The sequence below is a fragment of the Cryptomeria japonica genome, chromosome 5, assembly GCF_030272615.1.
Source record: "Cryptomeria japonica chromosome 5, Sugi_1.0, whole genome shotgun sequence".
NCBI lineage: Eukaryota > Viridiplantae > Streptophyta > Pinopsida > Cupressales > Cupressaceae > Cryptomeria > Cryptomeria japonica.
Genome location: NC_081409.1, coordinates 614,846,774 through 614,918,862, shown reverse-complemented (window position 1 = coordinate 614,918,862; position 72,089 = coordinate 614,846,774). Strand labels below are relative to the sequence as shown.

Sequence of the window (72,089 nt, the reverse complement as noted above, 5' to 3'; positions counted from 1 at the left end):
TTACTTGTATATATTCATTATGTTATACCATCTGCATCCTCTCTCTTTTGCAAAGCATCTATAATTGTCTCGTGCTCTTCCATAGAGAGAGTTCATAATTGTTTATTAGAAGGTTTGCCATGATATCTATCCAATTTTATATTAGTTTCCACTACCAAATGTGAGTAATGTATAATATTCTTCTCTAATTCATAATCTTCAAATGTGGGCAATTCGTTCTTTCTTGTTAGATATTTGCGTAGCCAGGTGCCAACAACAGCCACAGATCCTATTGGATAGTCATAACCATCATCATCTACTCGAGGAGTGGTTAGCTTATGTTTTGGCTCTACACATCGAGCCAACCAATACTCTGTCCCCTCTTCATTGTCCTCTGGTGCAACAATAACATAGACATGTCCTGTGCACAAAACAATTTTATTTTAATATTTAATGAGAAATAAAAACAAAAATATACACTGTCAGATTTCATATATGTAGTATTTAATAAATCAAAACAAATTTCAAAAACAATTTTACCTTGTTGTATAAGATTTGAAATGTGATTATAGTCATTTGATGCAAACATCTGATCCATATCTTCATCAGTTCTTTCATGCGGATCATTTGCATCTATGGGTGTCAATGATCTTTGTTTCCATTCTTCAACCCATTCTTTATTCTCACAAAATTCCCAATCTCTGGAAACACAAAACTGACAAAAGAAAGCAAGCTCCTTTGTGAATATAGTCCATGTGTTTGAATTAGAACTCTTAAACGAATGCCATTTAGCCAATCGAATGATGGTATTACAATCATACCGAATAGGAATACTATCTTCCTCTACCAACTAGAAGAAACATCAAATTGCAGAGTTCTCAGTTGATCCTTTTGACAACTTTGAATTGCACCAATCTACAACTGCATGAGCATCTCTGAATTTCACTGCATCCTCGAATTTCAATTGTTCTCTAGCAAGAGCTCTTTTTACATAGGCACCAGCTCCATCGTGTTCCCCCTTACCATGTCCCGCTTCAAAAAAACTCCATAAATGTTGGACATTGGTTTTCTTGTGAACTCTGCATAGCCAATAAAACATTCTTGCATTTTTGAATTGTCCAATTTGCAATTATTTGACCATATCATATGTTATTTCATGTCAATTTCTCTTTCCTTAATATTATCATGAAATACCTCGAAGCAATGTTGAACAAACTCTGACGAGTGTAATAGATTATCACTAACATAGAAATGATACTCCCTCAAAAAAAAATTGTTATCTTTTGTACTGTCATGGTCATGTCTATATATAATGTGCACAAATATGGCCACTTGCAATGAGTTGTAGTATTGTGATTGAGTTTCCCCTTATGGTTTTAGAGTATAATTTTCTACAAAATCCACAACTGATACTATTGTTCCAACTGGAAATGTGTTCTTGCATATGCGAAACTGTCCATCAAGCCATTGGGCATGTTGGGAATGTTTCACATATTTTGGAACAATGTGACTTTTAAACTCACTGATAAATGCATTCACACTATTCTATTATGTAATCAATTCTAAATGTTTCCCCATCTTTCCATCCTTTAGAGGGTATTCTATATTTTTAAATCTCCTAACATCAACCATTTTTTGTCCAAACTCAGATGAAACATGTTCATGCAAACATTCACCTATCAAAGAATAGTTCCCACGTAAATTGCAAAGGCCATAAATGCATGAACTAGAAGTAAATAATTGCTCATTAGGTGGTTTACAAAATAAACTTGCAATAAAATCTTTTATAGTTTCAGGTGGAACATAAACACCACAATCCTGCACAAGATCATTACCATGCAACATACAACATTTATATCGAAAAACATCATAATAGTAACGAAACTGAACATGAGTTTCATTAACACAGATTCGTCACTAAATTTTTTTAAGAGTTCAGTTTGAGTCATGTCAAGAAGATGTTTTGGATGAGGAGCACAAATTTTTGATCCCACCCTTAACTTTAAAACATCTCTAGCATTTAATGAAACTCTAGTGTTGTCATGCCAAATTTTTACAATTAATTGTTTAGTTTCATCATTTAATTTCATGTCCGACCTTTTAAGTCTACCACTAAAAATCCAACAATGGCTTAGTGAATCAATTTCAATTGTGTCTCTTCTTTTGGTCGCTCTTGACAAGGTTCTATGATGTAAGTTTAAATAGCCACTTATATCACTTAACATTCTTTTACTAACAATTGTTTTGTCAACTATACCAGTTGTTATAACTCTACGTGCCACATTCTTATCTTTAGATCAACTTATTTTTCTGATAGAATCGATAGCACTGGCAACAGTAGATACAACTTGCTTATATGATTTATCTTTTCTTTTTGGTTTTGCATAAATACCTATTTTTTTCATGACTTTACGTATTTTTAACATTTTTATTAATTGTAGCATTAATTGACATTGGAATCCTAACTTTTTATTATAGAAAAATTGTTTATATAATCTGTTCGCATGTGTTCTAATTTGTCTCCAAGAAACTAACCCATTAATATTATCTAGCACATTGCTATCAATAGTAAACAAATTACATTCAATTTCTTTCAGAGAGGGTGGTGTAATATTTTCAATTTTTATTTCTTTTCATATTGTTGTATTAAATTTATATCCAGCTTCATTTGAATCAACAATTTGATTGGCATTATAGTCTTGGGGATTTAGAAACATACCAGGATTCACATCCACATGAACATTTGCATCAACAGTCATACCTATGTTTGGTTCTACATTTCTTGCATCCGTCATGATCTCTTCAATGGTCTCATCTACAACGTGCACTAAACTAGATGCTTCAGTGTTATTCAATTGTCGTTGTTGTGATCTTTGATCTCTTTGGCATTTTGCCTCGTTCTCTCTTTGTGCTTGAATTTCGTCCATTGTCATTGTATTCCTTTGTTTCTTTTGATGTTGCTTAGAACCCATCTTTACAAACTCCTCTTCAAAAAATAATATCTTTTTACCGAGTTCTTCTAAAATTTGTGTAAAAAAGATTAAAAAGTACTGCCAAATGTTGTAAAAAATGTTTGTCAGTACGTATTCTAATGATAGTGTGGTAAATTGATGAAATCTGTCTTTTTTTTTACAGTAACAGTTATTTAGAAATGGGCCCTTGTTTTGAAAACGGGGGCCCTGTTGACGACTGTTTTGACACACCCGCCAACAGTCAGGTAGCCAATGTGAAAACTCACCACCTCTCCTAAAAAGTAACGAGTTTGGGAAAACTCACTACTCCAAGGTCTCTATAGTTGGGTCTCGATGGTGATGGGCAACCCAACAGTTGTTATGGTTGTACCTATCAAGGGGCTTGCTGATAAGACTAGATCTCATTGATTATGGACAACTGCACTTCCTTTCTTTTTTTGTATTTTTATGGTTTAAGATTCTTTGGGAAATAAAATGTGAAGCATAAAGGGAAACAAGAAAATAACAAGAAAGACCAATATAATAACAACTTAATGAACTACTCAATTAGTTCCCTGCAATCCAAGCAATTATCAAATATTATCCAAGTTAGCATTCAACAACGGACCTCCAGAAAACCTGCAAAATCATCAATTTCGCAAATTTATGGGAATAAAAATGATCACAATATGGCTTGTCACAATAATTCTCATACACCACTGACATGTGCAATATGATTCATAAAGTGATAGACAAAAAGATTAAACCACGTTGCTAACTCCAAATAATAGACGTCACTAGATTACACAAAACAATCTAATAGAATATAAACGTAGATCAGACAATCTACAAGCTGCTTCTCATATTAATCTTAATGAATGTATAACAAAAATAACTCAAACTTCTTAACAATCTGCAAAATATTCTAAAATCTCTAAGTAGGCCACAAATCATCAATTTGGGACCCTTACAAATGAATCCAACTTCTCAATTTATAGAAGTTCTTTACCCTATTATCTAGGAAATAACCCTATCCTAAATTAAGAACTGAAACTAGGAGTCGCAGTTAACTTGCAAGTTTCTACCTTGACACTCCACTTAACAACAACAAAATGGGGACTGCATGAGCACTACGAAGATCCTGCTAGGTGAGCCACGTTTTCGTAATCATGCAGAATTTCTCTTAAAATTGGAATTCGAGTAGCAATTAAAAATACAAGATTAAGGATTTATAAAAAAAGCTTTGCCATCTTTAGCAACTGTGTTCTTATCCTTTATTTCTTGATAAAAGCTCTATAATTATCAACTATACATGCGACTTCTTGAATCAAAGGGTCAACTACATGCTTAATTCTAAATTGATACTTCTTCAAAACTTCATCTGCATGCGTTCTCCCCTCCTCTAACTCCTTCACCGTGTCTACCACTTCCTGACACTGAGTAATCAGATATGTGTACCTATCCATAAGGGTGACATCAAACTGGGCCGCGGGTCCTAGGTGTTGTGTGTCATATGCATCCCATTGATTCAAAATTTGTTGATGGTCCATTATTCCTGTAACAACTAATCTGAGGCCAAAAGGTCCTAGCATATTCTTCACAAAATTCTCGTATGACAAAATTTCCCTGAGGAGAGGGTCCCGAATCTCGATCATATCCTTGATATACTGTTGGAACATTTCAATCTTCAGCTCCAAGATGTATACATAAGACTGTAAGTTTTTATAGTTGTCACCCCCTAAGAGGTCTTCCTTTATCACCGTCTCTTCCCCTAGCACCTTTTTCAAAACTCGAAACTGTTTATTGAAAATGTTTGACTTCCATTCCCATTGCGTGGAACAGGAAGCCAAAGCTCCGCCTGCTTGTACCGCCTTACGATATATCTCCACCGTATTCTGCAAGAACAATCTAATCTTAGCTGCATTCACCTAGGTCCAAGATTTGGCGGCAACAACCACTCGCCTCACCTCCACTAGTGCCTTTACTTCTCCCTCTGGCAACGATGAGGTTGAAGGTAGGTCATCAGCTCTACAGGAGTCTAGAGGTTTGGTCATTTCAATCAGGAGATGCTTGTATTTCCCTAGTTGTGCTTTGAGTTCCATGTTGGAAGTATGCTCCTTCTCTACACCTCCTCTAACGACGCTTGTGGCTAACTCCAAAGTATCTAGCTCCCCCCACTTGGTTTGTTTGCCCAAATTTATCTGTGATATTTGGTATTTGGGAGAAGCTTGTCCCTTGGCCTGAGATGGAACTGCCACATCTGCAATCACTTCATCGAAACTATTTTTTGATAGGTGATGAACAGTTTTCAGCTTCTTAGCCTTTGGTGGCTCCTTGGTGATTACTTGTTGTAGAGTGCCCTTAGGGAGCTCTGCTTTTCTCTTTTTCTTCCCAAAGGTAAATTCCAGCCATTGTGGTATATCTTCATCCTTGTCACCTTGATGTGACACTATATTTGCAGTCATAATATGAACCTCTGCTTGCTCCTCTACTTCGTCTCTTACCTCTGCTTCTGTTTGCCTGGGGTCTCGAGTTGGTATAATTTGACGAGCTAGATTGGTTTGGAGAGCCTGTTGCTTATGTAACTCTCCTAATTTTCCACTGACCTCCTCATTAAATGCCATTTCTTCCTCACCTACCTCTGTTTCCCCTTGCCTAGTTGCTATATCCTTAAGAAGGTCCTCTTGATCTTGAGGGTTAGAATCAGTCTTTCATTCAATATCTCTTCTGCCTCATCCCCTTCATACTCGCCTTCCAGCAGTCATTGTTTCTCAAGATCTTCTTCCTCCTGATCTGAATCAGACTCGATGTTCTAACTTTCATTCCTTCAGTGGTAGACCTGAAGCCTTGCACTCCGGGCTGCCCTGCGAGTATATTGACTAGTGGTGGTACAGGGGCATTGGTGCTTGGAGCCTGTGTGGCATCTATTGAAGGTGGCTGAGTGGGTATCTCCTCAGTAATGCTTATATTTTCTTCTTGCTCTTGGGTACCCTCTCATTCAGTGTGCCCTATAGTCATCCTCGATGGGAGAACTTTGGCAAGTGGTACCGCTCCCAATCCATCGGTCACTCCCAGGTCTGCTGCCTTCTTTGATAATTCAGGCTCCCTCATCTTTTCTTGGAGTTTCTTGAGTAAGCTCTTAGTACTTTCTTGAGGTTTGTCTTCTTCACCTGAATGGGTGGATGTATTTTGACTCAAGGCTGACCTTGTCTTTCGAGCGTACTCCTTATGGCCCCTTGACTGAGGTACCCCTGAAGTGGATTCCTTCTGTTTCGCCTTTGAGACGCTGGGCCTTACCCTCTAGCGTAACCATTGCTTGGTCTTGTTGACGACCACTTGGGAGACCTTTTCCATATTTGTGTCTTCACTTGCAGACCATTTTATTGGGGAGAGGGGCCTTTTATCTATCCCTGATTCCCTATAAGCTGGATCAAGTAAGTCCCCATCATCCCTAAGGTCTTTAGGGAGGTTAGTCTCAATTCCGAAATCTCTTACCTGTGGCATAGATAACCTATTATAGCTCTTCTCCCTAACCTCAAAACTGTCTTGCAAGTTGGCCCAAAAGTTCTCCAGGTTGGGCATGTGCCCCTCATATGCCTTAGGCATATCTTGTTTAAGTTTCCCGTAGGGATCATAAAACTCCCTAGCATGATCATACTCCTTCAAGTTCAAATCTTGAAGCTCTTGTTCTGCTAATTTTGCCACTTGTATTTTGGAACATGCAAAGTATCCAATAGATACTGAGAAATCGATACCTGCTTTGTGTTTTGATGACAAAAGTGACTGGAGGCCCACAAGCAGCCTCACATACTCTAGCAAAATTATCCTATCATTGCAGTATTGGGGTAGCAACATTGGGTTTCCTGTGAATCCGCTAACCCTAATGTAAGTAGAGCGTGGGTTTTGGATAAACCAGCATGCCCACTCTTGGATGATAACCATGGCCTCCGAGCTAATCCGATATCCTGCATCTCTTGTAAATTTGATTATTATCGGGAAAACGAAGGCATCATTAACTCTTTTGAAATGAGTCTTTGCATTGGCTAGAGTGAGTTGAGCATAATACTCCCATATATTCTTATGTCCTTCCTTCTCTCCCAATTGACCTTCTACTTGTAGCCCTAGAAACTTTCCCGCTCTAGCAGCTACCCATATGACATATGAAGTGAAAAATAACTTTTGGGTATGCTGGACTTCTTTCATCTGCTTACATATATTGTCAAAGAGGATCTATGGCCAATCAAAGTATTGTTTCCCTATTAAAATAATGCTCATGAATTGGAACATCCAGGGATGAAAATTCTTGCAATCCAGCTTGCCAAAGGCCCTGCTAAGCATAATGATTAAGTCTCTTTGAGGCTCTTTGAAATTCGCCCTCAGGATCTCCATTGCCTTGAGTCCTGTCTTTCTTTCTTCTTCTAACCAATTTGTATTCATGTGCCTCTTACTGGCTGATATTTTATCATTCCATACCTTTAAGGCCTCTTCTTCGGTTAACAGAAACACCTCCTCCATGGTTGGGATTCCAAAGACGAACCCAAGCATATCTGGAGACAAGTCTATGACTATTTTTCCTTGTGCATCTGTGCACTTTCTAGTTTCTGGGTTATAAAATGGGGCAATGGTCATTATGAACTCTAGTGCCTGTAATGACTGTGGGAAGACAATAGCTTCAACTAGGTCGGATCTCTTGATTCTTTGGTGGAGGGCCTCCAAACTAGGTTTGTCCAATTGAGCCTTGATATCTTCAATTTCTATATGGTTGATTTCAGTATCTGTGACCCATCTGACTTGATCCTCAAGCTTTGAAACATAGACCTATCCTTGATAATGGTATTTCATGGTGGCTGAGAGTCTATCAATTTCTTTGCCTCTTTTGTTGGAGGATGAGTCCATCTAACCACTCGAAGCTGCAAGTAGAACACAAATCCTCAGTCTTTGATAATAAGGATAAAAGTTGATTTACTTTGGGACTTCGGGATCCTGAGCTAGGCACAAGTGAAAAAGGGTCTGGAACTCTGAGGTTCTGGGGTTGAGTTACATGTAAAAGGAATCTTGGAACTCCGGGGGTTTGGGGTTTCGGGTTCAAGTTAAGTGGAAGCCACCCGAAACTCCGGGGTTCCGGGTTCAAGTGAAGCGAGAGCCACCCGGAACTCTGGGGTTCCAAGGTTGTTAAACTAGGGCACACAAAAACAAAGGCACGCAAAGAAAAACAAACAAAAACCAACAATCACAAAAAAAATGAGGAAAGAAAAATCTAATCTAAAATCCACCAACACGAGCAAGAATAATCACCAACCTGGTGAATCGAAATGCCCGAAAAGCCAAGGAAAACTCGAAGGTCCGGAGGTTCACAACTTGGAGCTAGGGAGGAGGAGCTCTGAATGCACAAATGAACTTTACAAGTCCATCATCTCTATTTATAGCTCCCCCCAAGTCCGTACGTACAAACGCTTTAAACATGACCTCGGGGCTTCGGGGTCCTGAGGTTTCGAGCATGACACAAGGAAAGGAACACTCCACCCTGGAACTCTGGGGTCCGAGGTTTCAAAGCAAGAAAAAGGAGGCTCCACCTCGGGACTCCGGGACTTCAGAGTTCCGAGGCAAAAGACACAAAACCTCGAGGCTCTAGGATTCCAGAGTTTTGAGGTCAAAACCAAAGAAAACAAAGAGACCTCGGGACTCTAGGACTCCAGGGTTCTGAGGTCAAAAACCAAAAAGAAAAAAGAGACCTCGGGACTCCGGGACTCCAGAGTTCCGAGGTGAAAAGGCAGAAAGAAAGAAAGAAGAAACAAAAAAGGGGACCCAAATTTCGATGCAAAGAGACTAATGGGGAAATAGATATGCAAGGCATAATAGGCTCGTTCTGTGGAAGTTGATTCCACAACCCGCCACTTGCCTCAGGATTAGGTTCGGGATAGGCCTGGGATGGCCACACTTGAGACATGGACCTGCAAATTCAAATCTCCATGAACAAAAGCACAAATATGAACTTCTGAAATAGTTTACGTGCCTGTAATTAGAGAATTTTTATACGAAATTAAAACCCATTTCATATTATACTGTCTAGATTCTAAATATGTAAATTTATTTAAAAATTGATTATTTTAACTATTTTTCATTTAATTTATACTAAATCGGGTCCAAAAACTTGAAATATTAACTAATTTTGTTAATTTAATAACTTTTTTATTTTAATGAATTTTGAAAACAAAAAATTATATGTCATCAATCTACACAAAATTCTTTTCTATTTAAAAATAAAAAAATAAAAAATGTTAAGTTTACGTCAAATTATGTGGGTCGTACACATCAAATTTTTAAAAAGATAATTACAGTCATTAAAAAATTAATTAAAAAAAAATATTTAAAAAAAAAATATAGAAAAATATGCTCATTAATCTTCAGTGTGTTACAAACCATTTTCCAAAATGGTTTGAGAAAATAATTTTAATTGTCAAAAAGTGTGTGTCGTACACATGCATGGTATGGTCCTGAAACATGCATTTTTAAAACATAGTTTTTAGAACTCGATTCAAAAAGTTATTTTTTATTATGTGGGCATTAAAATAAATTACATATTTGGAAAGTACACTCAGAGGGCTATCTTTTATATTATTGACTTTTTCCAAGATTCAATCTCCAAGTGTTTCAAAATTTAAGCTCAAATGAGACAAAATATGAAAATCAGGGAAAACACTTCCACTTTTTGGCCAAAAAGTGGGCTTAGCTTCTTGCACTGACCCTATACTAAGTCTTGCGCGAGCATAACAAATAGATGATCCCTATGATGGGGGAGTCACCACTTTTATCAAGGTACAAGTAGCCTTTCAAAAAGCCCCGTTTCTACTCAAGGAAATATGTATGGTGAGTATCTTGGGAGCAAAACCATCTATGCTCTTGCACTGAACTTTTCACAAATATCCTCAATCAATAGAACGGGCGGGATTCTATAATAAAAGGTGTTTAATAATGTTCGATGTCTTTGGACGTAAGTTCATTCTGCAGTGACTCACTCAACGCTTTTGTAACAAAGTTGAAAAAAATATATTGTAACCAAAAAATCAAAATTTTAGGCTTGTAGAAGCCCACCAAAAACCTTCCTTTTCACTAACTGTTTTGTTTTTTGTGCATGTTTTCTAACTTCTTGTTGCAGGATTCGAGGAGTTAGGGACTTAGAAAGTTTATTTCCTTTTTTCTAAGCTTTACTTTTAAAGTTGGATTAAAAAGAATTCACTTTCCCTTTTTGGACTAAAATCAACTTCATCTTTCCTTTTGGACTAATATAAACAAAATTTTCAATTTGGGCTTAAAAGGAATTTCACTTTGCAAAGTTAAAAAGAACCACAAAATCAAACAAACAAATTTGTTTTCTTGCAAGTTAGGGACACACTTTTATTTTGGGTTTAAAACAAACAAAACAAATTTCATTTCTTGCAAGGTGAAAACTTCATAATCAACTTTCTATTTTGCAAGTTAAAAAGAACAAACAACTTGTCCATTTTTGTTACAAACTCGCTTTTACTTTGAGCAACGTGCTTTCAATTTGGTTGACCAAGATTTTCAATTTCCTAGTTAAAAAACAAATTGCCTTGTGAAGTTAAAAAGAACACCATGGTTGTTGGAACAAAATCTCCAAATAGCATATAGATCACATTGCAATAAACCAGTTAAAAAGAACAAGTGTTTTCAGTGTTTGGCACACTTGTGCAAAAAAATCTGTAGAGTGGTCCCATTTCTAACACACACTATCCTCTCCCTTGGCTCTCGTGGTTCTAGGTGCAAGAGAAAAGTGTTAGTAATGCTATAAATTTTATATTTTAAAGAGAAGCCTGCCAAGAGACACATCACTCTTGGGAACAACCTTGCACGGTAAATCCTTCAAACCGCTATAGAAATTAGGTGAGAGCGAAAGCTGTGGCTGTTCCTACAGTGTAGCTTGCCGAAAGGACACATGGCCCCCACCACAAGTCAAAAGGCTCTTAAGTGAGTCATTGCAGAATGAACTTACGTCCAAAGACATCGAACATTACTAAACACCTTTTATTATAGAAGCCCACCTGTTCTATTGATTGAGGATATTTGTGAAAAGTTCATTGCAAGAGCATAGATGGTTTTGCTCCCAAGATACTCACCATACATATTTCCTTGAGTAGAAACAAGGCTTTTTGAAAGGCTACTTGTAGCTTGATAAATGTGGTGACTACCCCATCATAGGGATCATCTATCTGTTATGCTCGCACAAGACTTAGTATATCACATCCTTACCTGTCACGACGAGATTCATAAGGTATGTAGTGCAAAAAGCTGAGGGCTACACTCATGTAGAACTTGGAGAGGAGATGAACAAGGGAGGAGCAACTATGAGCATTTTGGAGAGCATTTGGGAGGGTTTAGTGTCTTTCCTCCGTTTTTGTGTGTTTTCTATAATATGTTTGATATCTCTCTTGATATGCATGCTTAGGATTGTAGTTTCATTTCTATTTCGTTTATGATTGATACTGCTGAGTCGCTGACAAGAACGTTTGAATGATTTGTCTTGTGTTCCTAACATCTTTTTTGCAGTGCATCAATAACAATAATAACAATAACAATAATAAGAATAACAATAATAAAAATAACAACAATAACAACAATAACAACAATAAGAATAACAACAATAAGAATAACAATAATAAAAATAACAATAATAACAATAATAACAATAACAACAATAAGAATAACAATAATAACAATAACAACAACAATAATAACAAGCACAATAATAAGAATAACAATAATAAGAATAACAATAGTAACCATAAGAATAATAACAATAAAAATAACAAGAATAAGAATAACAATAATAAGAATAACAATAACGATAACAATAACGATAACAATAACAATAACAATAACAATAACAATAACACTCCAAATCTAAACTACCCATTTACTTTTGTTATTTCATTAAATTTTTAGGTTTGATAAGGTATGTAAAATTTCTCCTAACTCAACTATTTAGAATAATTTATTATTATCTATTTATATTTGTATATTCTAGATATTTATGTAGGGTATTTTGTTTCTTTTCAAAAATTAAAGAGAATAGGAACATAAACAATGACAAATGAAGACCAATATCAAAATTTTAAATGTTTTCCTATTTTGAAAGTCTTCTACATTCTTGATATCCATGAGAATATGGATTTAATGACATTATGGGTACAATACATTTGAAATGTCTATATATCTTTAAACTCAATTTAACTAAAAACAATAAACATAAAAGTCAACTATTTGACTATTGGGTTTTCATTTGTCCTCCTTGAAGAAAATTAAATTTATAAAGACACGAGAGAGTTACTATGTTAATAAGGGTGGCTACAATACTTAAAAAGTTCAACATTCAATAAATGTAGCTACATATATAATATAGATACTTTATGATATCTCTCAACATCTTTTAAATAATAACGTTTATCTAAAAGACATGTAGATATTTTAATTTTGAGGTGCCTATCTAACCTAAAAGTTATTCTTAAAATGCTATCCATCTAAAAAACATTATCAAAGATCAATCTTAAGGTGCCTATCCAGCCAATATAACATATATAATATCAACATTTTTATCAACATCTTTTAAACATATATACATTTAAAATATCATCTATCTAAAAAACATCTAGAGCTATCAACCTCAATGTACCTATTTAACCTATGTCACATCTTTCAAGATTTGTACCTCACAAAATCTTTGATATAGATACATTTAAAATATCACTCATCTATAAAATAATAAAAAACTCAATCTAACATTACATCTAACCACCCTCTCTCACATATTCAATATGAACACATCTTATGATATCTAACATATTCAACTTTGACATTAATCATATAATATCACATATTTAAAATGTCAATCTAAAATCATTCTAACCAACTCACACCATTTATACAATATGAACACTTCAACACAAATATCTTTCATCATTTTAAAACATTTAATTGAATAAAAAACAACTTTTAAAAAATCAAAATTAATAATTCTCTTTTAAAAATAAAATGAATATGAATTCATCTTATGATGTCTAACATATTCAACTTCGACACTAATCATATAACATTACATATTAAAAATATCAATCTAAAAATAAATCTAACCAACTCATACCACATATACAATATAAATATTTAATCTCACACTAATATCTTTCATCATTTATAAATATTTAATCTCACATTAATATCTTTCATCATTTGTAAACATTTAATCTTAATGAAAAACAACTTTTAAAAATCAAAATTAATAATTCTATTTTAAAAATAAAATTAAAAATAAAAGTCAAAATTATATCTCCACACACTACCATCGTAGAGATTCTCTAAACCAGCTTACACCTAAGAAAACTAAACAACACTTTTTCAATAAAGAACCGAACGGTTGCTTACCTAAACACTCTCCTACCAAAACAACACTTGACCCATTGAATAACGACAAGGACACATCATTGCAGGTATTGATTTGTGTTTTTTTTAAATATTTCCTTCTGAAACGCCTGTAGCCTTATCACTTCCAGCGACTTGGAAATGTGTTTTATGTTTTACCTTTTCTCGCATCTTCTCCATCCTCTCATCGCTCAAATTGGACTCAATAAAAAAGTTCCGCCTGCCACCTTAGATTGAGCGCATTAATACTTCACGTCCAAGTCCTTTAACATTACATCATCATTAAAAGGGCAAAAAAAAGCTGAAATGCCACAGACCATCCGGAGCGTACGCAGTCACTGTCAACACAATAATGATCATCATTATTATGATGACCGGCCTGCGACTTGTCAATGTGACGCCTGTTTTTTACGCTTTTTCGTTTTATCGCGATTCCCATCTCTCTGCTTTCTGTTCATACGCACGCTGGTAAGTATGCGTTGTTTACTTCTTCTGTTTGACTCGCCTAATTTTTCTCAGGTTGAGCTTTCAATTTTTCCTGTGGACGAAAATAACAGTCGGATTTTAAATATTTATTGTTTTTATGGAGGGAAAACAAGTTTCGGATGTTTGAATATTTAAAATTTTTGAGTTTTCTTCATACCTATTTAGTGAAGAAAAAATAAGATCTGGAATGATCTGATTTTTTTCAGATCGAAGTTTTCAATTTTTCCCGTGGACGAAAATAACAGTCGGATTTTAAATATTTATTCTTATGGAGGGAAAACAAGTTTCGGATGTTGAGTATTTAAAATTTTTCAGTTTTGTGGATTGATCTGAGTTTTTACAGATTGAATTTTCAATTTCTTTGCATAAGAGAATAAGATTTAAATTTTTATATTTAGAGAAGGAAAACAAGATTTGGATATTGAATATTTGAATTTTTTCAGTTTTGTTCATATTTACAGAAGAAAATAAAATCTGGATTGAACTAATTTTTTACAGATTAAACAATTCGATTTTAAATATTTATTTTTATGAAAGGAAAACAAGTTTAGAATGTTGTATATTTAAAATTTTTCAGTTTTCTGAAGAAAAAATAAGATCTGAAATTTTCAAATTTTTGATTTTTTTTAGTTTTATTCATATTTAGAGAAGAAAAACAAGATTTGAATTGACCTAATTTGTTACAAATTGAACTATTAATTTCTTTGTAGAAGAAAATAAGACTCCAATTTTAAATATTCAGATTTATAGAGGGGAATATTTGAATTTTTTCAATTTTGTTCATATTTGGTGAAGAAATATAAGATCTGGATTGACCTAATTGAATTTTCAATTTTCTTTGCAGATGGAAATAAGATTCAGATAGTAAACATTTGCATTTATAGAGGGAAAACAAGATTTGGATTTGAAGATTTACTTTACCCCTATTGTTCATATTTAAGAAGAAAAATAAGACTCAGATTTTGAACATTTATATTTATGAAGAAAAAGCAAGATTTGGATATTGAATACTTGAACTTGTTCTATTTTCCTGATGTTTAAAGAAAATTAAGATCTAGATTTCACACTCTATTTATAGAAAAGAAATAATCTAGATATGACAGGCTCATATTAATGATAAATATACTCAAATAATTAATGAGTAAAGGTTATAAAGAGACTCACCTAATTCTTCAGACTTTAAGCTTCCAAATTTCTTCATTTTTTAGAAGAAATATAAGATCTGAGCTTGTTAATGTGATGTTATTTTCAAAACTTTTAATTTTAATGAAATGATTCTTTGTTGACATGATAAATATACTCAAATAATTTATGAGTAGAGGTTATAAAAAGATTCACCTAATTCTTCAAACTGTAACCGTATAGAAAAAATAAGATACAAATTTGAGCACTCATATTTATAGAAAATAAATAAGATCCATATTTTAAAATATTAATTTGGCAATGCGAGGTCTATTCTCATAACTTTTTATTTTAATTAAATGGTTCTATTGTTGACATAATAAATATACTAAAGTAAATTATGAGTATTCACATAATTCTTCAAGCTTTAAGTTCCCACCTTTCTTCATATTTACAGAAAAAATACACTCATATTTATAGAAAAGAAATAAGATCTGAATTTTGAACATCTGAACTTGTCAATGTGACACTTGTTCCCTAACTTTTTATTTTAATTGTGAATGATACTGTTATTGACATGATAAATATATTCAATTAATTTATTATTAGTAAAGATTAAAGAAGACTTGCATAATGCTTCAGATATGGAACTTCCAATTTTTTTCGCATTTAGGAAAGGATTATAAGATTTAATATTTACAGAAGAAAAACAAGACTCAATATCCAATATTTGAACTTGTCTAATTTCTTCATATTTATAGAAAAATATAAGATCTAAATTTTGAACATTTATAATAAAAAAATAAAAGAAATTGGAATAACTAAATTTATCACTGTAAAGGTTGTTCCCATAACTTTTTATTTTACTCAAAATATGTTCAATTAATTTACTGCTAAAAAATTATAAAAAGACTCATAATTTCTTTCTTCAAATGTTCAACTTGCAATTCCCTTCACATTTACAAAAGACTAACATCCGTATTCTACAGAACAAAAGCAAGGGCCCAGGTTTCGAACAACTGACCTCATGCTCCTCTCAATTGGTGTCTTGGAATAAAAGTGGGAAACACAATTTTATGCATATTAAGCAACTGTCCCAAAATATCCCTTAACGAACACCGAACACCCACCCGCCACTAGACATGTCATCCTCCGCCCGTCCTATGTGGCGCGATCTGACGGTCCGATTTGTCACAAAGTGTTAATCCGTACTAAAAGACGGCGGAGATCGTCATTGGGATAGACAGCTGGTCAACTGCACTTCTGTCCTTTTCATATATAATCGGCCCCTTGTATTACAATTTTCTCTTCTCTCTTTCTTTTTCTCTCTCTTCTGTTGCTAATTCAGGGGGCTTTTTTTTATAATTTTTTTCGTTACTTTTAATTTTTTTGCTAATATACGGTAATCGCAACAGTAAATGGCCTCATCTTTTTCCAGCGGCTACAGGAGCTACAAATCCATGGCGGAAATCCACTGGTAAATTATTTCTGCGACTCATTTTGTTTTAATCAATTTTTATCACCTATTGTGAAAATGTAGAATTGCTGTCAAAGGGCTCTGTAATTTTTTCTTGTGAATTTTCTGGGTTTCTGTCATTTTGTTTCAGTAATGTCGTCTATGGCTTGTATGTTGACAATGTATGTTCATTTATTTGCATTTCTGTGCCGGCACTCTCTGTTATAGACAGGATTTTTTTTTCGGCAATTTTTTAATTTATTATATCTTTTAACGTTCATAGCCCATTTTTTTTCGGTGCATTTGTTTTTAAATATGTTATTCTTTGGAATCAGAAGCACGATTTTAGTTTTATTATGGTTGTTTTATTTTTTTCTCTTGTTTCAAAATTTGGCGGAGTGGGGTTTGGCCGTCTTTGATCTGGTTAGTCGGAGCAAGTTCTTCGCGGGAGCTGACATTGTTCTTTGAAACCCTAATATTTGTTTTTGTTTTTCCATCCATTTCTGTTTGATGGCGGTTTCGGATTTCTTTAAAGCCGCGACCCTAGGCACATAGGGTTTCTAGCATATGATGACTATTTTATTTGTAGGAGGGGTCTTGTACGAGGAAGTCCTTGGGATGCCTTGGTCACGCGTCATAGGGAATTGCAGGTTTTAGCAGGTTGTTGAGAACAGCTTTTAGGATTTTATAAGTATGATCTGCCTTGTGCCGTTTTTACGAAATGGGGAGATACTAGAATAGGGAAAGAGGATGCCTAGGGGCTAGAGGTAACCCCAAAATTAAAATAGCAGCGAGATGTGGGAAGGGAAACCATTAACAAGGGGTGGAAATGCATTCCCGTGGAATACACATTTTATTACCTTAGGAGGCTTGGTCTTTCCTGGCTTTCAGCCCGTTTTTACCTATGAAAAATAAAATCCTCATTTTCCCTGTTATATGTTCGTAATAAATATTGTTTGAGAGCATGAGTAATGTTTTTTCACGGTAAATTTCGGGTGAGTTTATGGGTAGGACCTGGAGGTATGCCACTGAATCTATGCCAAGCTTGAGATTTATTAGCCCAACATGTTGCCAGAAGTACTGCGTTCACAAATTTTCCCAATATGCTTTGCACTAAAATATCACAGCATGCATGTGATAACTAGATTTATGGATGCCCATGATATTTCTATGGGCACATCGAGGTGAAGAATATTTAAATCTGGGTCATGATCTTACGCTCTTAAGTGTCACCACTCTTGTGTCTCACACCTTGGAAAGAGGAAAATAATTACCTTTTTTAAAGGTCAAGGCTCCCTTAATTATCTAGGAGGTACATCCTTCCCTTTACGCTGTTTTGTTTGTCATCGTATCACAGAAATTCTTGTTAATCTGAGATACAGCTATGTTGTCATACTGCCTTGGATGAAGGATGCATCGAAAGTCAACTCCTCTGCACTTCACCGAGCCACACTAATGTTGAAAGTCCAGACTGCTTAACATGTGGATCAGATGTGTAGGTTTTGAACCTGGGTCATCTTTGTAAGAAGCATCTCATCTTTTTGTCATATCCATAGCACCCATATTTGGACTTGTCTTAGGCTTGACAAGACTGACCTGATTAGTGCAAAATGAATAAGCTACTCCAAATAAGGGCTTTTGTTTTGTGTTTTGTAGTTGGTTGAGTTTAATGCTTGTAGGGACTTGGAGTTGGCAAAACGAATGACTTATATCAAATGAGGAATTTTTCTTTTTCTTCAAAAAAGCTGGTTGAATCTCATGCTCTTATGGATTTTCTTTCTCTTTTAAAAAGTTAATTTAATCTCATGCTCTCATGGTCTTGGACTTGGCAAAATGGGTCAGCAACTTTGAATGATGGCTTTTCTTTTGCTCGTGCTCTAAGGGGGTTTGCCCTTTCAGCTTATTTTCGTCTGTTACCATTATTATTGATTTTGAGAGCTACACAACTATTGCTAGATCAAAGCCCAGATGCAATAGCAAATCATCACTGCACCATTTAAGGGCAATGGTTTTTCTTTTTCGTCTACTGTTTATGGTGGTTCAGATAATAATTTTTTGCATTTTCCTAAGAGATGGGTTCTAGTAAACCACCACTCATGAATATTAACTTGAAACTATGCAGTTGAATTCTAGTAAATTATTACATATTTTGATACACTGTGGAAACACTACATATAGTAAGATTTTATCTTATGTTAAACTAATCATGGAATTCAAGCTGTTCTGTAGCTCCTCTTTGGCAGCAATGTCCTCCTTCATTTCCCACCACCTCCTATTGTGTTTTTGCAATGAAATGAACGATAACAGGATATTATTATTTTGATAAAAAAAGAGATACTTATAGAATGTTGTTGGGTTCCTACTATTTTGGAGTACACATCCTATTCTCGTTAAAAATAGAGTGTGTACTTAAAAATAATAGGAATTCAACAACAAAATAAAAGTAAGTAAAATATATTAATCCTATTGCAAAATCACATTAACTATTAAGTTATTATTTATTAACTATCTGTTTAAAATTTTAAATTAATATCTAAACCCATGTACTAAACTATGATGTAATAGTAATAGACTGTACAATTATACCTTAAAAAAGTAAATTATTGAGTTATAATTAGGGATTTTAGCAGGAGTTTGTTAATTCATTACGATGGCACATTACACTTGTATCCAATCGATTAATTTAGACACATGCACAATTCATGAAGAAACATTTCTAATGGATGAACCGGGACAGTGATGGTGACACACTGCAGTTCATAATCGCCCAAAATAGATTATGAAGCATGTGTGCCTGATGCATTTGAAAACCAAACAATTTCACTTTTAGAATATTATATTCAAAATATATTGATATCATTGCGTTAGGTTTTTATGTATTTGGCGAACTCTAAAATCTTTCACCAGTGGTCTTCTTATATTTTAATATTTTCCCATACCACAGTCAAAGATATTGGGCAGTGATTTTTATTTTTACTCATCTTTCCTCTGATACAGCTTCAATTTTAATTTGCCCTTTGTTTATCTTAGTGCTATATTTGAAGATTGTGATTTATAATTTATTTTGTGTGACTTATTCCATGGTTAATGCACCAAGCCCTTCTTAAACAGTTTGAATTTTGCTTTATTTCTTGGTTCTTCTAAGTAGTTTATATGAAGGCAATGTTTTTGTTTATCTGTTCCAGTGCATAATGCGACAGCTCTTCCATAGTATTTTCCTAGTATTTTTGTGCTAAAACATCTCAGGTTGCAGTTAATTACAAGAATCGTTCATACTCTTGCTTCTCACTTTTGTTGTTTACAATTTTTTTTGATGCAGTGCCTAAAGTTTGAGGCACAAGATTTCATGAAATAGAGAGGGGCAACTGGCATGCCGGTGGTGTAACACAATAGACACTTTATTCATGTCCATGTTTCTCCACCGGAAGGTCAAAGTAGTTCAGTCTCTTGCACTTACTTGAGGTATATGATATATTGGGTTTTGAACTGCTGAAAGAACTCACTTCTACTGAACAGAATTTTTTGTGTTTTTGTGTTTTTTACATGTTCCATTTTTTGCAGGGTAGATAAGATTTGGACAGAACAAAATATGTATCTGTTCAACTTGATTTTGTTCTATGATGTTGACCTTGTTTGAAGTAAGTTTATATTGTAATATTAGGCACACAACTTAAGAATATATGACTTCAATAATTTAAAGTTAGAAAATCATTTGATGATGATCAGCCTTGAGGCGATTTTAATATTTTATCATTTATAATTTGGATGTTGAACAGGTGAGGATAAGGAAATGTGAGTGCAAAGAAAATAACAACAGAGCTTTTTTTGTGTCCGGTGATTGCTGTCGAAGTGGAATATGGTCAGTATGGATGGAGGTGCAGAGCACATTTTACATTGGAAGGAAGATGGAAATAGTCTCAACGAATTAAAATGCAAGGCTAATAATATGAATTCCAACAGGATGGATTGGATCAATAGTATTCCTGTCTGCCCAACATTTTATCCAACAATGGAGGAGTTTGAAGATCCATTGTCTTATCTCCAGAGCATTGCCCCTAAAGCATCAAAATTCGGTAAGCTCCAACATGTATGTGGAAAATCTAGGATTTTCTGTTTTCTTTTTCCCTTACCATGTAGCACTTCGACTCAACTGTTGAGGTCTTTGTTCCAAACTTCTAAACTTTTTTGCAAATCATCTTTATGTTGTAATAACATTACATATGGAAGAGGACGCGGTTATTTGTAAGTTGCAACTATGTATGGCTCTATATAAGCTTGAATTTTCTGTTAACTCTTATTTCAGAACACAAGCCATTTCTGGCCTCCTCTTAAAGATTGTAACTCAAATTATATAAAACTAGTTCCATGTTGATCTTTGGCAGGCTGGTTATCTCCTTATTTTCTATTTTTGATTTGATTTCACAATAAATGCATCATATAGAAGGTTTTATTTTGTGCAATTGCTCTTGGCCATGCTACAGGAATATGCAAGATTGTTTCACCAGTGTCTACAGTAGTGCCTGCTGGAGTGGTTCTAATGAAGGAGAAATCTGGATTCAAGTTCACCACTAGAGTGCAGCCATTTAAAGTTGCAAGATGGGATACTGAAGAACAAATTAAGTACTATATGAGTGGAAGGTAGGAATATTAGCCATATATATGTTTTTTGAAATAGACAAGGTTTAATTCTTAAATTATGGTAGTCATGTACCGTGCAATTTTTGATATGGCAGTGTTGTTTTTCAGAAAATACTCCTTCCGTGAATTTGAGAAAATAGCAAACAAGCTATTTGCTCATAAATTTTCTACTTCGGCAAGCTTGCCTGCCAAATTTGTTGAACGAGAGTTCTGGCTTGAGATAACATCAGGGAAAACAGACTTTGTTGAGTATGCCTGTGATGTTGAAGGGAGTGCCTTCTCGAGATCAGCAAATGATCCACTAGGAACCAGCAAGTGGAACTTACAGGTCAATTTAATTAAGTTTTAATATGTGATTCAAGCAATGTGTTTATAATGTGCGAGAGCATATGCCACAAATCTATAACTTCTTCTACATGTGACTACTGATACCTTGTCTCTCTTGAGGTGCATGCAGGATATTTCGAGGCTTCCAAAATCTGTTCTGCGCCTGCTTGAATCTCCAATTCCGGTAATCCTTGTTAGTTTGTCTAATCCTAGTGAATATGAGTCGTGTTCTCAGCAGTTCAATTTTGAGGCAGTTGCCAAGGCTGTTATTTGTAGCCAACTGAAATTCCATTCTGTTTGGTGCAGGGGGTGAGTGACCCAATGCTTTACATTGGAATGCTCTTTAGCATGTTTGCATGGCATGTTGAAGATCACTATTTATACAGGTAAGTCTCTTATAAAATCTGTACTAGTTTTTATTCTTTGAGGATCATCATATTTGACATGACAGGCACTATTGTGAATTTAAATTTTAAAATTACACTATTTTCGGAAATCAAATTGTTTAACTCCTCTCTTTCTACGGCAGCATTAACTATCACCATTGTGGTGCATCCAAGACATGGTATGGTGTTCCTGGGCATGCAGCTTATGATTTTGAAAATGTAGTTGTGGAAAATGTGTATGGTGCAGAAATGTCCATTCATGAAGGAGAGGATGCAGCTTTTAGTTTGTTGATAGGAAAAACAACAATGTTTCCACCAAAAATATTACGTGAGCATGGAGTTCCTGTTTATAAGGCTGTACAAGAGCCTGGGGAGTTTGTGATTACGTTTCCTCAGGCATACCACGCAGGCTTTAGTCATGGTAAAGACATCGGATGGATTTATATTGTTGAGTGCATTGTATTAACTGTTTTTTTGATCTGTTAAAAAAATTCATTGCCTTGCCCAAGTGAAATGGGGCCATGTAAGGTGCATGTACTGTTTGGTTGGGTTTTTTTCCTTCTTGATGACATGTTAAAACATTGCTGTAGGTTTTAATTGTGGCGAGGCAGTAAATTTTGCATTAGTTGATTGGTTTCCATTTGGGGCAGCAGCCTGTAAACGTTATGAAAATCTGAATAGAGTACAAATACTTCCTCACGAACAACTACTGTGTAAAGAGGCAATGCTTCTTGCAAACAATAGATTGTGTTCTGGAGATGGAACGCAGCACTTGATGAAGATTGCATTTGTTAGCCTTATAAGACGTCAGCATCAGTTTTGTTGGTTACTGAAGAAGCAAGAAGCACATATATTTTACTCGCTGGGTTATGACAGAAATGTACTATGCAGTGTCTGCAATCACTGGTGCTATGTTGCATTTGGCATATGCCAATCCAACAGGCACACTGTGTGTTTAAATCATGGTATGGCATTCTTTTTGTTGTTAGTTTTGATCATTCATCCTCTGTGTTTCATTAGACATATAAGTTTTACTCATAATTATTGGCTTACATCAAAATAGATTTTATTTTATGAGTAACAAGTGGCATTTTGTCACTAGTTGTTGCAAATGCATTCTCTATGTGGCTATCCTATCACACACAAGATGGCTTTCAATAACAAATTTAGATTTTCATTTTCTATAAAAATTGGGATTTCAACTTTATATCAGGTTCTTATAGTAATTCTCTACATGCCTTGGTGTTTCAAATTTGCAGCAATGAAGTGCGGATGTGGCTGCATTCCAACCATCTACTTAAGAGACGATATATCTGCAATGGAAGCAGTAGCTCAGGAATTTGAACAAGAGGAGGGGGTGTTGGGAGAATCACTGAAAGAGTTGCCTGTTTTGCTCGATGAACACAATGATTATGTTCCATACTCTAGTGTCATTTCAGAGCAAAATCAAAATTATGTTTTTTCTTCTTCAGTGAGCCAAAATAATGGAACAACATCCTCTGGTTTTGAGAAGGAGTCTTCCAATGAGGTTGGTTTGGTAGTGGTACTATTCAAATTGATGGGTTACAATTTCTTTTTTTACTTTTCACTGATTTTTGTGGATTTCTTGAAATTTTTAAACATTTTTTATCATTGAAATGCAGGAAAGTTATATCGTAGGTAACATTGGGGAAAAAGGTGATGATGATTCTGATTGTGTACCATTTAGGGTAAAGAGACAGTGCAGAGCTTTACCTGAGAACAAAATTTCAGATCATGAAAGGGTAAGACTGATTCTCTATAAATTTCATTGATTTTCAATACAATAATAATTAATTTTTGTTCTTATAGCATTACATGACCCTGCAAACCGCATACATCAAACTGTAGTTGTACATGAATTTGTAATGATAAATCTGATTGTGGTATTACATTCTACTACAACATGATAATCATATAATGTAACGTGTTCCTTTCAACTGTTTCTGAATACTGAATGTCACATTATTGATTGGAGCACCATATGTTTCATGTTCCTAGCATTAAGAAATGGGAAACAACAACAAATGAGAAGTAGGCTTTTTGGCTACAGATCGTGGTATTTCTTAATTTCCCAACCCTTCTTTTTGAGCAACTGTACCAGTACTCTTCTCTGCAGCATCTGTACTGGTACAAATCTGGTCTTTAGCTGTAGGGTTTGCTCATTTTATGGGATTTTTCTTGGAATGTATGGGGTATGACTGCTGGGATAATCCAGGTAACACCCACCAGAATACATGGTCAAATTATGAAAAATGGGAAATTCACAAAATCTGCTATAAACAACACTAAAAAGACACTAGACGAACTACATATTGATAAAATAATTAATTTTGACTTTTAATAACATGTTCTATGCAAAGTTGCATGAACACAGATACAACTATATTCAACTCCCTCCCTATAATATGGATACTGTTGGATATGGGTCTATATATTGCAAATCAAAAAAAATATTTTTATGCCTAAATATTATCATTTCACTAATAACAAATATTAAACTTATAAATTTTAAATACTAATACAAATAATAGATATTACAAATAAAAAAATTATATTATCAAATAATCTATTATATTAAAGTTTAATTTATTATAACTTTTAAAGAGAATGAAAAATGGTGAAGTTTGAAAAAAAGCAAAATTCTCAATGAAAAGAGCAAAGAGGATTTCAATGGGCATGTGTTAGAGGATAAAGCATGTAGAGGAGATAAGTCTAAAGAGGATCTTGATTGGGGGAGGACTGAAGGATAATAGAATGAAAAGGAGGCAAGTGACTCTATATATCCCCATCAAAATCAGACAATAACCTTGAGCTTGGATGTATACTTGAGGAAGTAGGTAAAGAATTGATGGATCAAGTGGGCAAGGGTGGGAAGGAAGGTAAGTTTTTAGTTTAAAATGTTAATTTAGCCATCAATTCTTATATCTGTGTCATTGACATCTCCAACAAATTTCTAAATTCTAGAATAATTTTTTTGACAAGAATGTCTTTAACAACCAAGTTTAGAGGGAGTTGGTGGTCAATAGAGCAAATTAAAAATTGGATGTGTCAATTGGCTAGATTGCCCTCATTCTAGCATTAGTTTTTTGCCTTAGGCTTATTGCAAAGAACTTTATAGATAAAGAGGGTATGGATAGAATTTTGAAGGAGGGCTGCGGTTCATGTGATATTTAGGTGCTGCTTGAGAGCTTGGTCCACTAGGGTTTGATTTTGGGAAGGAATTGATAAATGAGGCCCAATATGGATTAAAATGTACAAGCTTCCCAATGAGCTTTGGTCAGAAGAAATATCCAAAGAGATTGAGAACACTATGACAAAGTATGTTTACAGGTCAATGGCATCGAGAAAAAGGAATTGACAACCTAAGCCAATAATCTGTGTTAGAATGGATTTAAATAAGCCTAATAGGTATGCAATTGAGATATGGTCATCGATCGGGTCATGGATATGGATATTGGAGTTGGACTATTAGTGTTTGCATGTTAAATGGAGGAAAACAAGGTAAAAGATGATTGGTTTGTCAAAGACAAGGATCTATCTCTATTCAAAGCCTAGCCAAGTGTTACTTGGTTGCATAAGGCCAAGAAAAAACTAGTGATCATGCTAAATTTTGATGGGGTGCCAAAAGGAAGCCTCAGGTCTGTACGTGGGTAGTGTTGAGAGATGATAATGGCCAACCTTTGGTAATAGCCACTTTAGATTTTGGAATAGATCCTAATAACATGTTTGAAGCTAAGGATCTATTGTATGGTCTTCATCTAGCAAGTGCTCATAAGTGTGAGAAGATTGAAATTAAAGATTGTAATTGAGTATTTGAAAGGGGTAAGTATAATAATTGGATGATGGACATAGTTATCATAGGAGTAAGGAGATTGAGATGGCAATTTGAACTCTTTTCTCTCAAGCATATAAAGAGAAAAAGGAATTAGTGTTAGATTGGGCTAGTAATCAAAGAGTTAATCAATTGGATAATTTTGGAGAGGTGGAGAGAATATGGGAGAAGGGGTGAAAGATCTCCAAGCATAAATGATCTTGTTAATGGGCTTGATGCATAGTGACAATGTACATAGTATGTGGGCAATTATGATGTATTTTAATATAATAGATTATTTAATATACTATATAAATTGATAAGTTATAAATAAAGTTAAAGTTAATATTAATAAGTAATCGAAGTTATCACATAGACTTCTTGTTATTGCTCTCCTAAATTCAAGTGCATCCATGAAGAAATTCTTATTGTATGACTGAAAAATTGGGTCTTTAGCTTTGTAGACTGTAACAATTATTAGGACTAGGAATAGAAAGCTTCAATGATCATGACCATGGTACACACGATTCTTAGTATCCCTACTATCTATAGGGCATAGCCTTATCATGCATGACAAATCCCAATGGTGTATGAATCACTTTTTTGACAAATAGGAAGGAAGGAAATCTGCTATTTGTTGTCACTCACATGATCAACATTTATCCTCCTATAATTAAACCATTGGATATGACAGTTTACCTAGGTTGTCGAATCTAAATGCATTTGGCATGACTTTATGGGTATTGTGAAGTCATATCATTCTCGTTTCTACATTGGGTACTAGGGGAAGGGGGTGTAGTTAGTTGGTTTAGTATCTAGTATCTTCTAATGTATAAATATATTTGTTTTAAACTTTTCTTTGAATGCAACAGATTAAGTTTGCAAATGGATGGGTCTCAAAAATTTGCTATTATTTTATTTGATGCCATATTGGCATTAGATATTATGTCTGCAACAATGCTATTGGCATTTGAACAATGCTAGTCATTCCGTCTCTATTAACCTCCCACCAATAATGCATCTTACATTCTTCACATTGTTATGCAAACATTACATAGGCACCTTAGAAAAAGTGGGTGTCTTCTTTTTTAGAGTGACAAATTAGAATGTGTGTGGACCAAACATCTCTTACTTATCATTTAGGCAACTAGCCTATTATTATTCATGAAGTAATGATAGTTTGTTCAATTCCTCCCTTAGGTGGGTGAGTTGGAAACTTAGGGACTAGGTTAATAGATTAGATGAATAGTTAAAACTGTAATTGTCTAGAGCTTGATTATTTTCACCAACCAATTATATTTGTTTGTCGATGAATGAGCCTAAAAAATTGCTTTTTTTTAATATTTGATACCATATTTGCATTAGATATTGTGTTTGCAACAATGCTATTAGCAGTTGAACAATATTATTAGTGAACCACAGTGATGTGTCCCCTAAAATTTCCTCACTTTCGGGATGCAAGGACTTGGGAGAAACATCCTGCGGTTGCATTGCCACCTTTGTTGAGACATTCTAGGGATCTAAAAAAATGTTTTTGGTACCATATTTGCATTAGATATTGTGTTTTCAACAATGCTATTGGCAATTGAACAATATTAGCAGTGAACCATAGGGATGTGTCCCCCCAAAATCCCCTCGTTTTCGAGATGCAACGATTTGGGAGAAATGCTCCCTTGTTGCATTGCCACCTCTATTGGGATGTTGGAGACGTTGTGACATTTGAGAGACTCCCAAGAGTCCCTTGACCATCTCGAGGATGCCTAGGCATCTCCCCTCGACCCCACCAAGGGAACTACTCTTAGACTTTGCGAGGAGCAATGCCCCCACCCTCGCAAGGGGCGTTGCCTCTTGACTCCACTGAGGGCTATGCCCCCGAACCCCGACAAGGAGCACTACCACTTGATCTTGTTGGGGGCTTTGCCCCCAAACCTCGACAAGGGGCACTGCCACTTGACACTTGACCTCATTGGGGGTTCTACCCCCAAATCTTTGCGGCATTGCCCCTTGACATTAAACCCGCCCTTAACCTTAAACCTCCATCCATCATTATTATTGTTAGTGCAATCATTGCCATCTTTTTTATGTTTATTAGTTAAAACTTCACTTAGTAAGCCAAACTTCCATTTGCAATTCTTATACTTATTCTTGAGTTGCTCCTAAAGTTCCAAAACTTTGACCACCATTGTTAATGTTCAAATTTCATTGCAATCATTGTCATGTTTTTAATGTTTATTAGTTTAAATGTTACATGGTATGCCAAAGTTTCATTTGCAATTCTTATACTTATTCCTTACTCATCCTTTTATAACTAATTTTTCAAGTACCATATGCATATGCACTAGCCCCTTGCTGCCCCTGCTCTATTGTCCCCAAACTCAGGCCTTTGATCCTTGTGTTCCCTAAACCCATCCCCCTGTCAGGAAACTTTGTTGAACCATGAATATTAGCCATTTTGTCTCTATCAACCTCTCACCAATAATGCATCTTCACATTGATACATAAATATTACATAGGCACCTTAGAAAAAGTGGGTGCATTCTCTTTTAGAGTGATAGATTATAATGTGTGTGGACCAAACATCTCACTTTATCATTTAGGCTACTAGCCTATTATTATTCATGAAGTAATGATAATTTGTTCTTCAATTCCTCTCTTAGGTACTAGGATAATAAATTAGTTGAATAGTTAAATGCTAAAAGTCTAGAGCTTAATTATTTTCACCAACCAATTTTATATGTTATTGGTTTTAGAGATAAGGTTCTCGCAACCAATCTCAAATTAAAGCCTTTGAAACTACATAAACATTCATGGCACATACCATATATCAAAATTTTATTGCTTTTAACCAAGCTCTAATACTCCCCCAAACCTTTAAAAAATACTTAAGACTTTCATGCTTTTAATTTTTGAGTGTTTTCAAATTTTTATTTTTTATTTTTTCCCGCTTTCACACTTGATTTGGTTGACTCCAAGCGCCAGATTATCTAGGGGTTGACAAGATTGACCAGACTCCCTAGGTATCCAAGTTTGGAGTCTCTAGGCCTCAATTCACTTTGCCAACCATGAGACTTGCCGAGTCTTAGCGAGTCTTGTGCCTATGATGTTTTATTAACAGAGTTGCAAGGATACAAAGACAAATGTCTATTTGATATGATAAGCTTTTTTACAAGACCTTGTAATATGGATTTGGCTGGATATGATAAATATATAATATAAATGTATGCAATTTTAATATAATAAAATATTAAAATAGAATAAATTCAAACTAAAAGATATATTATCTATCAAAATTTGATTTATTATTTTACACCTAAATATTAAAATGTTATTAATAATAAATGATTTTAAATTTAATAAACAAATAATTAATCATATAAAAATTAATAATTATATATATTTTTAATCATATGAAAATTAATATTTATATATACTTTTAATCATATAAAAATTAATAATCATATATATTTAATAATAAATAAAAATTTAAAAACTATGTTGCCGGTTCTAGTCCCGTCCTGGTTTGGGTTTGCAGATTAGGCAAATTTTTTTTGGTGGTTGGTTTGTTTTGGGATTGTTTATACAAAAAACATGCATAATTCACAAAAAAAATATTTGCAGCAAAAACAACATACGTATTTAATCATAAGAATTTATGGCCTAATTGAAGGCATGTACAGGAAAATTATATGAATCAATGCAGGTCTCAAGTTGTTCGTGTTAAGCCCCTTGGGTCTTGTTGACGTGTTTTTTTTGACATCGTCGAACACAAAAAAAAGTTACCAATGGTCACTTTACCCTCTCTTGATCAAAATCAATCCATATGCTAAGATTGCATAAAGTTCAAACGGCTAACTCCAAGGTTCCTCCAATGCATGGACGTGACTCAGTTGATTGATGGGTTAGCTGTTAACCCAAGGGGCCTTACGTGTGTTCAATTGAAGAAAACTCATGCAAGCTCAAGGATTTCTATACGAATGATTTGCAATGAAAGCCCTAGTTTTAGATTATTGATTTTTGAATTATGCTAAAAGTAAATGAGAGTAGGGTAGAGAGAACTATGCTAAAACTAATCTAATCCTAAGAACAAGAGACGAGATCATTCATGCAAAATCAAACCACGCTTCGCTTCGCCAACAGAGCACAACTACACGAAGGCAGTGCAATCTTCAAAGGGTGTGTAGAGGTTTTTCAAATCACCAATATGGACCATCGGATCGAATAATCTTCATTGATGATCGAAGTTAAGCGTACACACATAACAAAAGGCTTAGGCTAACTTTGCACGGTATACACCAATCAATTGCACACCAAAAGTATGAGCTCGGATTCTACAACAAGTACTCCTATCAAATCCGGTTCTCCTAACAACATGTAAGCAAATCTAATCTAATTGAAGAGAGCAAGACCATGCAGATTGCTAAAATAGAACAAGAATACACCATCAAAATCGAACAATGTATTAAGTTGGCTACTTCAACAATCCTGATGCAACAATCTCAGATAATAATCTCCTTTTCAAATGAGGGGGTCACCCCTTTATATAGGCTTCAAGCCCTGACTACATGCAAAACCCTAATTAGGGTTTCTCCCTAAAAGATTCCCCACACATGATGCAACAAGGTGGGAATCAACAATAAATGCCCATTATGCCCATATACAATTAATTACATTCTTGCCAAAAATGGTGTCCATTGTGCATTGAATGCACCATCATCCATCAAGCTCACCCAATAAATCATAAATGCAATAAATATGCCTCCATGCAAAATCATCCCATGATGCCATAAATGCACCATCATCTCCTGAACGTGACAACTGCATGCAAAAAAAAAAAAATCTGCCATAATGCCTTAAATGTGACGGCTACATGCAAAAGATGCTCCATTAATTCTTCATGCGTTGACCCAGTTGCCATTTGGCGAGAAACCCTTGGAGAGAGAACTTTATTTGGAAAGAATTTGATCCATGAAGAATTTTCTTGAAGTTTCTCGAACTTTCCTTGCTCTGGAGGAGATTTTTAATGATTTTCCACCATCTCCTATTTTTTAGGAACTTTCCTAAAATTTAGGACTCGGGTCCACAAGAGAGAATTCCCTCACGAGTCCAAATATGCAAAAAATTCCGGATTCCGATGAGATTTGGTGTCTAAAAATAGATTTTTTCAAAATTTCCACTGAGGGGGTTTCTGCATTTCCATTCTTCCTTGACCCTCGAAATTTTCCTTTGCCTTGGAAATTTCCATCCTGGACTTTCAAACTTAGGCGTGGAATGTGGGATTTAGCTTGGTGTAAGGAATTTTATTATTTCCATGCCTTAGAAAATTCTCAACTTTTGACTGGGCCTGTAATTTTGACTTTGATAAAGGAAATTCATCCTTTCCATGCTCTTCCTTGGTACCTTGACTTGGGCACCTGCATTTGGGGACTTGGGCAATGATTCTGCATTGGTAAGGAATTTTGTGATTTTGAAGCTTTCCATGACCATCAAGTTTTGGCGTCCTAGTACCTTCATGTTGTGACCATTTCACACATCGCCCCATTAGAATGGGGACCCCCTCTTTTCGCTTTTGTTTTGCCTATTCTTCTCTCTGCTTTTAGGGTTTTGAGTGAGTGAGTGGTCTGTCTGGGCTAGGGCTAAGCCTTAGGGGTTTCTTTTGGATATTTTTCAAGTTGAGTCTAGTCAAATTTTGAAAGTTATTAAGCATCCTCTCAAATATCGAAATTTTTGAAATAAGGTGAGTTTGTCAGGAAAGTCAAATAGGTCCCAGGTTAGGTCTAGTCAGGGTTTTTTGGGGTAAAATTCAAATTTTGTCTAAGTGTTAGTATTTTGAAGATGAAATTGTATATTCTTGCATAGGTAAATTTTGATCAAATTTCGGAGGCAAGATGATGCCTGAAACAGAGAAAGTGCTCCTGTCCTTCATTGGAGGCCCAGGGCGAATTTCATTCTATGTGCAATTTCTTATTTTGCAAGAGCTTGCTAACTGATTCCTGGCCTTGAAGATGACCTAACTCTGCCTTGTGAAATGATTGGAGACCTAAATTTTGAATATTTTAGCCAGAAAGGACAAAAGTGCTCCTGTCCCTCTCCAAGGGACCAGAGCACAAATGTATTTTATGCATATTTGTCACTGACTTTTCTATTTTGTTTTGTGCAGGGTCTTCCGGAATGATAATTGGACGTGACTTGGTGTTTTTGAAGATTTTGAAGACACAAAAATAGAGAATTTTGAAGGTTAAAGGAAAAAGTGCTCCTGTCCCTCTCCAAGGGACCAAGGCGAAGTGCTCCCGTCCCTCACTAAGGCACCAGGGCGAAAAGACTTATTTGAGCCATTCCTGGCCTTGTTTGGTTAAATTGAGACATCAAAGGCATGGTGAAGGACGAAATGAACATGATAAAGCATCCAGACTTGATCAAAAACGATGAAATGATGAAGTTTTTGCCTAGAAGGTCAAAAGTGCTCTCGTCCCTCACTGAAGGACCGGAGCTTGAATTTCAAATTTGCACTGCCTTTGCAAGATTAAAGTGATTTTATGGTTTGAAGAAGTTAAGGGAAGCATGTTTTGTCCATTGAATATAATTTAAGCAGTTCACGAAGGAGTAAATCAACCCAAATGACAAAAAGTGCTCCCGTCCCTCACTGAAGGACCATGCCACTTTTTCAAGTTTCTCCTCTTTGTTTGATATTTTATGGCAAAACTTGACTTGGATAGGAAGGACGAATGATGTTTTATGCCTTAGACGCAATTGAGAGGTTTAAAGAACAAAGAAGTATGCCAAGATGTAAAAAGTGCTCCCGTCCCTCTCCAAGGGACCAGAGCGATTTTCCAAGAAAGTGTAAATCTCTTGCAAAGACAAGGCAAGTTTGTGATTGAAATGAATGGAAGAGGACATGATTAGCCCATTGAAGATAATTTGGGAAGCTAGCAAAGGACAGATAAGCTTGAAGTTGAAAAAGTGCTCCTGTCGCTCACTGAAGGACCAGAGCGCTTAACATGTTATCTTGCCTTTCTCACCAATTTTGGACAAATTGAGGCCAAGGCGCAAGTTTGAAAAAGTGTTTAAAATGCCTTAAAGTGGAATTGAGATGTGAGAGTTGCAAATTTTGACGACAACTGGCAAAAGTGCTCCCGTCCCTCATCAAGGGACCAGGGCACAATTTCCAAATATGACCATTTACCTTGCATTTTGAAATGATATTTTTATTACCAAGGCTCAAGATGGAGTGAAATGTGATATTCTACGCCTGGAAGATAATTTGAAGTTGATATGATCAAGAATTCATGCAATGGACTCAAAAGTGCTCCCGTCCCTCATGTTGACGTGTATTTTGTACACCATCATACACAGAATAAAATACCTAAAGGCATCTTATCCTCTCTTGAGAAAATAGTCTCTAACTGCTGAAGATTCGCGTAAAGGATCAGTTAGGTAGACTCCAAGGTTCTTTGATGTAGGGTCTCTACGTGTGGACAAGCTCCAGTGGTATGATGTGATTTGCTGGGATCACAAGGGGACTTACATGTGATGATTGAACTTCCGATCTGCTTTGCTGGACACAGGCTCTTACTAACTTAGATTTGAAAAAATGAAAAAGGATAAGGGCGAAGAGAGGATCTAATCCTAATACTAAGAATGTAGGAGCAATGACTTGATTTTTTTTTGATGAAACTCTAACTAGATCTTGTTTTGACATCAATGGAACATCTACACAAGACTAGTGCGATCTTCTAAGGGAGCTTTATGATGTTCAAATCATCACCGCAGGCATAAATACCATCCAAGTTGATGCATATCAATGAAGAGGCAACAAATTGAAATTGAGCTTAAGCTGAACGATTCCAGTTGACTACACAAGGCAAGTCTGCAATCAACAAACTGCTAGTAGTATGGATATACGAATTCCACCATTAATCAATCGCATTTCCTCCATTCATCTAATCATCTACCATCTAAGATTGAAGACTCAACAAGAAACCATGCAAATTGCAAGAAAACGACATATTTCACCATTACTTCAATGAAAATGGAGTTTGTTTACAATCAATGGCAACAATTTCTTGCCTTGTCCTCCTATTCTACTCTAATTACTATTCTATTTCTATCTTCTAACTATTCCAACTATCTTCTAACTCTCTAGCTATTGCTAATTAGCCTTTACAAATGAAATGCCTGGGCTTATATAGTGCCCACAATACAATTTGATGGCTTAGATCAATTCAAGATCAATGGCCAAGATTTTACAATGAAAACCCTAATTAGGGTTTGTTACAACCATTACATAACATTTAATGCTTGACCAATGACAAAATTGTATTGCTTGGACACATGTCCCCTCTAGAAAAATCGACCAATGGATAGCCGGGGTAGGTACATCGGAGTTTGTGCCACCTTCCATGAGTTAAGTACATTGAATCTGGACATGCTGAGGTGGACCACACTGACTGGAGGAGTGATGACTGGGATGCCACCTCATCTGACACTTGTAGCTTGCTAGATATTCAATTTGATGTCGTTGAGAGGCTATCTTTAATTAATCCTTGTCCTAACTCCTTTTGTCCTTGATGTGCAGGATGATGATGTACCTCGCCTTGGAACGTTGGATTGAAAGAGGTTGCCCATGTCCTTACTTGATCGTCCTGGCGAAGACCGTCCTGGCGAAGACCGTCCTTGATCCGGCTTGATTTTCCTTGAAGAGATCTCCATTTGATGCCTACACAACATTTCAAAATTAGTAACATGATTTTGCAATACATAACATAAATTAGAGAGCAAATTTTTAGGAAACTTAATGATAAGTCCTTTATTAATCATTTCCTAAAAAGGACTGAGCTAAGGATTCAAAATTCAAAATTCAAGCTTAAGGCAATGACGATCAAAATTCGAAATTAAAACAAGAGATCTTGCCATACCTTATTTGAGAGCTTAACTCTAAAATGCAAAACAAAGAATTTGCCTAGGCAAAAATCAAAATTTGATGGCTTCGACGTGATCTTGAATGTCCTTGGCAAGTTTGCTCAAATGGAAATTAAGGTTCGCACCTCCTTAGATTGATGTTAATGCCTCCCTTTGATGAAGTTCGCACCTTAAAACACAACTCGCACTTCTCCTTTGTCTTCCTCAAATCGCACTTGAATGAAGATGGTAAAATGATAATGTAAAAATGAAAATCTTCACCTCCTTTTATAAGCGTTTATACCACTCACCCCCTTTAGGCCGACTTTTTGCAAAATGAGGCAATTAAAATGATTTTTAAATAAATAACAAGGGCCGACCCTCATAAAATAAACTCAAGCGCTCCATTTTATTGCAAACAATAATTAATTAATTAAATTTCCTTGTTTATTAATTAATAAATTCGATTTTTTTTACAAGGCAAAAATAATTAATTAATGTTTTGCGCAAATTTTAAATGCCATTTTAATTGAATTTTCAAAGTTATCGATTTTTAGCATTTAAATAAATTCAAAAACTTGTTTGAATGCCAAAATATTTTGAAGATAGAAAGATACGTACCTCATCGCCCTGGTCCCTGACTGAGGGACAGGAGCGATCCATCAATTTGGTCTTAATCCTTGCATTTTTGACGTTCAAAATCTTGATCCTTACGTTCAAATCGGCATTTTAGCTGGGTCCTTCAAGTTTGATTGACTTGTTTGTGCGAAGGAATGTCTTTAAGATGTGATATCGCCCTGGTCCCTTGGAGAGGGACAGGAGCGATCCTTGTCTTTTCTCCATTTTAAGCTCAAATTGGTAATATTTAACGTCTATCTCCCTTTGTATCGCCCTCCAAATGATGTTTAAAACCATGTGCGACTTTATCTCAACGTGATCTTCAAAGGATATCATGTGGTTTTGGCAAATATCGCCCTGGTCCCTTGGAGAGGGACAGGAGCGATCTCCATGTCCTGGCTCAAATTCGTAAACATTTAGCCTTTGTTCTTCGTTCATTGTTTTCCAAAGGACGTCCTTAACTTCGCCAATCCTTGCATTGTCTTGATTTTGAAGGAGCATGAGTGTTTTTAATGAAATCGCTTTGGTCCTTGTCCAAAGGACAGGAGCGATATAGACTCCTTAGCTTGATTGATAACATATGGACGTTCCAAACTTTGATATATCACTTTCAAAAGACGCCTTGAACCTTTTACAACCTTGTGAAGTCTTGGCCTTACGTGATTTTTGCATGAATTAGCCAATGCATTCAATATCGCTCTGGTCCCTTCCTGAGGGACAGGAGCAATCTCCAACATTTTGAGCTTGTTCTTGTTTTGATCAACTTGCAATTGTCTTCATCGCGTGAAATAAAGTCCCTTGATTCCCCTTGGTCGCTTGAAACTTGCTTAACTTTTGAAATCTATGCCTTTATGCAACTTTCGCTCTGGTCCCTTCCTGAGGGACAGGAGCGAACTAGGAGTCTTGATGTAAATCCTTCAATGTTGACGATCTTTGATGCTTTGCGCTTGATTGGGATGCTTCGAAATGTCCTTGCCACCTTGTTCTTTGTCTTGGAGTGTCTTGAATTTGGAAGAACGGCAATATAATCATCATATCGCCCTGGTCCCTTGGAGAGGGACAGGAGCGAATTTGTACTTGTAGTCTCCATCACACTTCGCCATCTTCCAAATTTATATTCAACGGATTCGTAATGCGTCCTTCCATTCATCCATGCCTTGATATCGTCTGCAACTTGGCAAGAAAACCAATTATAATAAAAATCGCTTTGGTCCCTTCCTGAGGGACAGGAGCGAACTAGGCATTTTGGGTCCTTTGATGGCATTTGGTAATCTTCAATTTATCTTCAATGAGTTCATTTCATCGTCTTCCTTGCCATCAAACATAAACTTGACTTGATCTTTGCCCAGATCGTACCTTATGAAGAATTTCGCTCTGGTCCTTCAGTGAGGGACAGGAGCGAATTTGACCCTCTAGGCAAAAACTTCATCATTTCATTGTTTTTGATCAAGTCTGGATGCTCCATCATGCTCATTTCGTCCTTCACCGTGCCTTTGATGTCTCGATTCGTCCAAACAAGGTCAGGAATGGCTCAACTAAGCATTTTCGCTCTGGACCCTTGGTGAGGGACACGAGCGATTCGCCTTGGTCCCTTGGAGAGGGACAGGAGCGCTTTTCGCTCTGGACCCTTGGAGAAGGACACGAGCGAAATTTGACTTTTCGTACTCTCTATCAGGATAATTTTTATGGAATATAACATTTAAGTATAAGAAAGAAGAAACATAGAAGGAAAATACTTTAAGTTATATTCCATATATACTTTCAGGATGTTTGAGAGTGGTTTCAGACCTCCAGGAGTTATATTGCAAAATCTAGTTTTTGGAGGTTTTTTCAGTTTCAGACTTAGTCAAATTTCAGGATCAGGACATTCCAGACTTAGCCAAATTTCAGGATCAGGACCTCACTCAAGCCGGACTTGCTATCCTATGTGATCCCCTGGGCGACGTTCAAAATGCAAAGGCTAGCTAACAAAACCCTAAAAAACCTAAAGAACAAACCCTAAAAAGCAAAAAACATGGGTCCCCATTTGCAATGGGGCGATGTGTGAAAACGTCACAACACCTCACTGAAGGACCAGGGCGCTTTTTTATGAAAACAACAAATTCCCTCCGAGATTATGCTAAGGCAAAGTTGTATGAGATGGGAAGGATCCTCTAAAGCATGGTGAATGAAGGTTTGACTTCAAAAAATTGAGAATCCTAGCCTAAAAATGAAAAAGTGCTCCTGTCCCTCTCCAAGGGACCAGAGCGAAATTATTGGCATTCTTTATTTTTGCCATATCCCAACGTTGACATCCTCCAAATCGCATGAAATGCCAAAATCATCAACTTCAAAAGTAAAAAAAATAGAATTAGTTAAATTGGCATTTAATAAAGGCGCATGGCATTTAATAAATTAATTTTGAGCCTCAAAAATCGATTTTTTATTATTAAGGCATTTAAAATTATTTTTTATTAAATTAAAATTGAAAATGGGGCGCTTGAGGTATCATGTTTTATTATTTTATTAGGTCTTCCTCTTGCTTTTGCAAATTTATTTATTTATTTTGCCCTATTTTGCCAAGTCGGCCTATGGAGAGGTGAAGTGGTGAGCGCCCTATATAATAGGGGTGTTTTGAGCAATGTTAATCATCATTCATTCATTATTTCAAGTGCGATTTGAGGAGCAAAGAAAGAGGTGCGAAATCTGGTCTAGTTGGAGCGAATTATCCTAAGTGTTGAAGACTAAAGGAGGCGCATTTTGCTAAAAGGAGGATTTCGATCTACATTTTGCCTAGCCAAAATTCACCTTATTTTTGCATCATTTTTAGAATTAATTCTCAAGTGGAGGTATGGCGAGATCATCCTAGTCCCAATGTTGAAATTTTGAATTTTGAACTTCAAGTTTTTGAAAATTGCGTAGTTAATTAGGAAATGATAACTCAAAGATTTAACATGAAGTTTCCTAATTAAAATCTTTTGTCTTCCTTTCTACTCTATATTTCTACGTTGCAAAATATATTACTCATTATGAAATGTTGTGTAGGTGTCAAGATGGTGACCCCAAAGGCAGGAGCATCCATGAGTCGTCCAGCTCTCATGAAGGAAGATCAAAGGAATGAAGAATTGGAGACCAAGATCGTGTCCAAGTGGAGCAACATTGGAGATACCAACTTAGGAAACTTCAGTGTGAAGAAGTTTCGAGAGGTCCCTTACATTGGAAAGCCATCACCTGTCGCAAAGAGAATAATTGAAAGTGGCATCATCAAGGTGGCCGGTTTCCCTCCAGCAGTCCAGTGCCATGAGCTGATGATCGAGTGTGCTCGCCATTATGACCCACAATCAAGATCGATCGTATCCAAGGAAGGGAACACTTTGGCATACCTTTCAGAGGAGGCTATAAGTGAAGCTCTCCATCTCCCAGAACATAAAGATATGATTTACAAGAGCCTAGAAGGAGCCAGGTCCATGTATGAAGATGATCCAGACTCTTGCTTGAGCATCATCAATAAGAGTTGGTTACTCAAAAGTCGTCCTTGCTTGAGCAAGATTCCCAACACACCACATAGGATCGACTTCCAGGAGGAGTACAGAGATTTGATAACTTTGCTCAATCGAGTTATAGGGGCTCCTCAAGCCTTCTATTTTGAGAAGTGGATGTTCTACTTCATCCAAGTGATAGTTCAAGGAAAAGGAACAATTCATTGGGCTAGAATTATTAGCCATTGCTTGGACGTGCAGTTAAGAAGACTAAAGCCTACCAAGTCATTTCACATGAGCTCATACATCATATATGCCTTGATCAGGAGTTTCGAATATGCAGGACTACCTCACAGAGGAGTGATCGGAAGAGGACCTAGGGAAGTCAGAGTTTGTGATTCTTATTTTCATTTGCATCATCCACCAGGAAGTGACTACAAGTTAGTCAATGATACCTTCATGATGAACATCACTAGGATATTGCAAGGCGGGATTCACAACCGACTATCTCAAGATGCACAAGAACTTATAAAAAGGTATGGTGCTTGGTTCATCCAGTTTCCAAAGTTTACTTATATCAGAGTTCATGGATGTCCTTCACCTCCCTACATGTTGCCGAGGTATCCGACAGACAAGATAGTGCTACTCGAGGTGACTAGGCAGTTGGCAGATTATGCGAAGACATTCAGACACAGGCATAGAAATGGAGCTCCCGTGCCCATCATATTGGGGAATTCAGTTGAGGTATGTCCTAATGCTCTAGCCTTGGATGATGCAGAGAGGGAGTTGGCCTCATATTCATTCACGTTCTTTGCCTTGAGGGAGAATTTTGACCCTTATGGGTATATAGAGGAGACATATGGCAGAAAGTACAAGCACGAATTTCAGGTAGAAGACTTTTGGATGAATCTCTCAAGTGATTTAGAAGTGAAAAGAAAGATGCATTCCAGATTACCTTTAGATTTCATCAGGAAATGCAAAGTTTACAGAGTGGCCGATCAAGCTCAGGACAGTGGCAGACATCTCCAGTCATCCTATGACAGAGAGGACAAAGCAGTGAAGATAGATTGGAACGAGCTTGAGATTACAGACTTGAGAGCTTTGATGGCTCCAGTTTTGTCCTGTACTCGCAGATGGGTGGATGTACAACATCAAAAGTTAAGAGAACAGAACGTACCAATGACTTATACTTTGGAGGAAAAACCAGAAGAAGGAGGAGCAAGTGCAAGTGAAGACAATTCTCATCCTAGAGGTGCGAAGAGGAAAGAAAGACCCGAGAAAAGGGAACCCTCCAAGAAGAAGCAAGAGGGTAATCGAGATCGCTCATCAGGTACATCATCTCGACATGAGAAAAGGACAAGTCAAGTTGAAGGACAAGAGATGACGATGCCTGAGGTGGATGAATCTATGGAGTCAATAGTACAGAATGATAGACCTGAAAAAGGGAAGGCACCTCAGCATTCATCAAGTCGATCTCCCCAAGTCAATGAGCTACATGAAAACAAGAATGAGGATGAAGTGACATCTCTCCGAGATGAAGAACCATTGCCTAAAGAAATACAAGTTAGAGAGACGAGATCCGCCATTCCAGATTGGTTGAAGGAGAGATTGACAAGGGTGATTGTGATCGAGGATGAAGATGATGTGATTGACTTAGAGAGCCTTGTAGGAAATTCTCAGGAAGTAACGGAGAAGAAGGCCACCAAGATGTCCAAGATGATCAGAGATGAGACAGGATCCAGGAAGTTGCAGATAGCTAGACCAACAGTGGACAAGTATGAAGGTGAAATCCTTGCAGAAGAGTATGATGTAGAAACATTTGAACTTGGTCCACTCATTGTTGAGTAGGCACTGGATGAGGCAACCGATTCATTTGAGGTACTTAAAATAAGCTTAAGGAAGAAATGGAAAAGAATAGAAAGCTTGAAAGAGAAGTCGGTGCTTGGAGAGGCTACTTTAGCCATTTCAATCAGCCCTTGGGACGTCAGGATCCAGCAGTGTCTCCTGTGCAAGCACTTCCCCTTGAATCAGTTGGCGAGGCAGAAAGAGTCAAGAGCTTGGTTCAGCTTATGAGCTCTTGGATGGACAAATCCCACACAGTTGCCGTTGAATTTGCAACAAGAATGATGCAGACAATCCATCGAGCTATCCAGGTCCTTGAGATCGTCCACAACCTGATGATAACAATAGCCGCTTTCGCTCACACTAGAGATGTTATCATTCCTGTTCTACAAGTAATCAGGCAAACACCAAGGAAGATCCTAGCACAAGAAAAGATAATGGATGGAGGAGCTCATAGTTTACTTCAGTGGTCAACCCTACTTCAGATGAAGGAGGTTCTTTTCGAGGACATCAACACCAAATGCAATCAAGTTGAGGGCGTCATCGGACAAGGTGTTTGAGGTGTTATGTACCATTCTTGGCAGGAGGATCGAAGTTGAGACAGATGTGGACCTTCAAGAATTGGAAGAAAGAGTCAAGGTCATCTTTTGCAAAGATGAGAATGTCATCACAGATGGGCAACGGGATCAAATGTTTGCTACTATGCTCTTGATTGAGAAGATCAAAGAACTCGAACCTGGATGGGATGCGGCTCTTCTCAAGGCCTTTGATTAGGTTATCCACTTGGAGGAACGAATGAGGAATCTTCCCGAGATTCCTATTGCTGAGGTTGAAGGAATTGTGTCCAGATTCATTGCATATGCTAAGAAGGAACATTGGAAAGGAAATAAGGTTCTAGAAGAGAGGTTGTTGTAGATGATGTGGCACCTTAATTATCATTGGTCTATGTTTCCTAGATTTTTGTGCCAATTAAATATTTGGCTATGCATTTAATATTATTTAACTAAAAAGGGAACTTTTTGTAACAAACCCTAATTAGGGTTTAGGTGTCAGAATCTCAGCCATTGATCTTCTTTTGATCTGGGCCGTTCATTGTAATTGAGGATGCTATATATACCCTTACTCATTTTCCTTTTGTCATTAGATATTAGAGGAGATATTATAGAGAAATCAGATTTTAGATATTAGAGAGAAGAAAGTTATTTTGTAGCAAGATTGAGCATTGAAGAAAGAATTTCAAGCAATTGTTGTTTATGTTGGCTTTGAGATCAATAAAATATTGAAGTTATGGTGTTTTATTGCAATTCTTGTGGCTATCTTCATGGTTGTTTACTTTCTTGAATCATTCTCAATCGAAATAGTATTTAAGTTTGAAGGACTAAGTGTTGAGCTTGATCTTTGGTGAGATTCACGTTCCAAACCACTAGCTTCTTATTGATTGTAAGGACGCCTTGTGTGGTCAACTGGAGATATATAGATTGCTTGAACCTTCGATCATTATTGAACTATTGATATGTACCTTCATGGTAGTGTCTATAATTTTTGATGATTCGAAAAATCACTAATCACCTTAGAAGATCGCATCAATTCCAATAGAGTTGTAATTGCTTGGCAATACTGAAATTGGTAGAATTTTACCAAGTCTAGCTCACATTCAGTCATTCTTAGGATTAGATTAGAATTCATCTCTTGCAAACCCTACCTTTTGATCTTTTTTGAGAACTTGCTAGTTTTAGGAAATTCTGTTCCTGCAATTTGGAAACGTAAGCCCCCTTGATGAAACAACATTCACAACGACCACTGGTGCTTATCCACACGTAGAGACCCTACATCGAAGAACCTTGGAGTCATCCTGATTGATCCTTTTTCGCGACATCTTCAGCAATCAGAGGCTTTATTCAAGAGAGGATAAGGTACCCTTGGGTATTTTATTCTGTGTTTGACAGTGTACGAATTACACGTCAACACTTCCTTAGGCACAAATCTCACTTGGTGATGGAATTTTGAACCTTCTTGGATTTTCCATGCCTGGGTCAAATTTCTTCAGTTTTCAATCTCTAGCATGGAATTCATTTTGCATGGTGGAATTTATCATTTCCATGTCTTAACCATTTTGATATCCCTTTCATTAACCAAGGCGTTGATCCCTCCATTCCCTGGAATCTTGAATTTTCTCCATCTTCCACACCTTGGGTGTTTTGGCGCCTTAATGAACCCTTGGGTGCAAATTCTCCATGGAGGAGGAATTCATGAGTTTGAGCATTCTCCAAGGTATATCAACTTTAGCGCCCTCCCTTGGCCTGGGGCGGATTTTTGCATTGGTCAAGGAATTCATTGAATGTTGAATTCTCCATGACTTGCTGACTTTGGCGCCTTCTTGAGTGCTTAGGCGGAAATTCAACACGGAGAAGGATTTCATCATTTGTCTATTGTCCATGAGCATACTACTTTGGCGCCCTCCTCTGTTCCTAGGCGGCGTTTTGACTTGGTCAAGGAATTCCTTCATTTTGCATTCTTCAATGCCTTCATGGATTTGGGGCCCCATCCTATGCTTGGGCGCTAATTTGCTTGGGTCATGGATTTTCATTGTTCTTTCATTTTCCTTCATCTCTCTTGTTTGGTGCCTTAATCTCACCTTGGGCGCTAATTTGCATGTATCAAGGAATTCATCAACTTTTGATTTCTCTAGGACCCCTCTCTTTTGGCGCTTTGATCATGGCTTGGGTGCTATTTCACTTGAGGAAGGAATTCACAACTTTTCCTTCCCTCCTTGACCTCTTTACTTCAGCGCCCTACCTAAGTGTTGGGCAGAATTTTGCATTGGTGGGGGATTCATGCATTTTTCATCTTTCCTTGATCACCTTCCTTTAGTGCCCTCCTTTCTCCTAGGGCGCAATCTCACCTAAGGCAAGGATTTCAACATTTTTCATGAATTCCATGGCAGGGTGGTTTTGGTGCCTTGGTACCTTCTAGGGCAGAATTCTTGCTTGTGGAGGAATTTCATTGAATTGTGAATCCTCCATGAGACCTCCATTTTGGTGCCCAGCTGAGGACTTGGGCGGAATTTAGCTGTGGAGGAGGAAATGCATCTTTTCACACTTCTTCCGGACTTGGATGGATTTTGAGCCTCTTCCGGATCAGAGCACCATATGAGAATTTAGGATGATTTTTCCAGACAGAGACAAATTTGTCGAGCTTTCCATTTCAAGAGTGGGCTTCCAGTACTCAACCATATTCTGGCTTTCTCTGTCTGCTTTTTGACTTTCCAGAATTAGAAATAGTTGCAAATGCTTGATCTTTGTCTTCTTGCCCGAATGGTCATATCAGAACAAACTTTCCAAAAATAGAAACCTTTAAAGTGTCAGCGTTAGTCCCCTAGACAAGATACAAGAATGACTTACTATAAATAGAAACTTACTAAAAATAGTAAGTTCGATTTTTGGCAAAATGACAACATTCAGGGACTTAGTAAAATCCCTAAAAAATAGGAACTTTCTAAAAATAGAAAGTTACTCCGTTACAAAAGGCAGAAACCCTAAAAAAGAAAAACAGGCCCTAGACTTCACCAAACTTGCTCAAACGAAAAGCAGATTAAATCAAAATGACCCTCGAACACTTGCAAAGCAGAAAGATTGACGAGACTGTTACCAAAACCCACAAAAAACCAAGACCAAACGACCAAAAGGGCCTAAAAGTTAGGGGGTCCCTATATGGGATGGGGTGATGTGTGATTAGGTCACAACAGGTCTAATCAAAGTCATGCACTAGAAAATCATATGAATGAATGTAGAGCTCAAACTATTTGTGTTAAGCTACCTGTCGATATTGTAAAGAAAAATGATGGGTTCAAGGTTGATTACTATAGGATTATTGCCATAATGATTTTTTGGTGGAAGAACTCATGTTATGGGTTTTTAATTGGTGATAGAGAAATCACCTCCATGTTATTTTTTAATGATTGCTTGCAAGTTTATAGAATTTATAGAAGAAAGAGCAGAATGGGAGGGCAATGTTTGAGAATACAACTTGCATCATGCACCAACTTGATGAACAATTTGGAAATTTAGAACATTTTTGACAAGGTGGTAAATCCCCCTACTTCTAGGCCATAACAAAGCTTGTATGATCCATTTTGTCAATTGTGGAGTAGTCGTTAGGTTACAAATTGGTGGCATCAGGTTTACTATTATAGAGAGAATTATTGGTCAAGCTTTGGGCCTCAGTTGTGTTGTGACGTTTTCACACATCGCCACATTGCAAATGGAGACCCCCTACTTTTTAGGCCCTTCTGGTCTTTTGACTTTGTTTTTTGGGTCTTCTTCGCAGCAGTCTCTCCAGTCTCTTTAGTTTGCGAGTGTTCGGGGGTCAAATTGATTAAGTCTGCTTTTCGTTTGAGCAAATTTGGTTAAGTCTAGGACCTGTTTTGTCAAGATTAGGGTTTCCGCCTTTAGTCCTAGATTTTAGGGGATTTTGTTAGGGTTTTGAAGAAACTAAACATGCAACTGGAAACAGGTTCCTTCAAGGAACCACCCAGTAAAATTTGAGCCAAAACAAGAGCAACTTTCTATTTTTAGAAAGTTCCTATTTTTTAGGGATTTTATCGAGTCCTAGAATGTTGTCATTTTGCCAAACATCAAACTTACTATTTTTAGTAAGTTTCTATTTATAGTAAGTCATTCTTGTGTCCTGTCTAGGGATCTAACGCTGACCTTTTAAAGGTTTCTATTTTTGGAAAGTTTGTTTTGACAGGACCATTCGGGCAAGGTGACAAAGATCAAGCATTTGCGACTACTTCTAATTTCGGAAAGTTAGAAAGCAGACAAGGAGAGTCAGAAAATGGTTAAGTGCTGGAAGCCCATTCCTGAAGTGGAAAGCTCGAGAAATTTGACTCTGTCTGGGAAATCACCCCAAATTCTTATATGGTGGTCTGATCCGGAAGAAGCTCAACATCCATCCAAGTCCGGAAGAAGCATGAAATATTGGATTCCTTGCCTTTAGTGAAATTCTGCCCAAACACTTAGCTGGGCGCCAAAATGGAGGGGTCATGGAGGATTAAATATTCAATGAAATTCCTCCTTCACAGTTAGATTCCGCCCAAACACTCAGCTGGGCGCCAAAATGGAATTGTCATGGAGGATTCAGCATTTGATGAAATTCCTCCTCCACAATGAAATTCCGCCCAAACACTCAGCTGGGCGCCAAAATGGAAGGGTCATGGAGGATTCAACATTTGATGAAATTCCTCCTCCACAGTGAAATTCTGCCCAAACACTCAGCTGTGCGCCAAAATGGAAGGGTCATGGAGGATTCAGCAATTTGACAAAATTCCTCCTCCACAGTGAAATTCCCCCCAAACACTCAGCAGGGCGCCAAAATGGAGGGGTCATGGAGGATTCAGCATTTGATGAAATTCCTCCTTCACAGTGAAATTCCGCCCAAACACTCAGCAGGGCGCCAAAATGGAGGGGTCATGGAGGATTCAACATTTGATGAAATTCCTCCTCCACAGTGAAATTCCGCCCAAATACTTAGCAGGGCGCCAAAATGGAGGGGTCATGGAGGATTCAACATTTGATGAAATTCCTCCCCCACAGTGAAATTCCGCCCAAGGCATGGTGAAGGCGCCAAAACAAGGAAGTGATGGAAGCTTCCAAACAAAGTACGAATTCCTTGCCTTATGAGGAATTGCGCCCTAGGGAAGATTCGAACTCTAAAACTTCATTGTCACGGAGAATCAAAGAAAACCATGATATAATGAAATCCACAGAGATGAGCTTCAAAATGACTAAGGCATGGAAGAAGTGCAAAATAATGAAATTCCACCATGCAAAGTGAATTCCACACCCAAGCCGAAAAATTGAGGAAATTGTCCAAGGCATGAAAATCCAAGGGGTCAAGGAGGAATGAAAAAGCGGAAATCCCCTCAGGTAAAATTTTGAAGTTAACATTTTTAGACACCAAATCTTATCAGAATCCGAAAAGTTTTATAGATTTGGAATCATGAGAGAATTCTCTCTCCTGGACCCGACTCCTAAATTTTAAGAAAGTTCCTAAAAAATAGGAGATGTTGAAAAATCATTGAAAATCTCCTCCAAAGCAAGGAAAGTTCGAAAAACTTCAAGAAAATTCTTAATGGATCAAATTCTTCTCTCCTGAAGTTTTCTCTCTCCAAGGGTTTCTAGCCAAGTGGCAGCCGGGTCAATGCATGAATAATTAATGGAGCATCTTTTGCATGTAGCCATCACATTTAAGGCATTATGGAAGATTCTTTTTTTTCATGCAGCCGTCATGTTCAAGAGATGATGGTGCATTTATGGCATCATGGGGCGATTTTGCATGGAGGCATATTTATTGCATTTATGATATATTGGGCGACCTTGATGGATGATGGTGCATTCAATGCACAATGGACGCCATTTTTGGCAGCAATGTAATTAATTGTAATGGGATGGAATTAATTGTATATGGGCATGATAGGTTATTAATTGTAGATTCCCACCTTGTTGCGTCATGTGTGGGGAATCTTTTAGGGTAAACCCTAATTAGGGTTTTGCATGTTCTCATAGCTTGAGGCCTATATAAAGGGGTGACCCCCCTCATTTGTAATGGGGGGAGACTTTTATGAAATTGTTGCGATAAGTTTTGAGATAATAACAATGAAACATTGTTGTCTGATAGTGTCCACTCAAGTTATTTTTTCAAGACTTGAATGGTTTCACCTTCCTCACTTAGAGTAGAATTTTATTTTCTCAGTTGTTAGATAAAGTGCTTTGATTTCAATGAAGAATGTAATGGTGTCTGATGAATTTCCATGGTTCATACTTTTTGCATCTTGCTGATTGTAAGTTGCAGTGTAAAGTTAGTCTGAGCCCCCTAAATTTGTTCTAAGTTCGATTGTGGATAGTCGTTTGGATTGTGCCTTTTTTGGGTATTCAAACGTACTTTCTCGATTTGAAAATCCTCTAGCATCCCCAGGAGATTGCACCGGTTCTTGCAGAGTTGTAGTTGATCTTGGCGAACAGAGCTTGGTTTATTTGGAATTTGTCCACCAAAGCACTATTCATTGCTATCACTGCCCTTAGGAGTAGATTTAGATCCTTGTAAACCCTTTCCCTTTTACTTTCAGTTCATTTGAGTTCGTTAGAAGCAGAAGCATCACAAATTCGCTATATCCGATGATGGAGTTCCAGCCACAACAAAGAAGTGAAAGAATGATGCAAACATAAGGCCCCTTGGATTACCAACAATCACATCAGCCAACTGAGTCACGTCCGTAGCATAAAGGAACCTTGGAGTCGATTGTTTGAACTTCTTGCAATCTTAGCATGCTTTGATCAAGAGAGAGTGAAGTGACCGTTAGGCAACTTTATTCTGTGTTTGACGCTGTCATAAAAAACACGTCAACAAGTTGTAAAGGCAAAAAGGGTGTATTGCCTAGGGAAAAGCAAGGAGAAGGAATTTATAGATTCTTTCCTAAAGGAGTATACTTGGTGCAACATCAAAATACTTTAAATACTGGCGAGTTGGTATCTAATCAAATACTTTACATTGGAAGACAGGTTTTCAGTAGGCCACGGTTACCACTTTCCTTTATTGGATCCTCATAGATATGATCTTGGTTAATTATCTTTCTATTTTTGCTATCTTCTTTGGAGAATTATATAAAAAATGATGCTTCCCTATCATTCCATCAAAGTTTAATCTATTGCCTTTACCAACATAACCTTAGTGTTACCCAAGGAACCTTTCCCAAGCTTATAGTACCTCTTCCTTTTTGCATACCCTTGTTAAGAGTCCCTACCCTAACCGTAGGGGCAAAGGTGCTTCTTCGAATGTCTCTCCCCCTTTTCCTGGAATTGAGGGTAAGATAAAACTTTCTCTAGCTGGTGTTGTTCCTAGTGCCTTTGACTCTCACACTGCAAATGCTAATATGATCCTGTTCCTAGCACCCTTGCTCCAAAAATCACAGGTAAAAAGGGCAATAAGAAGAATGTGGATTCCCCTGAGCAAAGTTTTCGTTCTCTACGAAAGAATGATGGTGGCAAGGGAGCACACTCTAAAGGCTGTAAGAAAATTGTTATAATTAAATCTGTTTTTGCTAACCTTGATATTGACACGACCTTTTGCCGCACACTCTTAAGGGCAAGGATGATAATTCGGCAAAAGTTATGCTAGGGATGCTAGTGTGGAGAGACAGTCAACTTGGTTGGCTTAAGTTTCTAATGTTGCTTAATTTGGAAGAGACCTTGTTAATAGTGATGATGCTGAGGATGGTGATAATAATGTGCAGGAGATAGCCTTGGATTTGGTTCCCTCTTAGAACTCCCAAACATCAAGGACGACCTGTTTGAGGAAGATGGGGTTCTGAATCCACCCTTGAGGTGCTAAGGATGCTCTCTCTTTCTCTCTCTCTCTCTCTCTCTCTCTCTCTTCTAATAAAATTGTTAAGGAAGATGTGGAGGAGAATGATGAACAAGAAAGAGATAATGATAATGATGACTAAAATTATTGGTAAGCTGGAGGAATTGCTCTCTAGAATGAGTAATCTAGAAGAGCTTGTTGGGAAAAATAAAATCTGTGACAAGTGCAATGATAAGTGGGACAATATGTTTGACAGTGTGGAAACTCTCCAAAATAGGCTGGTGAAAATCAATGAGGCTATGTATCGTTTGATCAAAATACATGGCGATATGATGAGAAGAGCTTTGTTGGGGTTGGTCATTCTTAATGCTAAGCTTCAAAAGCTCAAACTTATTCAAGAGGAAGTTGTAAGACTTATAAGGTAAAGCCGAAGAAAGCAGAACCTCGGATAAACACAGGTGCTTCAAAATGGGAGTATATACTCAGCACACCTGTAAAGATTGGGAAGCCTTGGTTTCTAATTATAGGGTGTGATTTTGGTGTTTGTCAATGTTTGTTGTCATTTGGTTTGCTCCATTCTTGCTAGCAAATGTTTCCTATTATGTTTTGTTATATGCTTTGTTAATAACTCTCTGCTTATGTAAGGGTTTGGGACCCTTTTCCCAACTTATCTAATAAAAAAACATACATATTTCCCAATATTTTTATATAGAAAAATATTTATAAACCTTAATAAATTAATAAAATTAATATATTATATAATAATAATATCAGTGCTCCTCATGGATGCGTTCCTTTCCATTTTATATGATAATAAAATCAGTGCTCCATGTATGATTTTAAGGGAAAAAAAATCATAAAATCCAGTGATTCACAATTTTTTGTGATGTTTGCTTCTATGAAGTGAACCATCTATGGTCACGAGAGATAGATTATTGTGAATTACTACTCATTACTTGTGTGTTGATGAAAACTGATTTGAAAATATGCAGTTGAATTGTGATAAATCATCACATAATCCATTAGATTAACGGCATCTTTTATATTCATTGCATGCATGCATCTTTTATTTATGATTACTTGCTTAACATTTGATGTCCCAACCTCCTTGATAGTATCTAAGAATTGTTGCCTTTCTTCTTTCCAAAGTAATACACAGGTCCAAGGACCATCAGAGCAGGTGTCAGTTCAATTAAGGGCCGTTGATTGTGACTATCCAACTGTTTATCATAATTGAACATTTACACCCAAGTTTATTTATGTTTTTTCCTGGTTTTGTTTAGCCTTATAAACCAATGTATCTTGCTGGCTAGGTGCTCCTAAAACTTTTTGAGCATCCATGATGGATTTGGTCATATTGTTGAACAAGGTTAGTTTCCCACAGTAAAAGCAATTCAGTTTGCATAATTTGTGCTTTGGTGTATGGTAATGTCCAAAATGGCCTCACTAATGGTTAGGATTTTTAATCAAAGCAAATGTTGCCTCTTAGCTCTGTATACTTTCATTTAGGGAAATTTGTGTGTCCTCTTTTTAATGTTTTAGGACATACCTATCCTTTTTCTTTCAGGTGTATCTGAATATCTACCCTTTTGTCCATATCTACCAATTGTGAATGTTATTTGCTTAACTGTTATTACATGTTTGTTACACTAAACATAAATTCTGATCATAGTTAACCAAGCTCATTTTGAACCAAACTGTTTTGTCTGTCTTAAGGGGTTGGTCTAGTAGGCATGTTTTAATTTTTAATTTTAATAAATTTATGAATTCTATTTCTTCCGTGGAGGCACATTTCTTACACCCCACATTAGCTTGGAGATTTGGGGGTGTGTGGATGCATGGGGAATTTTGAGGGCCAAGATTATTATATGTTTGGTACCTTTTAGCACTTATCAGATCCCAAGCTGAGAAAGGGCTGTGCCAGTATAAATGCAATAGTAAATTTGCATTATTATTATTATACTGTGCATTCATAAGGTTACAATTCTTTTCATTGCTATCCGTTAGTGTTTTCTGAAAGACCGAAATAAAATATGTTAACAGAAAAATTCTAATATCTTATTATATCGTATATTAATCATAGCAATACAACATTTTGCTGAGATGCTCTTTTTATACCTGACATTAACTTGAATTGTCAGTTTGTGGGTGCGGATGCATGGGTAACATTGAAGGCTGACATTTTCATGATATGCAACTAATAAGCTATCAAAGAAGGTAGTACATTCAAGTTTAAACATGGATTTGATGTGTTTATACTATAATATAGTTTTGTTTATTTGTTTATTATCTGAGCCTAACTGAACTTTAGAACAAATCCAAATATCCTGACTTTTATTTCCCTCTTGTTGACGTTAGTTTATTTTGAACATGGTAGCTATTATTCTGATACATGATACATGTTTTATATTAAGAGTGCTCTCACTGCAATAACTTTTTGAAATCTATTTTACAGTACCAGTTTGTCATAAATGTGGTCATCTTGGGTTGCCTCTGGATGTTAATATGTAGACACAGTAACATACAACATTTAGATGTACATTATCACATGCATTTTCTTAAGGCTTATACAATACTGTTAAGATAGACAGTCACAAGCTATTTTTTGCAGGATTTTATCTATTCAAACAAAATCTTGCAAGAACCTGAATTCTGTTGGCCAGAAAATTCCATGGAGAAAACAACTGATCCTGTCAAGAGTAGCAGTGACTTAGGCCAAAGTGCTGCAGTTAAAGCTACAGATGTGCCTAATAGTAAGCGGAAAGAAGGTTCCCTTAAATTTAGGCTAAAAATAAGAGGCCCTTCTCTTCCTGTTGGGACTACCATATGACGTGATCAAACAGATAACAAGACATTTGTATCATATCAGGAAATTTTTAAAAATCGTTTAAAAGTGGCGAAGACACGAGATGTTCAGAGGAATCGAAAGTGGAAGGGCATTTAGCAACATTTATTTCTTACTGAAGGCTCCTGTACCTGATATGGAATTCGACTAACCATAGCCCCCATTTTCTAATCACATTTTTTTTCCAACCAATAGATTAGCAGCATGTTACCTATACGTTCCGTGTACAGAATTGAATTGATTCCTGACTGCTGCTAAGAATTATTTGAGGTGTTACTCTCCTATGGAGAAGCCTTTGCAAGGGTTAACATTTTTCTTATTCCAGTCTTAAGTGGGATGGCCTGCCAGATGGACAACTTAGAAATAGAAAGGGGTCGACAATTCCATCTTCTCATTTGAAAAAAAGCTTATTATTTTAGGACAGCTGGTGGGTAGAATGTAACAGCTAATACAACAGGCCTAACTGTAAAATAATGCTCATTTTTCTTTCAATTTTTTCATGAAGCCTAAGAGGGGGCATTCCCCTATTCTATTTTTTTGATTTTCAATTTGAAGCTGATTCTTAGGCTTTATGAATTCTTTATTCTTACAGTGCAAAAGCACTTGAATGTGAATAAAATTCAAATTTGATGTAAACCAATGGCGTCCTTTGCCAGTTGTCATTTATTTCAGCAGTGAAGGGGAATGAAAATGAAGTGACCTTTCACTGCAAGTTTGCATTTCTTGTAACTTCCAAATCGGAAATAAAGCTCCTTATGAAACAGGTAAATATCTCACATTTTTGGACTGCAGATACCGAGTTTTATGCTTGTTAGAAAGGTTATCGGTTAATGATATAGTCATTACAATTTGACCCAACTTGTTATATTGTGATATTTTGTCAGCTGTATTAAGTTTACTGCTTTATTTGTAAGTGGATTTCAGATCTCAATGCTGTTGACTTAAACTGATAAAGGCATTTTACTTTACACAAACAGACAAATATCTCCCATTGTGGGACTCTGAACATACCAGATTTTATGGTGTAATTGGGTTTCAATTCTTAGTAGAAAGGTTATGGGTTGATGATAATCTTTACAATCTGACTCACATTTTGTGATTTTGTGGTCAGTTGTAGTAAAGTTTGCTGTTTTATTTATAATTGGATGTATCTCAATACTATTCATGGTGCTGTTTAAAATCTCTGATGTCACACACGTTGATAAAATAATTGTTATTGATTCATGATCGGTAAAAAAAGTTATGACGGTATTTGTTGGCAGTCCTCTTAAATTTTGCATTTCGTGCTTGAAAGTTTTGTGCCTGGCCTTTGTTTTTGGCCATAATCAATTACTGATCTGGTAACGCATAAATGGGGCATGCTGGTTAAGTCATGTTCAAAGATGTGTTCTATGCCCATTTTATTCTGTCATGATTATTTTTTGGAAATTTCAAGTTTGAGGGGTGTTTTTTCCATGCTAGCGAAACTTTCAACTCTGTATATACGTTTGCAATTATAAAGAACTTGTTTTATAGCTCCACTTTGCATCTATGCCTCCTTTGTTCTCGGTGGGCTTTTAGAGTCTGCATCCATGTATGCAACTTTTGTGAGTTGCACTCCAAACCTTGCTTCCCATTTCATCTCTTTTTCACTCCTTAATGCAACCTACACCTTCACCTTTTGGTTCTTTTTACTGTTGTTTTATAATATATTTATGAAGTGCTTGCTAACTTTTAATACCATCCAGTTTTACTTAGCCTCTTGTGTACAATTTGGAAACCTTGCAGTTTTGCCTTAGAGCATACTCCCAGTGACTTGAAATTGATAGATTGTTGGAGAATTATGTTATGCAAATATTGCACATTGTATGTGTGTGAAATGTTCATTTGTAGAGATATTGTAATGTTGTCATCTTTGGATGCATGTGCAAGAATGTTACAGGTTTAATGGGAGGTCTCGAAAGTAGTGTGTTATAGATTTATGAGAAATCTTGGGGTTCGACATACATTGGATGTAATTTTCCCCTTTAGTCGTGTTACCCATTTTTGTCTTAATAAGGATACCTCTAAGAACAGTTGAGTTTAGTTGAACCTAAAGATGAGATTTTATTTACTCAAGGATTTACTTTTGAGTATTCATGTTTCATTGATCTTTCTTTTTGATGGCAAGTCCTTGGCCTCAACGATTGTTAATGGCTCACATTTTAAGAATATGGAACTACAATTTTGGGAACTAGGGGAAGAGTACCAATAGATAACATAGTTTCAATAACCGTCACCGTAATACCATGTTGACCCACCAAAACATAAAAAAGAAGTTGTTAGTACATAAATATAAAAATACCGGTAAATATTTATTTCAACACCAATACATGTTCACAAATGAATTAGTAGTTGAAAACAAAAAAGTAAAAATAAACAACTAATGGTACATTTCCTATTTTAATACAGAACAACTTGCACAAATGATAAACATTCAAAAAAAAAAAAAAACAATGTTTACATTTGCCACTTTATGCAAGTGGCTAAAAGGTACAAATGTACTCCAATTACAATTACAATGACAAAAACAATCAATTTTAGATTTCTTAGACACTCAAGTGTACATTTTTTCAAATATCATTTCACAACTTTATGAATTAAATGGATCTGCATTTGGTACTTACATTTGCAACAACTGGTTTAAGGCTCCTCAATATCCAAGAATTTGTATAAAATCAAAATAAAAAAAACAAGTTTCATTCAAAGCATAGAATGACATGATCGACAGTGATACTCTTTGCACGTTCTTTATTCAAGGGCCCACATTCAGGTTTGGTACACATGGAAAAACTAAATTCCCTTTGCAGTCAACGTTAAATGTTATAAATCTTTCAATTGAAATTATACTGTTTTCAATAAACCAACAATTCTTTCAATATAGTCACTATAAATAATATTAACAGCCATATTGGATGTCCAATGATGGTTTACCTCCTTCGTAGCTGCATTATGTTTTGTTTATTGATGATTTCTTTGTATGTGGTTTACAGTTCCATTTCAATGCTCTTTTACAGTTTAATAATGTTGAAACATGTTCAATGATGTAATTGTTCATTATCTAATAGAACATCAACAATATCCAATTCTCAATCACATCACAGTTACATACTGAACTCCCGCATGATTGTTTCGAGTTCTCTGGCTATATGGTTATTGTCTATATTATCATGCATACAGAAATAGAGACACTACCATTTTATTTTGTTCAAAGATGTTCAATGATGGATTTGTACTCATTAGTATCTACAAAAATTGATTTGTTTTTCATCATTTATCTCAGTGACATTGAGGGTTTCATTTCAATGATCTATCTTTGTATATATATTTATATAGGCACACACAGTTGCATTTTATCATTGGTACCTTATTGTTGCAGGTTCACTGAACATAATGGCACAAGGTAGAAAGAGAAACATGTGTGTTAGGCGTCGAACAGTTAGAGTCACTCGTGGGGTGCACTTCCTTGATGAAGATAGTTTTGTCCAAAATAAAGACCCAGTGGCTCCTGTTGTAGATGACCATTCACCTAACAATGCAACTGATGTGGAAACTACTGCTGTACATGACCATTCTACTGCAGATTGTAATCCTATTCCAGAAACACCACAAGTACAAATGGCCTCAAAGGTTCCCAAACCAAAATGGAGCATATTTGATATGAAAGAAGCAATACTATGCATAGAAGACAAGCACATGTCTCTTAGAGGCACATCAATCAAGTATGATATCCCCATTGCCTCTTTGAGGGCATGATTGATGGGAACCACAACAACGACTGTGAGGGGTCCATGCACCATTTTATCAGTAGAGGAGGATGAAGTTGTCCAATGGTGCGAAGACATGGCTGAAATTGGTCACGGTCTCCAAATCAGTCAACTTCAATCAATTGTTGCCCAAATTATCGAGAATATGCCTAGTCCATTCAAAAATGGGATGCCAGGGAGGTCATGGTGGACAGGTTTTAGACGAAGGCACCCTAATTTGACGATGAGAACAACAGAATGAGTGGACTCCGATAGGGCTATTATGCTTCGACCTTCTATTGTTGCCTTTTTCTATGACAACTTGGAGGTAATGTACAACCTCAATCACTATGGTAGTAGTCAGATTTGGAATTGTGATGAGACTGTTGTGCAAGTTGGGAGGAATTGTGGAATGAGAGTGATAGCCAAATTGGGCCAGAGGTGTGTACCGCACCTAATTTCCAAGAGTAGAGAGTGGATTACTGTTTTGACATGTGTTAGTGCATGTGGTTTCAACATTCCTGGATTTTATTTGTTCAAATCTAAGAGACTTATCCGAAACTACATTGCAAACTATGAGCCAGGAGCATGCATGGCAGTCCAAGAACATGCATGGATGACAAATGAGCTGTTCTTAAATTGGTTGGAACATTTTGCAGGTTCAGTCCCTGATGGAGTTTCACCCTCACATAGGGCCCTACTAATATGCGATGGTCATGGCAACCATGCAGCATTCAAGACAATTGAAGAAGCAAAGCAGATAGGTATAGATTTGGTAACCCTTCCGGCTCATACAAGCCACAAACTGCAACCACTTGATGTCTCTGTATTCTCACCTTTCAAGAATTATTTCAAACAACAGAGAAGTATATGGATGTCAAAGCACCTACAAATTGAAATTGGAAGGGAAGAGTTGACAACTCTTGCGAGCAAGGCCTTTGCCTAAGCATTGACATCGACTAATATAATCAGTGGCCTCCGTAGGACAGGGATTTGGCCACTTAATCGATACGCATTACAAAATGATATGAGACCAAGTGAGACATTTGAGGTTGCAGTTGATATACAACCAGCTGTTGGAACATAACATGATGCCACTTCAAGGGATGAAGAACCAATGTATATGGCATCGGAAGCTTGCTTGCGGATGGCTGGTTATAATGAGGAAGACATTCAAGATTTTGTAGAACGCCATAGCAGAACACAAACAACGGTTGAGGGTATAAGTTTGACACCACAAACTACCGAAGCAGGTCTGCCCCCACAAACCAACCAACCAAATGAGGGTTTGGAAAGTACATCAATAGGCATGTCTTTACCAACACAAGTTGACATACCAGACTAGACCCAAGAAGCAACCAACTGTGATGATGTAACCCTTTCCATGCCAAGTTTGCCAGAAATTGATCCAGCAGATGTGATACATTACTTCACCAATGCAGTCAACTTGGAGCAACAAGATGGTGCTGATTGTGAAGACAAAGTTCACATAAGTGAAGATGAACCTGAGTTTGTGCCATGTACACAAGGGGATGGGCAGCAAGTGCCAATGCAAATCACCAAATTCTTAAGACTTCCAGTGCAGAGAATGAATCAATCTTCACATGGAGGTAGGAAAGGGGTGCTACGTCTTAATAGCTAGTCACAAATCTTGAAATCTGATGAGTACATTCAAAGGAAAAAAGATAAAGAGGTTGAAAGGAAAAGAGATGAGGAATTGACAGAATGAAAGAAAGAACAAATGAGATAGAGGAAGGCACAACGTGAAGCAGAAGCGATAGAAAAGGAGGCTACGAGGGTGGAAAAACAGGCCCAAAAATTGCAGGATTCCCAAGACAAGTTCAATCGAAGACAAGACAAGGCAAAAAAAGATGCAGAAGCAAAGCTTGAGAAAGCGAGAATGAAAGCTGAAAAGGCAGCCAAGCGTGCAAAGAGGACAAAAGATGTGGCCATAGTCGCAAAACCTCTACCCATCCGACACCCAATTCTCATGGAAATGATGAACCTCTTGTCCCCAACCTTTGCAACTATTAATACTATGCAAGTTGGGACTGCACCTGGATCCTCAGACACCATGCAACTTACTTCAGGTGTAAACCAGGCATTCCTTTCTCAAATAGAAAGTTGTTTACAAACCCCTCCTAGCCAAGAAAACATTGTTGTTGGGCCAAACCCTAGTAGGCCACAGTCTGTTGGGGTTGGATTTTTGACACCTCCTCCATTTAATACCCATATGGAGAATTGATCGAGTTTGTGATCAATTATATTTTGTGAGCCCTCCGAAGAGCAAATTTTTAGTTTCAATATAACTGTGATGTGATTATAGAATGACATAATGCCATATTTTGTAATGTTTTCAGAACTTCGTTGTTTTCAGATATCTTAGATGGATATTCCAATGAATTCATGGTGTTGTTGTAAATCTCATATGTTTATTTTTTGTGATGTGATATTTCTCATATATCAGTTGAACTGATCTCATATATTTCTCACTATCAAAACATGCCACATAACTGTTCAAATTGCTCACTATCAAAAAGGCCATAATCAGATGATATGACCTCTTTTGATAGTGAGAAATTTGAACACTTATAAGTATTCAAATTGCAGTCATCATATATAAATTGCAGTGTAATATGTCTACTTGGTCATTGCATCGAAATGATAAAAGGAAGTGTCTTATTTGTAAAAAGGCACCAGACAAAGAACTATTTTCTAGTGCCTTACTAGTTATCTTGTTAGTTGCCAAGTTTTCCTTGTTGGCAGTATCTAACAAAATATCTTTTAAGGCACTATAAAACAATTCTTTGTTTGATTTTTTTCTCAAATAGGGCATTTCCTTTTGATCAATATGAACTGAGTGTGTTTCTTGCATTAATATGAACTAAGTGAGGAATTTAAACAAATTGAAACATAAACAATTCAGAAATTGAAACATAAACAATTCACAAATTGAATCATAAACAAATCAGAAATTGCATTGTCTACTAGATCATTGTGAAAGTAAAGTCCCACAAAGAGACGATTGAAACATATGAACCAAGTGAGGAATTTAAACAAATTGAAACATAAAGAATTTAGAAATTGAAACATAAACAATTTGTGTCGACTTGAATTTCATCCTCAGAATGCTACCTGCAACAAGTTAGTTTCACAAAATACCAATGGTAATGCTACATGAAATCCAAACTCAACCAAAGATTCACAAAATACCAATGGTAATGCTATAGGAAATCCAAATTCAACCAATGAAACTACATGAAATACATATGAAATAAAAATACTATTATTACTTTCATGATTTATGTCTCATTGTGTCCTAATTCCACTGTTCCTGGTTGCAGATGGTGTGCTCTCAAACAAGCACTGCATATGAAGAATGGATTGATAACTGATAGTTCACAAATGCTATGATATGCAATGCTAAATGATTATGCTAAAATGATTATACTAAAATGCTATTGCTATTTGCTTCAAGATTAAAACTCACGGATGCATAAGTTTTACAATTGATTTGGCTTGGAAATTCACTTGAAGTCTAACTCTCTCTCAATTGAAGCTCTTGATTTAATAGACCTTGAGAGGATAAGATGATGTCGCTCAGATCAATGGTCATGATCAAATCTGCAGATTTGGATGGCTGTGAGCAAAGGTGAAGGTTGAGAGAAAGGGGGAAGGAGAAGACAAGTGTCACTCATCTCACCTTGACTGGGTTGCCGACTGAGGGAATCTAGGGATGGTTGAAGAAGATTTAGGCATGAGAGGACAAGTGGACTCAAGTCCTTCCTAAGATGTAGGGGGTGTTGGAGAGAATATATAAGGAGGTTATGAAATATGTGTACGTACACAATATTTCATTAAGTTTGGAGGTTGGAGATAAATGATGAATTAATATTTAAGAAATATTAATTTCCTTAGCCACATGATGGATGAGTTGGCAAAGGGAAGATGAAGTGGAGATGGAGGGTGAGTTGGAAATGAAATTAAATAATTTAGGAAATCATTTAATATTTGAAACTATAGGATAGAAGAATAACCATTAAATATTAGATATTTAATTGATTGAAGGAAATAATTAAATATTAAATATTTAATTAACTGATTAGAAGAATAATTAAATATTAGATATTTAATTAATTAGAGGAATAGGATAGATGAATTAATTAATAAAATATTTCAATTAAATAAATTAATAGAAAGACACGAAAATGAATTAAATAAATTAATCTTTTCAAATTAACTATTTCATAGAAGAATAATTATTAAATAAATGTAAAATATTTATTTAATCGCTCATAGCCATTTTTATGTGTATACATTTTGCCCCTCTTTAAAATGATGTCGAGACAACATTGTTTCAAAGATTAAATCAAGTCTCAATAGTGCGCTTGATGGAGATAAAAATCTTGATTGTGTGCCCCCTCAAGAGATTGATCGTGAAATTGTTGAAAACTTTGGTTTGAACGATTGATCTCATGATAACTGATAAAAATTCCGTCAATTAAACTCATTTGTAAAAAACAAATTAAATTGCCCCATTGAAAAGCATTAATTACTCTTTCAAATAGTAAATATAAAATTAACTAAGGTTAATTTTAATTTCATTGTCATCCTTGTCAGCTTGTAAAGAAAATTGTCTTCGTGAGGTGGTGAAATGGTGATTCCTGTGGAGAACCATCGATTTGAGCATGTTCGATGATATCAGCGACCTCCTGAGTATGGGTTGCTGGTATGTATCTTATCCTGAGCTTTGTTTTCAACTTGTCATACAACTTTTCATGTTTTTAGGCACGTTTTTTGAATTTTTGTTTTTTTTTTGCGATTTTCGATATTAGGTTAGCGCTTTTGCATTTAGATTTAGCACATATCCAATTAGGTTTAGTGCTTTTGCTTATGATAGCGCTTATGCTCATTTTGTTAGCGCATATGCTAAGGATGTTAGTGCATATGCATCAGTTAGTGCTTCTGTTTCATTTGTTAGCGCATATGCATTGTGTGTGAGCGCTTTTGCAAGTTTCGCGCATATGTGCTTAGGGTTAGCACGTTTGTTGAAAAGGTTAGTGCATATGCTTTGTTTTGCGCTTATGTTCAATAGGATAGCGCATATGTTTTAAATGAATGTTTTTGATAGATGCAAAAGCCAAAAAATCACTGTGTTGATTGAATTTGACGTGTTTGATGCGCATGTATGATGAATAGGGACTTGATTGATTGATTGATTGATTTCGTTTGATAGATTGATCTGATTTGATTGGATAAATTATCTCTAAGAAACCAATTTAGTTTCTGATGTAAGAGCTTAGCAGAGTTTTGATTTAACTCAGTGATTGATAGAAAACCATGATTGATAGGTTTTAAAATGATTTGATAGCTTAAGTTGCTTCAATTTGATTTGATTGATTTGATAGATTAGCAATCACTTTGATTTTGATAGATAGATAAGTGATTATTGATCTAATTCTCTTGGTAAATTGGAGAAACTTGATGTTCTCCAGTGTCGGGATAAATTCCCAGTGGTACGTCATTTAGTGCTAGAGTTGACATAGGCAAAGGTGAGACATATAGATGCCTGTGGTTTACGCCATCTGTTATATATGCTTGAGATTACCCATAATAGAGGATTGTTGACGACGTTAGCCGAGAGATGGCACAGTGAGCATAACACTTTCCACCTGCCCACGGGTGAGATTAGTGTGATGCTCGAGGATGTCTATAGGATTCTGCATATCCCAGTGATTGACGAGTTAATGCAGTATGATGTTCACGATCATGTTGGGATAGAGGCTTGCAGATCCGTTTTTGCTGATGAGAGCATATCTAGAGGAGAGATCAGATGGGAGTATATGGTTATATATTACGAGACTCCCTGTGATTCTTGCTAGTTTGATTAGAGGATTCTGTTGAGACATGGACCAGCTAGGACTTGAACCTAGGACCTTCCATACGCTGCTGGAGTGCTCTACCACTGAGCTACTAGCCCCTCTTGGACCAGTCCATCGTCGGTCCGGGTGTGGCTTATTTCCAACACCAACACCCCCCCTTAAGCCACACCTCTCGTGTGCTTGGGGCTCCTAGCCTGGACCTGGCTCTGATACCATGTTGAGACATGGACCAACTAGGACTCGAACCTAGGACCTTCCATACGCTGCTGGAGTGCTCTACCACTGAGCTACTGGCCCCTCTTAGACCAGTCCATCATCGGTCCGGGTGTGGCTTATTTCCAACACCAATAGATTCATTTGTCCTGATAGGCGATCACGAGGTTTTGCTGTTGGATGGGGTGAGATTTTTCAAAGTATGATGCAGCATCAGACTCAATATGCTTGGGGTGTTTGTATGCTGGCACATTTATATCATGATCTTCATTAGGTGGTGTATGATGAGAATGCTAGTTTGTCTACAGGATGCACACTTTTACAGATCTGGTGTTGGGAGCACATTGCTATTACTCGACCTATCCATCACAAAGTTCATGGAGAGAGGCAACCATATGTGTATCTATATGCAGGTATCCTTACTCAACATAAGATGGGTAAGATGGAGTATTGGTGTTGGGTGCTTGATTTATTGGATAGTATTACTTGGAGACCATATGTTGATTGTGAGCCATGGATGGATGATGCATGGGCATACCATTTATTATGCAGAGTAGATATCTCATTGGTCAGACTCCTTACATTATTGAGCGACAGTTGATTAGTCGCATTCTTAGACAGTTTGGTATCATTCAGCCTATGCCTACTATTGTCACGATATATGATAGGCGGCACAAAGATAGGCGAGATTGAAGACCTTCTTTGTCATTTGAGATTGCTCGCACAGAGTTTCTTGCTACTCCGAGAGTGGCTTATGATATGAGATTGCACATTCTTGATCCTGGTGTTACTATAGAGTATGCTCACTATATACTAGCACATCCATGTCCTCGTATTACTGATCCAACAGATCCTCCTCCTAGCTCAGGAGATGAGGATGACAATTCAGATGATCCAAGTGTTAGGAGACGGAGATGGAGACAAGAGCTTAGAGCTGCTAAGGAGGCTTGGGGAGATGGAGATGAGGGTGGGGATGGTGGTGGGGGTGGTAGGAGACCGAGACGGAGAGGAGGTCGATTGAGAGTCCATGGAGGACCGTTTGCACTAGTTGGCAGGATTGGGAGACCGCGTCCTATGGGTGGGAGAGATGTTGGACGGATTGGGAGGGATACTGGTAAGGTAGGGATGAGATCACCGAGAGGGTTCCATTGACAAGAGGAGGTAGGATGACTAGACTGGATGGGGGTTGCGGGAGAGGCATTGATTTTGGTCAAATTCAACCAGACCGTAGGGTTATTGTAGCTCATGGTGGAGATGATGAGGATCCAAAGGATCATGTTCCACTTATTAGATGATGGGTTCTGAGAGCTACTCAGACTGAGATTCCAATAGGTGGACATGGAGGTGGTGAGGAGGGGATTGAGGTTCATGTGCCACAACAAGATTTACCAGAGTAGGATGCACCAGAGCATGATATGCCAGAGCAGGAGACCATTGATAGTCTTAGAGAACACATTGATCATCTTCGAGCACAGCTACAAACTTTCATTGCTAAGAGGGATAGAGTTGTCAGGAGATAATAGGATACTCAGGGTCTCCTTGATCATATTCAATAGGTTGGATCAGGTACTCTTTCAGTTGACACTGTTAGAGCATTAGTTCGGGCCAGGAAGGAGACTTCCCGTTGGCGACGACTATATGAGGAGGTAGTAGCAGAGAGCTAGAGAGCAAGTAGTTATCATACCATCTTGTTGATGGATACTAGCAGTGGTGGAGTCATGGGACCTCCTCAGAGGAGTGGTGATCATGGGAGACATGCATCTATAGGATCTTCTCTCCCATAGCCACAAAGACGAACAAAGTCAGGTGGTAGTGGTACTAGACAACCTTGACTTGACTTTGTATTGATGAGGCATTTGTACTTTTGATCTGATATCATTGCATACTTGGACTTTTATTGTTTTATGATGATCTATATGCAACCCTGGACTCTATATGATGATGATCTTTATTATGCATGCTACTCTATTTTATGATGATCTATATGCATTGATTCTATGGATGTAGTGATTAGATGGATGATGTTATGATTTTTTCTCTTTATTATGATGATGCAATGATAAATGTTTTTTGATTTTTGATTGTGATGACCGTGGATGCAACTGAAAATTATTACTAACTTAAATGATATGAATGCAATGATCTATATGGAAATGCAAATGAATGATTATGCAATATGTTTTTCAAATGTTTTTGATTTTTTATATGTAATGCTTATAATGATTATGAATCTAAGTGCAAAGATGTAACTGAATGAAATGAAATGATAATGTAAATAATGATGATGATACACCATGATTAATGAAATGCAAACTAATGCAATTTTTGAAATGCAACGAAATGATTTGAAATGATTCTAAAAATGAATGCACCTACAATGATCAAATGCAAATTGTTTTTGTTTGTCCAAGTATACTCAATCTTTATTTGTGACCGTTGATCCGTGAATGAAATGAAATGATTATAATGCAACTGACAATGAATGCTTATAATGCAGATGAATAATGAGCTGATCTAAAATGATCTAACTAAAATGATACTGCCATTCTTCATATGTTATCTTGTAATAGTGCTTGATTTCATCATTGAGCTTTAAAATGTTGTAATAAAATACAAGCAACTTGACATAATGATCCAAGATGACCTGAGTATTTCTTACATGGATTTTGATATAGCAAGTTAATACAAGCAACTTGATATAATGAGTCAAGTTGACCTGAGTATTTCTTGCAGAACAAACAAGGATTATCTCCTTTCATGCATGACTTGGAATGTCCTCCTTGATATTTTTCCAATCATATCCTGAGACAAGTACATACTGTAGTAAGAGATAAACCACAGACAACAATCAAAGAAAAATAAGCATGCCCCATCATAGCTTCTCTAGTCATGGACAACCTTGAGTCACATACAATACATAATTAGCAATAAAATCAAGATATAAACACTGAATCTTGTATGCCATTCACATGTTCTTATGGTCATTAACTGATATAATCATTTTGATGAATGATCTTTGATAATCCTTTATTACTTGCTGGTTGATTCTTTGGTTTCTGAGTTTCATGATTCAGTTGTTGATGAAATGCCTTGATTTTTGTTGCTTTGTTGCTCGTTATCTGTTTCAAAACCCTAGGTGTTTTTGGTTTTTCCAAGTTTTCTGAATGTTATGGATTTTCAAAGATTCAAAAGATCACCTTAGCAAAAGGAATTAGGATTTTGCCCCTAGAAGAAACAAAATTTTATTATGGATATATGAATTGATCAAGATCCAAACCATGATGGAATACAAATGCAGATTGATCGATTCTGATAAAATCTAAGATAGTGACTACGACAAGTATGTCAAAGATTGATAATTATTGGTAAGCTGCATATTTTCTGTTAAATGGTTCAAAGCAATGGATGCGAAAGATGGAATGGATAAGCTAAGATAGATGGAAGTGATAGATGTGATATGATGGAGTGAAAAGGTACGCAAAGCGATCTCATAGATGGAGGAACTTACTTTGTAGATAGTGCCTGTTTACCAGGTTTTCACCATCTAAATTTATTGCATTTTTCGCTCTTTTTCTTTTTCTTTTTTATTTCTTTTAACTATTTTATGCGTTTTACGGATTTTCTGCTTTTTCTGATTTTTACCTGATTTCTTCAGGACTTTATATGCTTTTTATTGATTTTTTCCAGGACTTTATATCTCAAGCATAGAATTTCTTGAGATGAATATAATTGATAGGTTCATGAAACCAATCACCTTCAGGGGTAGATAACTTGTATGCTCCTGATCCATATGCTTCTACTATGACAAAAGGTCCTAGCCAATTTGGTTCAAATTTTCTCTTCTTTTCCCGGTCTTGCTGATTTCTTGGATTCTCCCTTAGAACTATATCTCCAATCTGAAAAATGTGCGGCTTGACTATGTGGTTATAACTTCTTGCCATTCTTTGTTGATATACTTTCAAATGATCTGTTGCATTTTGGCGACGTTCCTGGATCAGTTCAAGTTCCTGGAGTCGAGAGACTCATTCTTCTTCTTCTGGTATAAGACCTTTCAAGGATACTCGTAGAGAAGGTATCTCTACTTCTATAGGTAATATGGCTTCTGATCCATAAACCAAACAATATGGAGTTGCCCCTGTTGGAGTGCGGATGCTGGTTCGGTATGCCCAAAGAGCAAGATTTAGCTGAATGTGCCAATCTTTTCTAGCTTCATTGACTGTTTTCTTTAAAATTTTCAAGATAGTTTTGTTTGATGCCTCAGCTTGACCATTTCCCTATGGATAATATGGAGTAGAAAACCTATGTTGGATATGAAATTGTTCACATAGCTCCTTCACATCTTGATTTTTGAATGGTCTTCCATTATCAGTGATAATGGTCATAGGAACTCCATAGCGACAAATTATATAATCTAAAATGAATGATGATATTTGCTTTCCCTGTCACTGTTGTTAAAGGCACTGCTGCAATCCATTTAGTGAAATATTCGGTAGCAGTCAGAATAAACTTATGGCCATTAGAAGATGAGGGATTTGTCTTTCCTACCAAATCAAAGCCCCATTGAGAAAATGGCCATGATCCTGTCATAGGATATAATTCTTGTGCTGGTGCATGAATGAGATTCCCATGGATCTGACATTGTTTTCATTTCCTAGCATATGTGAATGAATCTCTCTCCATAGTAAGCTAATAGTAACTCATACGAAAAAGTTTCTTAGCCAATGTTAAACCACTTGAGTGTGTGCTACAAATACCTACATGAACTTCGTTAAGAACTTTCTCAGATTCTTCTTGTTCAAGACATCTCAACAAAGTACCATCTAGACCATACCTATATAGGATATCTACAATAATAGTATAGCGAGAGGACTGACAGATAAAATTCCTTCTCTGATTGTGAGATAAGTCAATAGGAATGATATTCTCTTTTAAATACTGATAAGTTTGACTGTATAAGGATTGATTGGTTCTTGATATATGGAAAATTTGGTAGATATGCTGGGATTGAATGGTAGGGGTTAAGATATCTTCCATGAGGAATTCGTAACGATGTTGATTCTCCTTATTTTGCAAGAGAGATGCTATTGTAGCCATTGCATCTGCTACTTTATTCTCATTTCTTGGAATCTGGGTGAATGATATTTCTTTAAAGTGTTCTTTAAACTCCTCTACTAGCTATTTGTATGACACGATCTTATCATCCTTAGTTTGATAATCATAATTTATTTGCTTGATGATAAGTTGTGAATCACCATAGACATGTAATTCTTTGACATTCCATTCAATGAGCATTTTGAGCCCAATAGCCAATGCTTCATATTCTGCAGTATTGTTGGTTCATGGAAACCGCAATCTATATGATTTTGGAATTGTGTGTCCCTGAGGTGTGATGAAAAAGATTCCTATGCCTAATCCATATTGTGTATAAGAACCATCAAAGTAAAATTCCCAAAAGTTTGTACTTATTGTCAAAATATCTGCATCAAGAAATTCAATGTGCAAAGGCATGTCGTGTTGTAAAGGTGCATCAACCAATTGATCAATGATGACTTGTCCCTTGATAGCTTTTCGGTCAACATACTCTATATCAAATTCACTCAGTATCATAACCCATTTGGATAGTCTTCCTGTCAAGGTTGACTTGCTCAACAAATATTTGAGTGGATCTATCTTTGCTATTAGTTTCACAGAATGAATCAATATATAATGTCGTAGCTTCTGAGTTGCAAATACAACTGCTAGACATGTCTTGTCTATTGAGGAATAATTTAATTCATAGCCAACAAGCGTTCTATTGATATGATACACCGTTCTTTCTTTTCCTTCTTCATCATGTTGAGATAGGAGAGCTCCTAATGATACATTTGTTGCCGAGATATAGAGAAATAATGGTTCCCCTTTGGTTGGTGATACCAATACTAGATGACTCATAAGATATTCTTTTATTTGCAAAAAAGATTCTTCACAATTTAGATCCCATTTGAATCGAATTTATTTGCAAAAAAGATTCGTCACATTTTAGATCCCATTTTCTTATGTAGAAGATGGGTGAATGGAAGACATCTATCTGCTAATTGAGAGACAAACCTCCTAATTGATTGCAATCTTCCTTGTAAAGATTGCAATTGATTTATGTTCCTAGGTGACTCCATCTCCATGACGCCTTTGACCTTTTAAGGATCTACTTCAATTCCATGAGCTGATATAATGTACCCAAGAAGTTTTCCAGAGGTTACTCCAAATACACATTTCTTTGGATTTAATCTCAATTGATATCTTTCTAGCTGTAGCATCCTAAAATTGCGACACTTGCAATTTCGACTGCATTTCGGTCTTCACGATGGCGACGCAACACGCAACCTGAATGGAGACCCCAAAACTCGCTCACGACACTGAAAACTGCATTTTTCAAGCACCCTGGCCTGAACCTCCTTGCACCCTGATGTCCCGGGAGGTGGGACCAGAGCGCCCAGCGCCCTGGTCCCTCAGGACCAGGGCGCCCAACGCCCTGGTCCTCCAGGACCATGGCGCCCAGCGCCCAGGTCCCTGGGTCCTATTTTGGGCCCGGTTTCCTAAGTGATATCGGGTCTTTTTGATTGCAATTTGGAAATATACTTCCCTGGTCGGCCTAAGGTCGGGAAAATCAGTCTATCAGCCCTAAATGACAAGTATATAAACTACATTTTTCTCTCTCATTTGATGATGAGGAGGATATGTGTACAAAGCGTGGAAATTATACTCAAGCATTCAAGCATTCAAGCATTCAAGCAATTGATCATTCCAAGTCTCCATTCAAGGCTAAGTGTTGCATTCAAGACAAGGATTCAACCATTGAAGAGGAGGTCACATACTACATGCTACAACATACAAAATACAACATCTAAACCTTCACACATAAGGATACAAACATCCTTAGAACAAGGTATTAGTACTTGTTTTACAATCATTTACATTTACAGCTCTTGCTCATTTCTTGGTTAATTCCAAAACCGGGGTTTGACCTAAAGGCAAACCCCTAATCCCTAACCCCCCAATCGTCTTCGCTTTTCTGTGTGTAGGTTGCAGGTACGCGGCTGAAATTGAAGATCTGGAATCCTTGTGCAGAGACGAACAGATCCCCCTTCGTTTCGCGGATTTTTTGGAGGACCGTGGCGCCGGGCGCCATCGTCCCGACAACTTTTGCCCAAATTTGCAGGACAGCGCCGTATCGACATTTTACTGCTAATTCTAGGTCCGCAGCTTCATCCTATAACCTAAACTCAGTTTATAAGCGAATCTTTATGACTTTCTATGCATCCTTAGCTTAATTTCCTTAATCAACATTCTTTACAAAAGAGGGTAGCCTTGCTTTCCTAACCCTTGAAATTCATTTAGCATCCAATCTTACATCGCGTGGGATTGAATCTTATGAGTTTCAACCCCTCTTTTGAATGTAAAGTCTTCCCCCTAAGTGAAAACCCATCGAATCCTAGCGAACCTCCCTTCTCTCTCCTTGGAGTTAGAAGAGGGGAGACCAACTAGGGTTCGACTGCGATTTTCCGCTTTACATTTTGGTGAACCCGACGTGAACATCCTTTCTGATTTTTCATGCTTAGATCTGAAAAAATTGATTACATTTCCATGTTTGATCTTTTGCAAAGTTTTAGAGGTGATTGCATTAAAACCCTAAAATTTCTTTTTAGTAATTAAACTTGCGAAATGTCTAAATGTTAATGCTTGTTTCAGATCTGTCCTTCTATTACAAATTATCAATTCATATTTGTGCTTTAATTCTGAAAATTAAGTGGTTAAAAGTCAAAACCCTAATTTTTGAAACCTTCTTGATTCAACCTTTGTCCGACAATTTGACCGATCAAAACATCTCCAAATCAGCTGTAACTTTGGATTCCGCAATAAAATCACAATATCTTTCATCCCTGAAAATTTGGAAAAAAGTTGCGAGGACCGTGTTGCACTCCGAGCGCCATCGTCCCCGACATTTTTTCCAAAATTTCGGGAGCGAGATCTTGCTGTATTTTTCTGCTAAAACCCAGAATTTTGGCTGATTTTGTCAATTATAACACTTTCAAAATTACAGTCAAAGTTGGTCTTGTGATTGCTTGGTCTAAGGCTCCTAATCATTCAAAAATTATCGAAACTGAAATTTTGTGTCAAAATTGTGTTCTTACTGTCTTAGATCTGAAAATTGTATTTGCATTCATTCGAAATTTCAGTGCTTTATTCAAATATTTGCATTTTGTGACTTTTGAAATTAAGTGCCTAATTACAACAACTTTGATTTCCGCTTTCAAAATTGAATTTTGCGTGAAATTGAATCAATTTTTAAATTTCAAAATTTGCATTGCTCTTGACATTCCCTCTAAAATCATAAAATTCAAAATTTCAGTCTCCCTCTCTTTTTCAAAATTCAAATTTTGCATTTTTCGACAATCTTGATAGGGTTCAATTTTGAATTTGCAACTTTAATTTGGCCTATCTACAGATCGTAAAATCCCTCAATTTTTTCAGATTAGCTCTGAAATCATCATACCTTTCATCCCTGCAAATTTCGAAAAAAGTTGCAAGGACTGTGTTGCACTCTGAGCGCCACGGTCCCGAACATTTTTTCTGAAATTTCGGGAGACTGTTGTGATTGCATTTAACAGCTTAAATCTGGAAGATTGGCTGGTTTTACTGAAAATTGCTACCTCTAAAATCAAAATCTTCTCTCTCTCTCTAGTGCATGAGTTTTACAACAATAAGCCCTACTTACACTATTCCTGTTAGACGAAGCCGTAGAATTAAGTCTTTCCGAGGTTTTACTACTGAGGAGATGGAACCTAATTTGAGTAGTCTTTTTAACGAGGACATGGGTAATTCCTCTAATCCTCCTAATGATGAAGAAGCTCTCCATGAAGTTTCTGTTGAACAACTTTCCAAATTGGATAACCAATTTGATGATTTTCACCAATGGATGTCTCATGAGTATCCCGATAGTCAAGCTCTTCCTTTAATTGAGGGTCTAAAACGTATGCTTCAAAGTGATAAGAATGGAATTGATGTTTTGCGTGGTATTTCACACATTGTGGATTCGAATGTGATGCCTATGAAGAGTTGTGCTGAATCTTTAGGTTATACACAACCTCCTACACAAGTCAATCATTCTATTCCTTTGACCACTTCTATTGCTAGTTTACCTACCTTTACATCAAACATCATGGCTACCTCTATACAAGACATTCCTCCTGTGATTACCAGTCATGGGGGCAATCCTCCTTCTTCAATTAACCCTATTCCTTCATTCAATCCGACTTCTTCATTCATTCCTTCAATAAGTGTTCCTATTACATCTTCACAAATGAACATGATGCAAGGGGGCAATTCATTTAACCATTCCATTCCTCCTTGTAGTGTTCCTCCTATCCAATCATCCCCTATGGTTGACTATCATAGGGTCCCACCACCTTACTCTTTACCATCTTTCAATAACATCACACCTCCATCTCAATCTAACACACCTAATATGAACTCTTCGACTGAAGCTACCATTAATAATCTTGCACAAACTGTCTCTTCTTTACAACAACAAATTGCCTCTATGAATCAATCTAAGTTTAGTGTGCCCACATTTGATGTTGCGAGCCCACTTTCTCTTGACATTGTTCGAGCTATTCCTCCTAAGCATGTTGAAATCCCGCATTTGGAACTTTATAATGGTAAAGGAGATCCTCTAACACATGTTAAGACTTTTCAAACAATATGTACTGATTTTGCTTATGACCAAAGGTTGCTTGCAAAACTGTTTACTAGAACATTAAGAGACAAAGCCCTACAATGGTATTGCTCGTTGCCTTCTTATTCTATTACTTCTTTCGAACAACTTGCAAATGCTTTCATTCAACAATTTCAAAATAATATAAGTCCTAAAGTTACTTTGATTGATTTAATGCATTGTAAACAAGGTGTTAAAGAAAAAGTGACTGATTTCATTGGTAGATATAAGCATTTGTATGCTCAAATTTCTTTTCCAGTGCCTGATAATGATATTCAAAGAATCTTTATTTCTAATTTGCAAAAAGATATTCGAGACAAACTTCTGTTTTCTGAGTTTACTTCTTTCCAACAGTTGTGTGCGACTCTTCACAATTATCAACTGACTGTGAGTCAAATGGAAAAATCACATCCTATGGCTCCGAGTGATAAGGGTGATAGCAGTCAACAACCATTTGGGAAGTTTAAACCGAACAGAGATTCTATCAAATTCAATGAAAACATCATCAACAACAATGTGAATGTAGCATCAGGTGTGCCTCCTATTTCTAAATTTTTCAAGAAAGAAAGAAAATATACTCCTTTGAATGAATCATTGCATGATATTATGAATAAGTTATTGGAACAAAATGTGCTTACCCTTCCTCCTATAAGACAAATTGATCCTGCAAAGATTACTTCACCTTATTTTGATCACAAAGCTTTTTGTCACTTTCATCGTCAGCCTGGGCATGATACTGAAAAATGTTTTTCTCTAAAGGGTAAAATTCAAGATTTGATTGATAATAATACTATTTCTGTTTCTGGAGTGAATGATAAAGGCAACACATCTGTAGCTCCTCCTAACCAAAAT

The 72,089-nt window shown here is 36.6% G+C and overlaps 1 protein-coding gene across 3 annotated transcripts; it reads left to right on the top strand.

Moving 5' to 3' along the window:
- Positions 1-15,972: 15,972 nt before the first annotated feature.
- Positions 15,973-52,418, top strand: LOC131063755 (lysine-specific demethylase JMJ13). Of its 3 annotated transcripts, XM_059221540.1 has the most exons (15): positions 15,973-16,261; positions 16,385-16,446; positions 19,745-19,887; positions 19,987-20,063; positions 20,202-20,284; positions 20,386-20,498; positions 20,907-21,063; positions 21,172-21,391; positions 21,521-21,574; positions 21,697-21,776; positions 21,920-22,197; positions 22,367-22,741; positions 23,036-23,304; positions 23,420-23,539; positions 51,394-52,418. In XM_059221540.1, the coding sequence occupies exons 4-15, from the start codon at positions 20,043-20,045 to the stop codon at positions 51,610-51,612; spliced, it is 1,989 nt and encodes a 662-aa protein (XP_059077523.1). In that variant the 5' UTR covers positions 15,973-16,261; positions 16,385-16,446; positions 19,745-19,887; positions 19,987-20,042; the 3' UTR covers positions 51,613-52,418. The 3 variants fall into 3 exon arrangements, with proteins under 3 accessions (XP_059077523.1, XP_057853644.2, XP_059077524.1); XM_057997661.2 differs by lacking the exons at positions 15,973-16,261; positions 19,987-20,063 and having other exon boundaries at positions 16,289-16,446; positions 20,202-20,498; XM_059221541.1 differs by lacking the exons at positions 15,973-16,261; positions 19,987-20,063 and having other exon boundaries at positions 16,289-16,446; positions 20,202-20,512.
- Positions 52,419-72,089: the final 19,671 nt, after the last annotated feature.

Coding starts and splice junctions, on each gene's coding strand:
- LOC131063755 (XM_059221540.1), top strand. CDS start 20,043: ATGATGTTGACCTTGTTTGAA. Junction 22,198..22,366: donor CCACGCAGGCTTTAGTCATG/GTAAAGACATCG, acceptor ACATTGCTGTAG/GTTTTAATTGTGGCGAGGCA. Junction 23,305..23,419: donor AGAAGGAGTCTTCCAATGAG/GTTGGTTTGGTA, acceptor ATTGAAATGCAG/GAAAGTTATATCGTAGGTAA.